The sequence below is a fragment of the Dromaius novaehollandiae genome, chromosome W (genome assembly GCF_036370855.1).
Source record: "Dromaius novaehollandiae isolate bDroNov1 chromosome W, bDroNov1.hap1, whole genome shotgun sequence".
Taxonomy (NCBI): Eukaryota; Metazoa; Chordata; class Aves; order Casuariiformes; family Dromaiidae; genus Dromaius; species Dromaius novaehollandiae.
Window position 1 is genome coordinate 50275169 of NC_088130.1, and position 72089 is coordinate 50347257.

The window sequence follows — 72089 nt, forward strand, 5'->3', positions numbered from 1 at the left end:
GTACTTTGAGCAAAGTGCTGGATGAACTTCAGCTTTTACAAAGAGCTGTCTTTCAGTTCCAGGACCAATATTAAAAGCACTTAGGGCTGAATCATCTTCATAGTGCCTCAGTTATTTTATATAAAGATTCAGATAACATGGCATGTCTCTTCCACCAAATTCCAAGAACACTGAAGGATTTGGGGGATATCAACTCACTGCATCTTCAGAGTTGTCCCTTGGAGGCCTGCCAAAGAAAGTCTGTAAATGGTATGACCAGTATATGTCTTTTCAGACCTATTGCACATCTGCATGTCCTAAGTGCTTCCAATACACCTCACTTACAGAACAGTTTGATATCACATGTGCAGTGTATATTAGTTGCCTATTGATAGGGTTTGATTGATGTCTAGAAATCTGCTAGATAATAAATACTAACAGTAATATGCCCTGATAAGCCAAGTGTTAGGCTGTATGAGCTGCTGGTTAACTTCCCATGTGATTAAATTTCACAGGCATATAAAAATGTCCCACTCTAGTAGGAAGGGCAGTACACTTTTAGGATGTGAAAAACTCAAGTTCAGATCCCTGTGACACGTGAACAGCCAACAAACAATCAACGGTGAACCACTGTCAAACTCTGCTCCTAGGACATGATCCGTTATGCTTAAATATTCGTCTCAGTAGGATCTTCAACCTGCATCTCCCACACCCCAAAGCAACCTTCCCTCTGGGCAAATAATGTTTACTTATTTCCACATAGCAAAACAGTTCCAGCAGAAGTGACTTATCAATAGTCTGGTTAATCTATGCAGGAGATAGGTTTCAGTCTTCCACAGGTCACATGAATCTGCTAACCTTGGGCTATGGATTATCTGAGGAGGGAGAGTGTTGTTCTGCCTCTTTCCACTCAGGTAAGAGTGCCTCACACGGGGAGACATTTAACACTGATGGTCTTGACAGAACTTCTCACTGCGGGCTATATCTTGTTCCCTGCTCAGCTGATTCTTGAACTTCCTCCTAGAGCAGCTGCTTTGCTTCTGCATGGAGAGCAGCCCAGCAGTCCAGCTCCAAACCAGGGCTGAGCTGGGGTGAGTGCTCTGCGAAGCAGTAGGGCACATCACTGTCATGGGATGACTTGTCTCTGATCCCAAGTGGAGAACATCGGTAGACCTATGAACATGCATTGTAAACTTTTATCAAAATCCCTGCTGTGAACTGTTTTCATTAAGGCTTTCCTTGCATATAATTTTCCCTTTCATAGTAGCTGTTGGTTGCAGCAGACAGGCATGTTTTCTGGCTAATATTTGTAACCTGCATCTGATCAGGTTCAACCAACTGTCACCACTTGGCTTGCTGGTGTTTTACAGCAGGGCTTGTAAAACTCATTCAAGACCCTGATGCAATAAAGTACTACCTTGCTGACTAATTCTAAATGGTAAGATTATTCAAATGCTTCAAAAACTTGCTGAATTTGTGCCTGTGATCATCTTAATTGCTCTTTGCTCCAGAAGTGCTGCTTCATCTCCAATAAATATTCTAATATTGTTTTGCCCTCTAGTAGGTTAGAATCACAGACGTTGGTTGATGTCACCTAACCTAAACACTGCCAGACAAGGCTGTTTCTAGCTATAGAATTGCCTTCGAGAGTTTAACAGACATTAATGTCAAAATATGAACCAAAAAGAAGCTGGCTTTTCCAGTTCTCCAAAGTAAACCACTTTTGGGTACTCAAAACAAAGTTGCTGTACCTGAAGCTTTGTATTGTTTGGTGTATTTAAATGTGAAAAAGTTCATAAAACCTTCATTAATTGTGTGTGCTAGGTAAGGAACAAAGAGTTATTCCAAAATGTTTCAGGATGAAATTGCAGGTGTCACAATGGAAACCAATGACAGATAGAGGAATAAAAATACCAAAAAAAAAAAAAAAAAAAAATTCAAGTTTGAGGTTCAATCTCTGACTTATTTCCCCTTGGCATGCAGCAAAGTTGCATTTTAACAAGGTGAGTTTTAGCTTTACAGATACATGTAGAGAACTTGCAGGCAACCACAGATTGATGGGTCAGCACAGGTAATTTATCTGATAGAAAGGACTTAAAGCTTGCTGATTTGATTCACAATAATTTTTGGGTCCTTCTTGTCCTGTTCTTAACTATCATTGCTAACACTTTTTTAATCTAATTCCAAATGAATATTGCAAACAGAGTAAGCCAGGAAAATGCTTGTTACAGCCTCCTCAGTTTTCCACCACAGCTGACAACCCTGACCAGTGCAGATTTCCTGACTCCTGGCTCAGAGTGGGTGTAAAGATAACTAAAGTGTTTGGGTGGTGGGTGTTTTGCACAGAACTCGTGCAACTGTGCTAAAACGTGTCACAACTACCACCTGTTTCCTTCCTTGGGATCAACACCAGATGGACTGTAGGTTATACTAAGTAAAGGCAACTCATCTCCTTGTTAATTCCTTGTGTATCAAATCAGCTCTCGAACTTTTATTCCCTGAGGAAAAAACTAAGAGAGAAGAAAATGCTTTTAATTAGGCCTCATTAATCTTTAGCTAGTATTAGTTGTAAGATCATGGGTAAGGAGGAACCCTTCAATTTTCAAATAGTTATGTTATTCTTTCAGCATTTGTTATCTTGGGGCTTATAGAAATGTTTCATGTCTGAAGCTTTTCAAATATCTACAATAAATCTATGTGTTCAATTTTAATTCAGACTAGCTTACAACCCCTTTTTCTTATCCATATACTTTTAAATAAAAAAAATTTTTCTTGGCCAGTCCAAGTTGTTGTACCTGGACTTTTCTTCTCTCTACCATATAGCTTACCTGGGGGTGGCAGGACAGAAATCTGGCAATTGCTGCAATATTTTGCTCTTGCTTTACCAAAGTTGGAGGTGTATCTTGGTTTCCTATTTTTAGTCTCCAGCTATCAATCCTTCATTCTGAAGTTCTATAAAGAAACAGACTCACTCTGTCTTCCAGCATCTTTATCTAGGAATAGTTTTTTACAATGCTTTGAAAATACAGGTGCTTGGCTGTTTTACCCCTCAAATTAGAGAGGTACTGACGTGTGCATTTGAGGAAAAGATTTAAAAAACTTTTTTTTTAAGCAAACTGAAGAAAAAGTTGAGGTAATCTCATCACCATCTACAACTGTCTATCAGCAAGAGCAGAAACACTTTAAAAGGAGAAGACATATTGGGATCTAATGGTAGAAAAAGAAGTTAGACATACTAAGGCTTATGCAAATTTTTAAATGTGAGAGTAATTATTAAAATATGGTCAATCCACCCTCCTCTAGATAAACACTGGATCACATTTTCAAATTTGAAATTTTCTTCAAATTTTCACTTCAAATTTTATGTCTTGACACAGGATTTAGTGGGTAAAGGTTCTAGTAATGTTTTCTCTCTGCAACATCTGTTACTAATGAATCAATCAATAGTTGTTATTCTCACAGTCATGCTCATGTTCTTAAATACACTAGTTTTCTTTGGATCAATCGAAATTTGAATAATGTGCTTCTTAGTCCTCAAACTGTCTAGATTATGCAGCTTTCTCAACCTCAGTCATGTTGTACACAGGGCTTTTTAAGATTTTTTTTGCCAGGACTCCTAGGCTCCAGAGTATTTCAGAGGTGCTGGAGTTTACCAATAACTTATTCAGTTGCCTCTGATCTAAACAGTTATTTCTAGCATATTGCTGTAAAATAGGAAGGAAGAGCACATGCTCATTTTTGAAGGTACACATTTTCTGCTTTTGGTGTCTACAGTCTTGATTTATAAATCCTGGTATATAACCCTTAAAATCAGCATCTTGCATTGAGATTCCTGGACACTTAAGTATCTGAGAGACAAATGGCAAGAATTTCAAGACGGAAAAGTAGCTAGGAGGTGTTGCTTACTAGGAAAGATTTAAGTGCTGAATGACAGCTAATGGAGAAGGAGGGAGATCTGGGAACAGGAAGCCACCCAGCTAGGTACATTTTTTGAATAAAAATGGAAGGACATCTCAGGTCACCAAATCTGTTCCCTTGCTTTATTTGTTTCAATAAACTGACATCAGTAACGTTAAGTTTTGGAAGGATCATGCTGGAGATCACAGAAATAATGCTTATACCAAATGCTAGTATGTGTCTCTATGGGTATATAACATCTATTCTTGTTAGGCTCTGTTACTCTGTATTTTGCATATTTGCTTATTTAACACCGCAGTTTAATGCACTGTGCATTGAAGCAATCCTCAGTAATGTTAATGACAGACTCCAGCACAGCAGTGTTTATTTCTAAAAACAACAAAGATGTTGGCATGGTAATTTTCTATTATTTCAACTGCAAGGCTAATCAGAATTAGTCTGATTACTTTCAGCTTCTCTCCCTTCCCCTCCTCCACCTCCTCCCCACTCACAGTGATTCACTTCTGATCATCATGCACTACTGCAGGAATTCACTTGGCGAGATCTGTCCTATGGGCTTTAGTTTGCTTGCCGAGAATGCCTTTTATTGAAATACAGTTTATTTAGCATTTGGTACTAAAAGGTGGTCATGATTAACAGCAAAGTTGCATCCGCAGAACATTTAGAAGATTCTAGAATCCCAACAGTGTACTTATTGAAAAGCCCTTAAAAATATTAGGTTAGGAATATCATAGCCATGCAGAGCATGTTGACCACGCTAAACGAAGCATCTTGCAAAAACTAGATCTTCAAAAAATAATTTTACGGCAAAAAAGATGAAAAATGAAACTGAAAAAGATACAAAGACACACAGAACATCTAGTCACCGCAGATATAAATTTTGGAAAGCTATTTTTCAAATCTGGGAACAGAGATTACAATGACTGGGTACATAAAGATGTTAGAGCAGAATGTATGGTCTGAAAGGAGTGCAAGACTTTTTCTGTTTGTTTTTTTTTGTTGTTTATGCTTGCTGTCTTTGTTTTGTGGGCCAAACTGTCCCCAGGACTTGCAATTTAATGTTATTTATTTAGGGGATACTATGCATTGACATAAAAAAGACTTGGCAGTTGTATAGAACGAACAGTAGTAGTTTTAATTTACAGCAAAGAATAGGCTGTGTAGTAAGATAATGCCTGTATCTGATATTGCAATGTTTATTTTGTTCCACTAAAATACTATAATTCTGTTTGTTCAGTGTATTTGCCAACAATTTTTATTTTGAATGCAGTCTGATATACCCAGCCCCTCACGTGTAATTTTGGTAACAAGAACCATATTGAATTATGAACTAGAAGTGTTGCATCTATTTATTACATCTAAATATGTAGTATGACCCTGCAAGCATCTGAATTTTCAGTGTCTTTTTGCTAGTATTAGCCTAATTCTTCTTTCTTCTCCCCAAAGCTTTATGTTCAACACACAGAATAGTCATCTATTAATGCAGAATATCTCCTGTGCACAGAAAAGATTGCTTTCATCTTCCTCACTATGTATCCAGAGATACAGGACACTCTTAGAATTGCACAGGCAAACTATTTTGCTACTAGAAATGCCATTTCTTGCTTTTTGTCCTCTCTCTCATTTCTTCACCCTCTTTATTCCTATAGATCTCCAACTCAACCTGTCAATCCCAATAGTTTTCCTCTAGCTTATTTTTAAAATGAATCACTTGTTCATTTTTCCCTCTGCCATTTTAGCAGTAGTAAACAAAAGAAAAACATGAAACAAAATTGCCTTTCCTCTTGATCTCATCTTCTAACCATGCTCCTTGACTCTGCTTTCTTCTCAAAATAATTACGACTTTCCTCTGCCTTGATGGTATTGTTTCTACTCAAATTCTTTGTGTTTTCCCTTTATTCTAAGGACTGGCCAAAGCTGAACCCTCACCCACGCAGTACTGATTTGCCATTGGATGAAGAGAATGAGACTTCTGGACTGCTGTTTTTCTCCTCCTGTTGCAGGCTCTGCTGCCCCCGGGACCCACGCAGACTAATCGACAGATGAGTCAGATGCTGAACTGGTTCTGCACAGAAAGTCTAGGTGAGCTGTAACCGTGAATTTGATTTTGGTAATAAAAATATTAGGGTATTTCTTGTGGTTTAAATCTTTTACTGTAAAGGTTAGGTTTTCTTTTAGGGTGGAAATTACAGCAAAATAAGTATTAAGAACTGGATTTGCTAGAGATGGAAACTGATTAGCTCCGAAGAAATGAAGGGAAGGAGTGAAAGCTACCAAAGACCAGCTGCAACAAGCCACTGGTTATTTTCTCCCTCATCCAGACTGTATTTGCTCTTTTCTCAGATTCTTTAACTTAAGTCTAGCTGTTGCCAAAGCAGCATTTTTTGCTTTTTCCAGCTGCAAGTGTGGGCTTTCTAGCACCGTTATCAAGTATGGAATAAGGCAGCTCCAACATTCCTCTGAACTGATTAATCAGGCTTACAATCCAGGTAGCAAAAAAGTAACCTTCATTTGATTAGCATCCAGTGTAACTAATAACATCTGCACCATGTCATTTTTTATTTCCCTCTCTATTTCTTGTGTTGATGGTCTCTTGCCCACTAAAGCATTTATAACTGTGTAGTTATATTTTGTTTGCATCTTGTTAATATTTTGATAGCCCAAGCAGAACACTATATCTTTGACTTCATCAGCGAACAACACAGGTTGTTACCCACAAATATTATCTTAGCTCCAGAGTCAGGCTTTATTTTAAAAGAATCCTGCAGCTACTCAGTCTCAGCTTTCCTAATTCTCCATATATGACCCCATCTGAAGCCTCTAGATCTCCTTTGTGATTATTGAGTAAAATTTGAAGAACAGTGGTGTACTGTTAAATTTCTGGGTAAAATTTTAAATTAAAAAGATCACATTTTTTATTTAAGAATAAATATGTTAATTTCTGTCTTTATTAAGTCTGCCCTTTGTAGAAGATTTCTCATTTATTTTAGGCACTGTGACATTTCACGTCTTTTTTCTTTTTTTTTCTTTTTCTTTTTTTCTTTTTTTTTTTTCCCTGTCAATATCAAGATGTTCTATCTCCTTAAACCAAGGAATGTGGTTCTGGAGGATTCTGAATGTCCCAGGGTGTAGGGTGCCCTGAGTGCTCGCAACATACTGCCCATTACAGTTGAGCATAAATGCTCAGTTTAAATTGGAGCAGAAAAAAGTTCAAAAGGTAAAAGAAGAATGTACTCTGTGATTTCTTGGCAGTGGGAGGTGAAGTGCACGCATTCATATTAAGCAAGTGATTGCAGAATGGAAGCTGATCTGTGCTCAGTAAAACTAACATAAAAAATCCTGGCAGTGCAATCCAGGGCTGCTTCATGCATGACTTCTGCAAATTACTACATTTTAAAGAAGTATGTGCTCTGAACTAAATTGTGCCACCTGTCAGCTAGCCCAGGACCAAATCTCCTTTTTCACTGCATCATAGCAAGAGTATATACAAATCCTACAAAAGCTCTGTATAGGATTGATTATTTAGAAACTTTTTTGAGGGCCAATTCACACCAGACTTCCAAGAGAGCAAGTCAAAGTTGTTGAAACACAAGTGGTGATTTACTTCAAGTTCCTGCCTAAAAAAAACCCAGATGCATTCTAAAACATTTCTATGGACCATGAGTGTCCCTGCGTTGCAAGGAGACCCCCCCCCCCCCCCCCCCCCGCCAAGGTCACTCTCAGGGAGGAAAAAAGTTTAAGATTCATTGCAGATACCAATGCAAGTTGAGTATTCCAGCCCCCAGCTTGAGACTACCCCATCCTCAGTGGTACATGATGCTTTGAAAATTGATACCACGGAGGACTGAGGATGGGGAGATTGTCTGTAGTATCTTTGTGTGTGTTTCAGTCTGTTTTGTGTTTCTTCTCCAAAGAGGAGAGCTTTAAATTTCATTTTGTGGTCAAAAAAAATGTAGCTTTCATTTTTATGTAACTTTGACTCTAGGATTTGGGGCTTAAGGAACGCCACTTCTCAAAACATTCATTACTGTCAGTATTGCAAGCTGTAGCTCTTAAAGAACAATAAGCAAACAACAAAAGGACACAGCATGGATCACTTGGCTAAAGATGTAAGTATGCCTAAGATCATTAACAGTAACGTTAATGATCTCTGAAACAATCAGAAGTGAACTTTTTTATTACCAAACAGCTTGGAAAATATTTCTCAGCAGTATCAGGTTTCAATTTGCTAGTATGTTTATTAATTTCATTAAAGGAATTCCTAGTAGCACTGCAATATTTTTATAGATGTAATATGAAGAGCTGGTTGGAATATATTCACCAAACTTTTCTGTTGAAATATGCTATTTCATTCAGTCAAAAATGTTTTGCTCACAGATATTGATTTACAAGTTTTTGACAGCATGATTTCTGCAGCTGACTTTCTGGATGCTGCAAGAAAGAGAGACTGTTTTCATACTTTAAGAAAAAAGCTTATGTTTTTAACAATTGTTACATTTTCTGTTAGAATTTTAGCATAAATACATGATCATTTTTGTGTTTATTCCAGGGCTGAATGAAGATAAATAAAAAAAGTCAAGGTTATGACAAAACAGAACAGCCATTTCCATATTCATTTTTATTAATACAAAATGAGGCCAAGTCTTGCTTTTAAAAGGATCTGTAATTTCAAGAATCGTATGGAAAACTAAGAGGTCAAAACAGCTATAGAACAGGTACTGATAATGTACATGCCCATTTAAATCATCTAATGCAGTTTGCTCTCGTCAATATATACCAGATCTAAATGTACACAGAGTGGTTATGGGATACAACAGCAATGTGGATTTGTCGGCACAACAAATATGTATCAAATATCGCAGCTGTTAATAAGCGTAAATGGCAAAATGCAGTATGAAATTTAAGCTTTTTCCTCAAGAAAGCCAATACCAATTTTGCTACGGTATGATTTGTATGGGCTATAATTATCCCAGTCTTTGATTTATAGCATGAAGTTCAAGGATTGCACTGCTTAAAGAACAAAGATGTTTTGGCCCTAACACCTGGAGACTGCATGTAAGCTTTTGGGTTTGCTGGCTTCACTAATTACCATGGCTGTTACGAGAGTAAAGCATGAATATAGGTAAGTATTTGCTGTCTGCTCTGACAGAAGCATCAGTAAAGGAAAACAGTTGTTGGTTACATACTAGATTTCACTAAAACTTCTCCCAGTCCTCTTGATGTTACTGAAAGTGGAAATTGTATTAAAAGGGTCTGAAAAACAGAAGAACTGGTTTGATTTCTACTGCCTCCTTTGATTTTAGAAACAAACGTTAAAGAAAATGTGTTTCTTTGCACTGTTACCCTTTCTCCTGAATTTCAGTTATTGTGCTAATTGTGTCTTCTCCTCCTCCTTGAGGTAGTTCCTCTTCAAAATAATTCCCCTTCCACCCTGTTCCTCCCCCTCACATCATAGATCTGCTCTGAATAATAAACATTTGCATACATGCAATCTGTGTATCCCAAACAGTGGTAAGATGACACTGAACTAGAAAGCACCTAAGTAAAATAGAGAGCATGTACCTCAGCAGCCACAGAGGGAGTCTTGACTAAATAGGCTGCATAAGGGAGTGCACATGTACCTATGATGGGGCTCACAGCTCTGCAGCCATCAAAAACAGCTGGCCGACATCCTGGTCAAGTTGGACCATGATGAAAGAAAAATAAGTAAGTTTGACTTTTGGCTTAAATGACCTGTTAAGTAGTCCATTCAAGCAGCACTGGAAGGCAGCAGCAATGAAAATGATCCTATACATTTGTACCTTACAGCAGAACAATTTTCTAGAAGAGATGCTTTAGTGGGCAAAGAGCAATAATTTACTCAAGAAAGTCCTAGCAGGAGATCAGACTAGATGATCACAACGGTGTCTCCTGGCTATAAAAGCTGAGCTATATTTTAAAGGACTCTAAAACAGACAGTGCTAATAAGATACCGAATAAGGCTTTGCGGGATTGTTTTCTGAGCATAAGGCTTTGGAAAGCTGTCAAACACTTGAAAACATAGGAATAAATATACTCCTCCTCCGTTATTTTTAGGCACTTCTCAGATTCTTTAGTAATAAAAAGTATGTGCCTTGGTATGTGCTCAGCCTGTGCCAAGTATTGTATAAGGCAATGGCAGAGCACGTTCCTGCAAAATAACTTGGCCAGTCACATGCAATTACTTCAGATGAGCTGAGAAAATGTAAATTCATTAGAAAAAATTCTCATCCACACCATTAATTTCTTGAATTGATGGAATGTGAGAAATTCAACAAATAGCTTTCACACCTGGTCATACTCTCTTGGTTTTTCTTGTAAGGAAAGTTGCAATGCAGTTGGCATTAGCTGCCTGTTTCAGGATGCCTGTCGATATTCACCCCAATTAAAAAAATAGTTAGCTATATTAGCGTTCTATAAATATACTGCTGAGTCAGTTCATTGGCAGAAATATTCGCAAAAGCCAGTGGTTTAAGTGAACACTGAAGATTATTTGCAGGAAACTGTTGATTTTAAATGCACTTAAAATTGTTTTTTCAGCCTGAATCCTGTCCTGATCTACCCAGTGAACAGAAGAAAAGAAATCTAGTTATTTCCAAGCAAGGCTCAGGTTTTCAGTATCAATTACTTGCTGCAAATTGTTTATGATTAGTCACAGAAGTTATTCAATACACAATGTAAAATCTTGGAATAATTATGAGATTCTCTAAGCCCACTCATAAAGTTAAAGGCAAAATTCAGTGGCTAGGAGTATGTGCTGTGAATATTGTAAGTTCCCAAAGAACATATTCTAGCTATGAATCATTGAATGAAGTTATATTTAATAGGATTAAAATTAAAATTTATTTTATTGCCTGGCAAATATACCTGTCATTTTATCTTGATTTGTCATTGCAGGGATCAAAGGGGAGTTGCTTTTTTTGTTGTGTATGAACAGAGGACGTGGCCTGGAACAGAAGGTAGAAGTGGTATATAATAGAGGCTTACCATCTTCTCATTGGAGACAGCAGCATAACAGCACTTTCACTCTGTTTTCTCTGCCACTGTGAATATGGTTCTTTACTTTGGGACAAAATTTGGCTCTACGGTGAGTGAGAGTTTCTTTCGTTTTGGCTGTTTATAGACTTCAACAAAACAAGAATTTAAGCTGGAGTCCCTATCCCTGGATGTTACCTCATTTTGTTACTGCTGCTTCTCTACACTTCCTCCGTCCTCTCTTCTCTGTGGTAATTTTTCTTTTTGTCTCTTTGTTCTTTTTTCACACTTTCATCCCGTTTTGTACATGCTTTCTTTAAGCCCTGCGATGTGCCTGGGCTGTGGCTGTAGGTGACAGTGAAACCGAATCTGCTCCAGAGAGAGCTTCTTGTGCAGGTTGGAAGAGCCTTCCCAGAAGCCTGCAACTTAGCATGAGCCCCTGCGCTGTCCCTCCGCATGCCGGCTGTGCAAACCGCACGGCTTCAGGGCACTCGTTTAGGCTAGCCGTCCTCCAAAATGCCTGGGTGTGCCCGGGACGTGCCCTGCCTCTATCGCATCAGCCTGCACCCAGAGTCTGCTGGTTTTACCCTCACTTACCCACAGAACTGAACAAAGCAAAGGTTTATGCATATCTAAAGTAGCGGTTCCACGTTATATGTTTTCGGAGAAAAGAAAGGGTTGCAGACTAAATAAGACCTAAGTTGCCATCCAGCCTGCACCTCGCAGGGTCCCTCCTGCGCTGTTCCCCTGTTGAGCTCCTTCCGGCCTTACAGCGCACGTGTGCCAGCAACGCCGCTGGCGGTGCGTGCGTGCAGAGGCAGGCAGCATTTCCGAGGCCTTTTCTACCCTCAAAACTACAGAATGAAGTTTAGCCAGGAAGGGTAATCTTTAACCCAACTTCCCGTGCGTAGCTAGTGCAGAGCCTCTCCAAAACGTGGTGGTATGTTACGCACCACGTATGCAACAATGTCCAGGCACAGCCGAGTCAAATTGGGAAGGGGTCATATATAACCACCTACCTTCACCTGTACTCTAAAAACACCATTCTGCTTCACTCTTCTTCAATATGCTTATTTTTGTACCAGTTATATACAGTGAAGGTGAAATGGGATTTCAATTATTTATCAAAAGCAGAGTTTGTAATTTACCTTTGTCCCTGAACTGCCACAGTATTGAGGGAGTTCATTTAAATTAATTCCAAATCAGATGTTTTATTTTATAAAAGCTAGAAATTAGCTGAGAAAGACAGCTGTCCTCTGCATAATAAGGGACAGACTGATGAAAAAATCTTTCAGTCACCATGGGATGCTGATAAAAGAAGTCACTCATGATTGTGCTATGAAATCAAGAATATTGTTGTATGGTTGTTACCTAATTTATATAGTCAAAGATCAGATGTTGCTGACACTGCCAAAGAAATCAAACAAGTTCTATTATTAGGAATCCAGTTCATTAATAAGAGGCCTATCTCATTAAAAAGAGATCTATCATTTTATTTTCCTTTCAAATGTTAACATTAGTTTTAACAACATTTGTAAAATCTGAGGAGTGCTGTGTCTTTGTGCAGTCATAAAAAGTGATATTCAAAATGTGACTTCCAAGGAGCATTTATTCCACAAGAGAAAATAATTGCTTTTTAGTGTTTCTACCTTATTACCAACTTCAAAAAGTTTCAAATTTCATGACATTTTCCATGTTTTATTTAGCATAGGTGAAATTCTGGACTTCAAGGTTTACACTTCAAGGTGAACTTCTAATTCAGAGTTTTTGTTTGAATTCATCTTTATTGTCTGAGGACCTGTTCAAGTGCTGGAGGCTCAGTTCAAGCTATGTTATCTCTTCTGCGTTGTTTCTGGCCCCTTCACAGAGCACTCCTCTAGTTATTGTGCTCTCTACAGGCAACTATCCTAGCGTCCCTTCCTACACTCTTTCCCCTTTGCTTGCTACCCATTATACTTTGAGAATTTAAGTGCTGTAGCTCCCATTGCAGCTTCCTTTCTCTCCCCTGCCATGACAAATAAGCGTGCAAATCAAATGATAATTGTACTGTCATTTTTTTCTTATTTAAAAACTTTCCATTACATATTCTAGAAGAAAAAATTTGTAGTACTCTGAAACCTTATATCTCCCATAAGGTATCTGAAAAATTGTATCCTTTCGGCAGCAATTGCCTCTTGCATAGAGAACTGAGGGAGCGAGGAGGAAAGTGTTCAAGCATCTGCCTGAAGTTGAGCTGTATCTTCTGCCTTTTGTTTTCTCACTGTATTCATTTTTCACTCTAATTCCAAGGGTCTCGTGCCTGTACACCAAATGGTTTAGTTACTAGAATTTGGATTATGTGGAACTGAGGAGCCAAGGTCTGCAGTTCTAGGTAGTGGTCTTCCCTTTCTATGAGAAAAATAAATGGCCTAAAGGAAGAGAGGTAGAGAACTGATGGTATGTGATAAGAAAAATCAAATCTCTCTATCCATGCACTCACTCATGGAAGTTCACGGTATGTAGTTACATCCTGCTTCCTACTAGTTTCCATTACTCTCTTATATCTAGACTCCACTTGATCAGAATTCATTCCCAACAAAGACTACAACTTTTTACAGGGTAACCTTTAAAAAAAAAAAGAGGAGGGAGGTCCTTACTTAATATTTAGCAAAATTGCAAGTGGCTAAAACAACCCCAGAAAATGATCAAATTCCCATCCTGATAACATCAAAATTTATGACTTATGGCAAAGAAGTGTCTCTCTAGTGTCCAACATCTAACTAAAAGCATAGTGGTTAGTTTTAGCCTGAGAAGAAACTGTAGTAATGAACTCAGAACAGAATACATTGTGGCATTAAAGCTTTTTCATGATTCTTTTCTTTCCTACTACAAACCAAATCCTATCTCTAAAACCGCTTTTTAAGTCTTTTTCTGTTAGAAACTAATTAAATTTAGAAGATGTAGTTATTAAGTGCTGTGTGTGCTTTTAGAGACTGAGTTAAGCAAGAAAGCCAATAATTTGAAGTGAGGCAATTTTCAAGAACAGTGTTAATTCAGTTTTCACTGAGAACTGTGGGAAATAAATGCCAAAAGGATCAGCTCTTGGAAAAATAACCTTCACGGAAACCGGTTAACTCTGCTGCTCCATGGAAGCCTTTATCATACTTTCACATTGTCGTGCCCTGTGAATCTTCCACACTGCTCTTTGTAGCTCTCCCTGGAGGGAGATGGTTGATGCTGTACAACCTATGTGATGGATATATGACAATACTGTGTGTAGCTTCATTTGCACCCACAACGCTTGACAGCATGAGGTGACATGAAGTAGCCTGCTCTATTCTGCTCTGGATGAAATTGTGTGAGATGAAAGGAAATTGTGGCTATTGTGGCTAGAATGAATTTACATCTGTCGCAGGGAGTAGAGGTGAGGTGCCTTACCAGGTGGGTCTGTCTTGCATCTCTGATGTGGTAGATTGACTTGACTCAATGACTGCCAACTGCATTTCAGTGCTGACAGGCTTCCAGCTCTCAGGAATAATAGCAGTGATAGCAAGGGCAGAAAGCTAACCTAATACTCTTATCCATCTACTTTTGTGTCTCTTCAGCATCAGTTGAGTATGGATAAGAAAAGTTATTTAAATAGAGATGTCTTATAGGCCAAAAGCCTGATTCTGAATACCTAGGAACTATTGGGACCTGCATTCAGATTTCCAAGTCAGACATATTACTGATAAACTGCACTTAGTTTCCAAATTCTTTATATGTTTGGTCAGGCTAAGTATGGGTGCCCCTTGTCTGAAGCATTAAGTACTGGTTAAATGTAGGCAAATAACATTTTTTTCATTTCATTGATCACACTGCTTAAGGAGGGTAAAAAGAGCAAGAAATCAGGGAAAAGAACATTTAAGGTAAAAAGAATTTGGGATAGTCATGGTAGTGATGGGAAAATAATTACAGATGAACAGGAAATGTTTAAAATAAAATTTCTTTTTAAAAAGAAAAATGCTGAAATATGGTGTTCTGGTTTTTTAGAAATAGACTTTGCCAGAAGCTATCACTGAATTGACCCATATCTCTAAATTATTGCAGCCCTTCCAAAATAACTGTTCTATTAATTTACTGTATAAAATTATGACCCTCAGTTTTAGTACTGACCATTTGCCAAGGTAACACATTAAATCTAGTTACAGTTTGATAGTGTGGTACTCTGTGCTTTGTCAGTGTGTCTATTCCACTTTACGCACTGAAGTCCATGCTTTGATTACAATATTTTTTATTCTAAAAGTTACTTAGGATTTGTGAAGATTGCCTGTTTTTTTTTGTTTGTGTTTGTTTGACTTTGCTTTTTGCCATTCTTTTTTTTCAGTAGCTTTCATAAAATGGTCAAATTCACCTGGAAACATACAGGGACTCCAGAATGGTACCACAGCTTTGCACCTAAGAGAATTTATGCTTATAGGTTACTAGAACATTTTTCAATACCCCATTTATAATTGAGACAAAGGTTAGTAAACTTGTTTGCTATAGTGGGCCTCATTCTGTTGCCTTACACCACCATCATGTCCTTTAGTTTAGTCAGTCTTGTTTTATACCAGCGTACACCTTACCTAAACTCAATGATCCACCACAGCCATTAGATCAAAATGCAAGACTTTATAGTGAACTGTGAAAATGTTTTTCTAGAACTAGTGAGTAGATTCTGTGCAACAATTGTTGGTGGCAAGTACCGAATATTGGAAATCTCTGCATTACTTCCATGAACATTACACATGCCTCAGCTTACTAAAGCGCATGGCAGCAAGTCATTATAAGCTGTGGGAGGATGCAGGGAAACGCCAGTACAGAGAAGCTATCTTCAGTGAGAAGTAACACAGGGTCCACAAGCAGCATGGAAACTACTAACTAAAAATGCCTCTTGTTAGGCTTAACCCAAAGTAAATGCAGTACTCCAGGACTGAAGACCTGGCCTGGGCAGCTAACAGACAACATAATCAAGACAAGAGTTCCTGACACAGAGACTGAGAAAATGATTCCAGGCTTCTCTGTTTAGGTAAGTATCATGTATATCGTCCTTCTTCCTTTCTTTAACTTTTCTGACCATGATTCTCCTGTTGATTAAACAGCATTTTCTAGCAAAGAGGTTGCAGTGAGTCTCCACAGACATTTTCTGATCACAAGGTTCCCAAAAGAGAAAGTCCCTTAAGGCAACAAAGTCAAACTGGCCCTCCAAAAAGAGCAAGAAACAGTAGTGCTGAAGCTGAGAAATGCAGGACTGGAAAGGTGAAGGAGCCCAGCTCCTCTTTGAGCCTGTCATTGAGATAACCCTTTGAGTCCAGCAAAGGCTTTAGGATACTTGCCCTGGACAAGAGAGAAAAGGGCTGCACTTACGATACATTCAAACAGCCAGTCCCTTTGTTTTTAATTTCAAGCCCAATCAAGAAAAACAAAGATGTAATTTCCTAATATGCTGGCATTGTGAAAGTTGTCTTTCCCCAGACTTACCTTTTCCTGTCTCAGTGCAGTTCACTGCTTCTGCATTAAGGCAGCCTGGTGGGTGTGCAATAAAGCAGACTGCTGAAGTGATCCAAGTTTAAAATGCATTCCTCCTCCTCTCCTCCCCCTTTTCTGTATTTTTTGGAGGGAGAGTTATTTTTCATCTCATTCAGTTGACAGTGTGGCCCCAAGTAAATGTCAGCCCAACGGATGGCGAGGGATCCCTTTGCTGCTGACCTAGCATGCTGCGAGACTGTGGCCTGGGGAAAGCTGAGAGAAGCAGTTCAGCCAGCGCAGATGTTCTCTGAGCACTCAGCTCCAAGAGTCAAGAACGCACCAAAGCAGACGTAAGTGAACAGTGGTGACACAAGCTGTATTATACAATACAGTTTGAAGTAAGTCATGGTTTTCTAGGATGAGAGACTTTGCTTTCTGATCCAATTAATCTTTGGACAGAAATCAGGAATGGAACATTTAATACCCCAAAAGTGAATGTTAGGGGTTGTATAGTAAGGGACTCTTTTGGAACCTTAAAAACAAAAGAAAACACCAACCATTTGGTGAGTTCTTTTTAAAGTCTCCTAAATGACCTAAAAATACAAGTCAGTCTTACTGATTTTTGGAAGGCTCTATTTTCTAAATATCACTGGGCCCAAATCCAATACAACATGTGGGTTCCTGACTTCTCATTTAAATTGGTGGAATTCTGTTCATTTCAGTTGTACACTAAGAGCCTAAATACTCAGGATTTTCCAAAGCACTGGGGTCCAAATCCTACTACTTTAGTAAAGAACTGCAAGATCAAAGCCTTTTAAGTGTTACAGTGTTATTCCACGTGCCACTAGGGAAGAAAATAAGCTTTCAGCTCAGTACCGCTGGTGTATGCTACTAGGAATCTGTTTGCACGGTGAAATACACTATCAAGAGTATTCTGCAACAGTTCTGTTGTTTTCAGTTATTTGCTTATGCTTACGTCAATGATTAATGCATACTATTATTTACTTATGTATTTCTTCAGTGACAGGTAGTTTCCTATGCAGTAATGGCAAATCGGGGGAAAAAAAAAAAAAAGAAAATCTACTGAGTGAAGTTGGGTAAGAAATACTTTTCACATTCGATGATCTTACTTGCAATTTCAAATATTGTTTTGGTTATCTTGAACAAAGTGAAGGTTTTCTGAAGATTTTAAAAGGCAAGTGTGATTGGGTGGTGGCTAGGCAATCTTCTAGAATGTATCTGACGCAGTTTCAAATCACTGTTTCGCATCAATCTAATGCAGGGGGTTGACAATACAAAGGGGTGTCCTACCCACAAAATAATTGTGCAGATGTTCATTATGAGAATTTTCCCAATTTATATAGAGAATTAAATATTAGTGGGTCAGAACAGGACCCTGTATTCTACTAACAGTAGTCATGTGGGACAGTAAAACCTGAGTTTAAGTCCGTGCTTCAATTCAGCTACCATAGAGATAAGACAGCCTTCAGCCTCTGGGCTACTGGACTGGGCTATCCCAGTGGAGCAGTTCCATAGTTAGACATTAATTTGTGATGTTGCAGATTATCTGATCATGTTATGTTGCAGACTGGAGATCCTCCTCTGAGGCTTGTTCATTCTGAAGCAGAGTCGAGTCACCTAATGGAGACCGACACCCATACTAGGGCAGCTTGCTTGTCCTGCTAGCCTCCCTCTATAGTCGCTGGTGAAACAGGACTCCCAGGAAGGAAATTCAAAGATTTCCATTAGGTCCTGACTCTGAACTGATTTTGAGAGACTGAACTGACAGGACCATTAGGTCCTGACTTTGGAGGAGCCTCTTTCCCCATGGACTACACACAGACATGCTCGGACTCCTACCTGAGTCAGAGTGTGAACATGCCTCAGACTCCTATGACAAAATAACCAAAGCAGCTTGTCAAGGCACGCATGAAGGTGGCAAAAGTTTAAATCCTAATATGAATTAAAAAGACTGGGGACTTCTTCAATACCCCAGGTAAGTAAGTGCTAAATAGTAAATAGTATCTCTCTCTCTTTTGATCAGAAAGTCTATCCTATAATGCAGAAAACTCTTAACAAATGTGTTTGTTGTTAGAATAGACATGGCTCTCTGAAAAGCAACAGTGTCATTTTCCAAGGAAAAAATATTAAACAGACGTTTTTCCCACTTTTCACTATGGTTTGTTATACTCGTGAAATTTTACTCAGTCTACTCTGTCTTACCATGCATTTCACATCTCAGCTGAGCCTCATGACTTCTTAAGGGTCTTAAGAGTGAAATTCAGCATTCTGTCTCACTATTTTCCCCATATGTTTTGCTCTCTCTTTTTTCCCCTTTTTCTTCTCTTTCCTTTTCCTTTCATCCATCCTAGATTTTCTTTTTTTTTCTTTTTTGTTTTTCCACTATCTGCTTTAAAACTCAGGGCCAGATTGTGAGCAGTTGCTCACAGAAACATTCGCATTGTCGTTAGTAATAGCTAATGTGACTGCTCATTAGTGGTAGCTGTTCACAGTCTGGTCCATGTGATTTAGCTTTGTTTCCTTTGTAAGAAAAGCTACTGATTTTCTTTCTACAGCCCACATCACTCTTCAGCTTGTTATTCCTCCCCCAATTTTATATATATATATATATATATATATTTTATACACACACACACTCACCCCTGTGTGTTTATTCTCTTTCAATCTGTGTTAAATAAAATCTTAGGCATTCACACATGACAGTAAAATTCAGCTGAGCAAATACAGAGGATTATGTCTACAGTAGTCACAGTGAATTCCTTTTATGCTCAGTGTAGAGAAAGAGGCACTTGTAAGGCACAGTTCCTTTCATGAAAGTAAATTTCTAAAATGGGTCAGATGAATCCCATCTTTAGCATCTGTGGCTATCCCGAGAATCTGTAATGAATTATCTACCTCCATCATTAACATTTTTCCCTGATATTTCTTCTCATGAAAATGTAAACAAAAGGTGCCATAGGTACAGCTACATAGCTTATTATTCATGCTTTATTACTAAAGGTTAGCTGCCTTTGGTCTATTTTATTGAAGGTTCACACTTTCATACAGAGACTTTGTACCCTATGTAGCACACTCACACATTTATTGAGGATCACAATAGAAAAGACAGAGTTGTATGGTAACAGCTGTGTGTTCATGAAACCAGTCAAGAGGAAAGCATCCTTGTGTCCTACTCAGTGATGAAGAGCAAATGCAGTAAAAACAAACAGGTAGACATATCACATATATGGCTATGATAAGTCAGCTGTGGTAATATGTGCATAGCTGCTCTTTGCACAGAACTATCATCTTGGACCATAGTGAGTTGCTGTGCTATGAACAGTCTTTTTTAAAAAAAAAAAAAAAAAAAAAAAAAAAAAAGTAGTTACATTTGTATGAACAATATTCTTTTGTATTTTGAAATTCTAAACTTTTCAAAGATGACTCAAAAGCTGAAACACTCTAGCTAAAATCCAAATATTTTTATTCAGAACTCTTGGGTATTTCATTGGAGTTATGGTACAGAAGCTTCTTGTTCCTAGTCAGACTGCATTTCAAATGATGCCTCATAATCTTTCCTACAAGTAATATCTAGAAATGTGGATGAGACTTCCCGCTCCTGCTGCACTATGCAAGATGAAGCCCTGATGGGGAATCCAATGCGTGTGAGAGAACAAGGACATGTTGTAACTGAACAGTAGCTCTGATGAGTCACCACTGAAGCATCTCCAACTATCGTATTTCAATTTGGGGATGTTCTTTTTTTCACTTAAAAGAAGAAAAAAAGAAAGAAATTTCAAAAGATACTTTATTATACAGGCAAAACCTTAGTTCTCCATCAGAGACTATTCTGATTGTTCCATATGATTGTATTAAGCATCTCACCTGTAAGATTTTCTTCTTTTACAATTTTAGAAGAGCCTGTCCATACCCTGGAGGGAAAGGATAAGCAAAATAATGTCATAAGGGGTTGGCTTAAAACCCAAATCTGCTATCATATATTTGTCATCTGAGCATCAAAGAGTCTCTACTGACTCTTGTTACTGTGGGTTTTTTTGCTTTGGCACCTTGATAGGTAAAGAACCTGAAAGCGTTGCAACAGTGTGGAGAAGGTACTGGTATTATAACATGAATATTCAGTATTAGAAGTAGACTAAATACAATTGTCTTTTGCTCTCCATGCTGTCAGTGAAACCTGTCCTCACACAACTTCTATTAAATAGTTGGTAACACTGATAAAACATTAAAGCTACCTATGCGTTCCCCTCTAATTAGACTCAAAAGTAACAGTAAAACCCAATGTGTCAAGTACAGTAACAGCTGAAAAATGTCAACTTAGCCAATGTTTGTTTGTTACATTATTTGACAAAGACTACTTTGTTTTATTGAAACATCTCTACAAACTTCACAAACGTAGTTTGCCAAGTAGCTGAAAGAAGAGTCTGGCAATATTACCTGACAAGTGCCAAGCCTTCTCCCTCCTCTGAGTGGCCTGAGAGGCAGCATCGGCGCCGAGGGCAAAGGGGCCAGAATCAAAACTCACTGAACATGGTAGGAGTCTTTCTAGTCCTTGTACCAAACCCTTTACCCGGGACAGACTTTTCAGACTCACCTCCATAATCAGATGGAGAATCTTAAAAACACCTAAGTAAAACAATCTTTTCATATTTCAGGAGAAACACTTCATTAAGTGAAGGAACAACAACAGTAAGAAAACAGTTTCAGGAATATTTTCAGCAGTAAGTAGGAATTAGACATTTTGCAAGGAAAGGCTGAACTTTAACCAAGCCTTTATGTATAATTAGAACAGAAATGATTATTCTGTAGCCTCACAGACACCTACTTCATCTCTTGCTGTGTTTTCAGTCTTTTCTGTTCAACTGACTAATTAAAAGCCAGTTTTACAGCTGGTAGCTATAAACAGCATGACTACGAAAGAGCCAGATGTGTTCTTTAGTGCTCGATGCATCGTGAATTGTCAGCAGCTAAATGAGGACTCCTCACTTGGACAGATTAAAAAGTGTTTGTCTCTTCTGTGAGCTCAGATTTTACCAGCTTCAAAAATGCAAATCTGTGTATCATATCCTACTCTCCCTTCATGAAGAATGACCTGAGGGAATGTGAAAGTATGCCTGACCTACATATGATCCAGGTACCCAAGGGAATCTTTTCATTTTATCGTAATTAGGTCAGGATCCCATTAAGAATCCTCTGATACTTCTGCCTTCTCACATAATGTGCATTAAAAGACTTTTGGTCTGCATTTTTGGGTAAACAGGCTATTATTTGGTAAACTTAGCCTGAAAAGGCGGTGATGATGTTTTGGGTTTTTTTGGATTCAGGACTGGGAATTTGCTGTGCTAAAGACACACACTGCCATGAGCATCTCTGTCTCCAGGTAGGTTGTTGTCATAAATATAATTCTTTATAAATAGGATTTCATTTGCTCCTGAATTGAACTAGGTAGCTAACTAACTAGGTTCAGGTTCTGATGTTTTGCCAATGAATAAGCACTAAAACCCTGGAGACTATAGATTTGATACCCATCTTAAGACTGTACAGCAATTATGTAGCAAAATTTGTCCTTCTAGAATTCTAATGATGATGGTGAATAGAAACAGAAGGCATACTTCTATATTTATGTACAAAGGCAGCAGAGTACAAATAACTGCAATGCAAACTTGTACTGCTTAGCCCAGTGCTACTCCCCGGTCCCTCAGACCAACCCTCAGTGCTGTCCATCACCTGCTATCGTTCATTCTTCCACTTCATGACAAGATTGACAAGGAAGTTACCAATTTTTCCCTTTTGTGGTATAGACACTTTTCCCTCAGCAATGAGAATAAGACTGCAAGGGCATTTTATGCAGGTTAATAATGCTGCTCAAGACTTAAGTCTGTATCAGTTTGCCTCACTGAACATGGTGGGGTTTTCACTCACACCTTCTGCAAGAAAATAGTTTTAATTCTCTCTCTGATGGCAATATGCATTATGACACACAATCTAAAGTTGCATTCATCACCCTGCAATCACAGCATGCTGCCTTGCCAATCCTCCTCTTCGCTCCAACAGTGAGAATAAAAATGATAAAGCTTAGGAGTGAATCAGCCAGGAGTTACTCGGAAGGAATACTGCCAAAAAAATAAAACCTCTCTCTTCTGGCAGGTTTACCTGTGTTGGGAGTTACCTACCGGTGACTTTCTCTTGCTCCAGATCCAGCATGGTCAGCAAGCCCAGCAAAGCAAATGACACCTTATGTTTCAAATGGAAAAAATGGAAAATGACTGCAGCGAAACAAAGACAAATAGCCTAGGGAGTATTTTTATAACCTTTAAAACTGTTCCAATCCACTCTTCTCCATGAATATTTACTTGCACTTTTTTCCTAATAAATATGCCTTCCCACACTTGTCGTTATGCCACACAGAATCTCACAGCTCTTTTTTTAAACATATGGTCCTTTTGCTACCTACTCCAGCTCTAAAACTACATTTGGAAATGATGCATAAATACATCCTGTTTTTCTCGACTAGAAAAGTCACTCTGCTCAATGCTCTTCCTTATTAACACCTTTTCACTTGTTGGTGCAGTTGGAGGCAGGAGAGGAGATTTAACATTTTGGTTTCATATCAGTGTGAGAGGAGGGGTTTTGTTTTTTTTCTTTTTTTTCCTCCTCCCAAATGCCAAGATACATAATGCTCGTGTGTTAAAAATTCAGCTGCAGATCTCAATACTCCATCTGGGTCCCACCTCTATTTAAATACACCCCTAACATTTTAGCAACTAACAAAAGCAAAAATTAAAATGAGACACAGCAAAAGAGACCTTTACTGCCTCATCATATGATTATGCAATAAATTTAGTACCATTTAAAATAAATCTTCAGTAAAGCACAGAAGTGGTCAGGGGAGGAGTCTTTTCAGGATCTAGGGTTTTTTGGGTTTTTTTTAGTTATAGCAGCTCCTACTAATTATTATAATAGGTAATAGTTCACTATAAATATTTTTAAGGTAATTTACTTGATGAAATGCAGATTAGTGATTCATTAACCTTCTTTTGTCAAAAATCCTGTTTAGACCCTGGTTTAAAAGAGCTCTCGTCAAAAAAGACTAGAATAGCTCATCATTAAATATATGTATCACTCATCCCAGAGATCACTCTCTTGGCAAATAGGTGTCGGTACTTTCCCAACCAAACCAACTCCTTCATGGTGAAGCTTTGTATCACTGAATATCAGATCTGTGACTAGGACTGATGGTCGGGGTGGGGGGGGGCTATGCTCAGTTAAAGCTCATTATAGGATTCTTGTCTTTGCGTAATCCTACAGCCAACTGGAGAACCATGTTCCTGTTTTGCAGCTGGCATCCTCATTTCAGAATCATTACTGCCTCTGAGTGTTTTCATGAAATAGTGGTTTTAAAACTGGTGTGGCACGCACAAGAGCCTTTCCCTGACTCTGATCAAGTCTCTGTATGAGGACAAAGCCGGGGTCCAGCAGGGTGTTTCTATGAGATGCCCTGGAATCGTAAAGCACAGCCCTTCTTCCCTCTGTATCCGCAGCCTTCAGCATTCAAAAACCTTACCAAAATGAGCTCATTTCAGCAAAGCAGTTTGGCCTTGGCAGAATAGCTCTTTAAATAAAACTACATTTCTCTGGAAATGTTCTGGCCCCATAACTCCATTATAAGTAGGTTTGTTGCAATTTACAAAAACTTTTAAAATCTGTCATAACCACTGTATTGTAAATTTAAATGCAGAGAGGCATTTCAGCATTTTCTGTATTATCAGACACATTTTTCTGTAAATACAAATATTATTATACGTGGTAGCTCTCCTTTACCAACATGCCCTTGTGATACAGTGCAAAACCCATGTATCCACACTTTCTGTAGTGTAAGTTAATCAAAGTAAATTGCCTCCTACACACTATTTAGGGTCAGTTTCAGTAAAATTTCCATCCAGTTCCCAAGCTCCCTAGTCTCTTTCATCATCATTAAAAAGGTAAAAATATAATACACAATATAATCTGAGAAACAACTGTCACAAAGAACTGCTAACAGAATACCAAAATATTCAGGACTCAAGCACAGTAACTGAGCACAGGCAAAAATGTACAGAAATGCAATTAATATTATTTTGCATTCTTGAAATTTTGGAAAACTGTGTTTAAAACTTGGCTAAGTCACAGGATAGGGTTAAAGTTCTATACAAACAACCAAGGAATCAACTTTGGAGCTGGGAACCTGTTTCAAATCTTGTTTGGCATTGATAATGACTTTGTTCCTATAGGGGTACGGACGGAGACACGAACACACACCCTCATTCACGCACACACACACAGAGAGAGAGAAGCAAAATCGTTAAGGTCTACGTTACAGAAATCACAACTTACTAATAATAAGCAACAAAGAATAAACCATTAGAAATGTAAAAGGTGCCTAATATAGAAAACAACAACAACAAAAAAGTATTTTAATGGCTACATAAACTGCAGTAAGCATATCTCCTCTTGGAAATGGAAGACCTAGAATGCGTAAAGTCCAAGGCTTAGAAAGGCACTTTCTGCCTTTGATAATTTGTACTTAAACTAAAAAATGAGCATGCAGCCATGCCCTAGAAGTTTGTGATATATATCAGTTTTCCTTTCTGTGGTGCATCCTCACTTTAAAAAAAATTTTTTTTGGGGGGGGGGGGGGGGGGTTGCTTTAAAATGCTTTCCTGTTCCATTTCTTATAATGAACACTACCTCAAAAGTCCCCGTCAGTTCAGCAACTTGATGTTTCACAAGTCTGCAGGTTCGGTCAGTAATGGATAAGAGGCACTAACAAAGCCTCATACCAGGGGACTGAGACATTTCTGAAATAGCAGAAGCTGCCATTTTACTATTAGTAAAACTAGTAGGGAGTATTTTTTCATAGGGTTTTTAAATCTTACACTCTCACCTCTTAAGTTTCACAGATGCATATTCTACTGTCAGGTAGGATGTGACTTCTATGAGTCAATACTTCTGAAATGTATATTGCCTGATGTACATAACTACTGTACCTTCTAAACATTTGCTGACAACAGCATATTCTTTAAAGACATTATTGTGCCATTGTCTTGTATTTGTGGTTTCCCTGTGTGGCTCTCAAGAGCCAGTCTAATCCTAGGGCTAGAAAACAGAGGGACAGACACCTTTTTCCAAACACGTTAGTACTGATGCTCTGAATAATACCTGGTGAACATCTAAAGCAAAACTAGCTGCACTTCGTATTTGTATGCATAAGTTCTGTATTCTTGAAAATACCTGTGTAGTCATAACTTTAATACTCCTAAGAAGTGCATCAAAGACATTTTGACAAGTTATTTTCTAGCACTGCTAACAGTTATTTCCAGTTTCAGTTACTGTACTTCAGCAGAAAATAAAGGATGCTTTAAAAAATAAACCAGAAAAAATATACGCCTTAAAACATAAAATGCTTCTGGCATCATTAATGAAATGTCACACTGAAGACTAAATGGGCATCTAGATACCTGTGCTAATGAGCTGGAGAAGGTTAGTACTTTTCCATGGTGTTCTGCATTTGCGGGATGCTGAAGGGTCGTGTAGAGTTTACATGATATGCAAGAAGTGCAGGAAATTAATATGCTTTTGGAAAGCTACAAGCAATTTTCTAATAAGTGAGATTTAGTTGTCAGCATCCAGATGTACTTTTTCTACCTCTCTTCTAATACTGTATGTATTAGAGAGCAACAAATGTAAAAGATGTGTTTGCAAGACTTCCTCTTATAGCCTTACTGAACATCGTTATATCATACAGATATAAACTAATAAAGATGACATGATACCACACCAATAATATCGAACAGAGTGAGAGCCACTATCTAGCAGATAACCTAGCCTATGCAGTGGCTGGAACAAACTCAGACATAACAGCAGCAGCAATGCAAAAGAGAGCAGAGGTCGTATACTAGCTTAGTTCTCCAGTGGGCTTGGTTAAACATTGTAACAGACAAACTGTCTTGTTCACTTCAAAAAATTACCTGCAGGTTTCTTTTCTGCTGTGGTATCTGAGGCTGAAGTGGGCAGCTCCAATCCAGAAAACACATTATCAACCCTTGTTATAAAAATAAACCAAAGAAAACGTTGGCATTGGTTTTTGGCTAAGTACCCACAATTTTATTAGGTATTTCAGGAAAAGCAAGCTAATTTGTATGTTTTGTTTTCCCAGAAGTTATAAAAGTTGAAGATGAGATTAAAATGCAGCCTGTCCTAAGCCGTTGCCAAATTACCCTTCTTTTAACGTGTTGTTACAAAATACCCTAACAGCCTCTGCTGAACTTTTCACTTACATCAGAGGGCCATGGAGTCCACATTCATCCGCCTTCTAACCAAGGCTTACAGCACCTCACGCTTTTGAGCAAGACAACTTGCCATCGGAGCTGGAGCTCCTTGGGAACCCAGTCCCCTTTCGTGGGGAAGGCAGGCCTGCACCTGCCGCTTGTACTCTGCGGCCCAGGGAGAAGCAGCCTCTGCGTCCATTTAGACTCAAACTCTTCCCTCTCTTGCCAGACAAACCAAGGCCAAGTACCAAGCCAGCAGCCTAAGCAAATCCTATCGGATCGCACAGCTGGGAGGTTCTTGTCTTGTCTGCACAGGAAAGTCTGCAACAATTGCAAGAAACACTTTGCTTCTCAGCCAACATCCTGCCATCTCCATTTACCTGCCACTGCTCATGAATCCCTTGGAATTTTGCATTGCAAAAGCTGGCTCCAAGGAAAACATTCCCTTGTGCTCCCCAGTTTCCACAATAGTGTGAGTTTGTGTTTCACAAAAAGCAGTTGGGATAACAATTATGATGCTGTGAGCAACTCCTGAGGGTAAAAATGTCAGTTTTGCTGCATACTCCGCTGTTGCAGCTACCAGCACTGCTGTATTGCTCCCATACAAATACACACCACTTAATACACCATACAGATTTCACCACTTAATATCCAAACCTATGAAATAACGCCAGACTCTGAGCCCACGGCAGAGTGCCATGGACCAAACAGCAAAAAGGAGGGAGGGCTGCGGCTCACAACCAAACTGTCCTGTACCCACACTCACACACTGAAGCTGAATAGAAGACAGAGGAAAGAGGGACGAATAAGTCTGATATAAGATGGAGGTATCAGACTTACATGAGAGAAGGGCAACTGGTGAAATCATTCTCCTGGATGAAGTTGATTTCAAAGACCTGTGAATACTTCTTGTTGATGGGCTGTAGCACCAGGTCTTGAAGTCTGACCAGAGGAGTGGAAGGAGCTGCTCATATTGCTGATTGAAGCCTTTTGAATTAGAACTGAGATCTGGTGCTTCTGGAAGCGTGAGAGTCACCACAGGGAAACACAAGCCTTCGCTCAAATGCCATGCAAGGAAAAAAAAAAAAAAACAACTGACAGGCCAGTGCTGGAACAGGCCAGGCCCTAAGCACCTGGTAACACCATCTTACCTGAACAAATATCCCTGCATAGGACACAGATGCCACACTCTCATTTGCCTCCCTCCCAGCCTGCACACATCCATGGAACAAACCCAGCTTAAACAAGCTTCCTGTGCACATGCAAGACAGCAGGTCACAGATGGATAAAAATCAGCAAGAGGAGAATAGACAATGAGACAAAGTCAAACAGATTCTCTCTTATTTTTGTTCACAGTTTCTGTCCCCCAATCTTCCACTAGTGCGCTCCAAGATGAAACCGAGACCTGGTTCTGAGGACACTCTGCTCCAGGGCGCCAGTGTGTATAAGCCTGTGCTGTGTCTGGCTCTCTGCACACCGCTTCCAACACTGTCCCAGAAGGCCAAGCGACCAAGCACCACTATCTTACCGTCCTACAGCCCAGTACATGTAACATAACTTTAACACATTACTATGAAAACACTACTCTGGTGGGCTGTGATGCAGATCTTACAGTATTGCAGATACTTTGAACTGGAAAAAAAAAAAAAAAAAAAAAAAACCTAAACACAAAACATTAATAATGATACCTTAGATCTCATAAAAGACTCAAACCAATCATTAGGCAGTTTTGTCAATCTGTAGAAGGCAGAGGGAGCCCTGAGCAATACAAGCAGCCATCCTTACCACTTAAATGGAGGCCAGGGATCAATTCCTCAGATGTTTGTTGTTAGCAACGTAAATACTACTGGTCAACAAGTTTTCTAACAAGGTCAGTTATGTTGCTAAGCTAGTCTTTTTGGAATAAAAACTGAACCTCTGGGGCTTTGTGGTCAGACTCAGAGCAGAGATTAATATTCATAATCTTCCTGTATCAGCCTCACCATGCACAAGTAAAGGCTGAATTAAGCCAGTGTCAAACACATCCAAAATCCCTCTGCTGCAATGCTGGTGACAACAATGCAAAGCATCCTTGGAGAAATTACTCTAAACCACTGTATGCTGACACAGCCCTAGCATGGCCTAACCCAAGACAGCTCTTTCACACTCGGAAAGCAGACAGAGTTCCTCTTAGCCTGTCACTTGCCTCCTACATCTGCAATTATCTGTCATCTTCACTGCTTCCATTTTAGTGTTACCGGCAATTTCTCTCCGAGTGTTTGTTGCAACACTAACCCATTGTTCCCAGCAAATTTTTTTTTCTTGATATAAAGGCAAGGTAATTCTACTTTTGTTGTTGTATTGTACATTCTCATAACTATCTAAACACTCAGTAACCAATAAAGCACTCATTAGAGGGAAATTAATTCTATTCTGTTTGTTGTTGCTTTTCTTCTTTGACGGGTTTTGTTTGCAAGAGGAAAAAAACACATGCCAATACTGAAAAAAACTCCATTGGTAAAGGCATATATAAGTACTTATTTTTTCATTCTGCCTGTTTCTATGTGCTACAAGATTCTAGAAGAATAATCTCATATTCCACTTTTTGTTGCTGAATGGCTTCATTTCCAACAACCCCCTACTTGCATTTCACTCTGAAGCCCAGTTTTATTATCCAGGTGCGGATAGGCAAAGTGATGTGTAAATTATTCTGAATCAGAATGAAACTGTTTTTTTTTTTCCCCACTCAGACATGTGGATGTGGAAGTGGACAGAAAGATTTCCATAGAACAGCAAGAATAGTTGTTAAGCCATTTTAACTAAATTGCTGCAATTACCTAAAGTGACCCAGAAGAGCTCTGCCCCTCCCCCTGTGATTTAATAGGGATGCTGCATTCACAGCATGTAAATAAGCACTTGTTTAAATATTTCCAGTGCAGCACTCTCACTATTGGCTGTCAGTAAACTTTGTTTCACGTGCATGACAGAAACCACAGAAGACATTGAACACCAAGGAGAGAACACCCCACCACCACCATGCGAACACAAAGCTAAGAGAAAGCTAAGAGAAGTAAGTATGCAGATACTAACCACACTGTTGTTACTCAAAGGGTAGCTGGGCAAAAAATGCCCCAAAGCAATGTGGCTGGCACACGGGGCCATGGAAAGTCTATGGAGAAAGGGCTGGGTTGTTGTCCGGGTATACCGTCCAATACCAGCTTCCAGGACCAACACTCAGAGCTTTCCTGCTGAACGGCAAATTCTGCAGAAATACCATGGAAACAATTCTGCCTTCAAGGTTAGTCAGAGTGATATTCTTCCCAAAGTATATTCACGTAAGCAGCTACCTCATGTCTGTGCTCAAGCACCAGGGTTGCAGAGGGGAGCCAGAGAGCCCTAGGCCATTAACTGTAATTGAAGACACTTGAACATTCAGCTGTAAAGCACCCAAGGGAGTGGCTCTTGCATCAGCATAATACAAAGCAAACTTATTAATTACGGTGGCACTTCTAATCTGTTGACTACTTCTTTTTTTAAAATCAGTCTATCCATATCAGCATTCTAACATTTGGCTTTGTAGCAGGACAAATGTTTACAAAATCCTAAGAACTTTGGCAAAATAGAAACTCTGCAAAATAGGTTTTGACAGTATTGGCACATTACTCCATCTTTAATCCAGTTATGTAATCTGTCTTTCCTAGTTTTCAGATTACTGAACTGTTCAAGCCAATTCAACATCATTTGTTCATGGCAGTGTCTCCATCTTTCTTATGGTTTTCCTTACTCAGCAGATCCAGGGAGTCATACCATATACTGCACAGTTAAGACTGCTTTGTATTATGGAATTATCTCTACCCTGGGAGAGAATGGGAGCCTCTGGGAGAGAATCGGAAACACGGGGTTTTTTTTAAATTGAATACCAGAAAATATCTTCAGTCCATTCAAAACCTCAAATATTCCTGATCAGGTCAAACCAACTCAAAATTGAATTTTTATTTTTAAATAGAAAACTAAATCTTTCAGGGAAATCAGTATTTTACTGTAGAAACCTTCAGTTTCAAAAGAAGTTCATTTTACTGTCGATTAAACATTCAGATAAAAATTCCTGATCAGCTCTATTCTCAGCATGAGCTGTGTCCATTCATGTCTAGATGAAAAACATTTATGAGCCAGCACCCCACCCTCCAACTACCATGGCATGGAGATTAGCGTGAACGCCCTTCCAGCTAGGTTCCATAATGTGGAAGGAATGTGAATCTCCTACACGTTCCTAACATCCTGGCCAGCCCATCCAGCTTGACTGTATCAATCCCATGACATCTATCACTTCATCTTTGAGAATCACACAAAGATTCATCTTCAGTTTGTCATCAGATCCTACATTTGGATACACAAAATTTGAGGCACTTCCAGAAACACCAAAGTTATTAATTATAAAAAAATGTTATCCAGCTTATGATTAGACAAGTGCTTCATGACTTAAAAGCCATTTCATAGGTTAGCCTGTGCCTATGAGCCCTTCAGACAGACTTCTTTCCAAAAGATTGTTTCACTGACTGAGAAATTCAGTAAAATATTATCAATGACACAAGTGGCACAAGAAACTGGATAGATTTTTGATGATGAAGAGTGTAATTCTCATTGGCCTTGCAAAGTGTTTGGCTTCCTATTAGGCACTGACTTTTAAATCCACAGGGGATGTGGATTTATGTGCAAGGGGGAACAGTTTTTGCTTCAGGCTGCACCCATGAGCAGAGAAGCACGGTGACAAATGATGCTATTACTGTTTCTGAAATCGTATTTAACATTTTAATACTGAAAACTGTAGTTTACTGTAGTAGAAGTAATAATAGTGCAAGAAGTAGTCATGCCCTTGGCACCTCAAACACATCTCATCAGAAAATCATTTATTAATTACCTCTCAAAATACATATTTAAGATAGGTGAAAGCAAATGGTCTTCTCACTGTGTCAAACTTGCCAACTTTTTGGTATCTCTCTTTTTGCCTTTGGTGAAACCAAGAGCTTTCAGAATTTCTCACACTCATATATACACACACACATTCACACACACACAAAATAACTCTCTCTAGCTTATGTTTGATGAACTCATAAAGAATGCAGTAAACCTATATAAAAGTTTGTGCTTTTTGTGTCTCTTCTTTTCAGCATTTACACTTTATGTAAGTAACCGAATATTAAAGCAGACAGGAGCACCCGAAATGCAAGGCTTATTTCTCCATCAGAAATTCCATTTTGGAGGAGAAATGTTTTTTTCTGATAAAAGTTTTGGCAAAAGTTGTTTCTTTTTCTGGTAAAAGTTTTGGGAAACAAAAAGTGGTCATACCTGTGAAAAGTTTTTGGCATGCAAGAACAGTATTTCTAGACAAATAAAAGTTTGGCAAAAAATTACTGACTGGTTCTAACTACTAAACCTATTTAAAAGTTAGAAATAATGAAGGACAGAAAAATTCACCAACTTCCTTGTCCTTGAGTTAATGGAAAAGCCAGAAATAGAATCAGGGAATCTTCAACAGAACCCAACCTATAATTGGCATCTCAAATACTAGAATAAAAAATGGTTGGAATGACTGGCATTAAAAGTCAACAGTAATGGGCAGTTCCCACACAATGGTATCCTAGACCGAACAGGAAATAACTGTGTTATCTAAGATCCTACCATATGGTAACAACTGACAAGTGTTGACTTGTTACCAGCACCCACTGTATACCAGAGTTACACTACCAACATGAGATTTAAAAATGACAGTATGTTTTGTTACTAACTGAAGTCTAAATGTAATGAACACTGTTTATAAAATGTTCATTTACAGCAGCAAAAGACTAAGACTACTTTTACTCTGTAAATTAATTTAGGCTGTAGATTCTGACAATTATGCACATACTGTTCTCAAATAATAGTGATTAAGGCTCAGATATCATTAATTATAGCACTTCTTTAAACTGTGAAAAAAATGCAATAAAGATGGCAAATGTTTCAGGGTGGCTAAATTACAACATATTTTGTTCTTTATCAAATTGCAGACTATGACTCATGCTATAAAGATAACTGTAATTTTTTTGAGCCTGTATAAATATGCACATGTTTTTTGAAAATGCCAAGGGCCAGATTTTGATCTGGCATAAAACTGGTGTAACAACATTAGATTTAGCCATTTGGCACACACCACACAGGCAAGTGTAGGACACCGGACGGTGCAGCCCATAGAAGAGGCGTTTGCTCTGGGGCGCTCCCCAAGAGTTCACAAACTCCAGGTGCATCACGGCCAAGGCCACCACACTGTAGCCTGGAGGCACATCCTCTAACCACCCCGGGATTGACAAGTCCAGACAAAGGAGAAGTGACACAGCAGACCCACACCATAGACATCTCCCGGCTGTGGAGCCATTCACCACAAAACGACCTGCTAATGGGCACATTGCTGCCCAGGGAGCAGTGGTTGGGCTGAGCAGGAAGTCACCTGCCGCTGCGCACGCTGGTATTGACTAGAGCTGTGTGGCTTTGGTGTGGCTGTGGGCTGGCGTTGTTCTGACCGGGTATAAAAGGGAGTAAACCACATACACTTGGGTGGACTCAGACCCATGGTCAGCTGGCCTGCGGCCTTGAGAACCCAGCCATTAGCGGGGATGCCCCTGCTGTCACCAGCGTGGTGAGGAGAAACTGGGAAAACTAGACCAGAAGGGTGGCCCTTAAAGGGTGAGAGCGGTCACTGTACCATGCACCTGTTGTTAGACAAACTGTGGAAAACTATACTGGAGGGGGGCCCACAAGAGGTGAGAGCGGTTGCTGTATCGTGCACCCATTGTTAGAGAAACCGAGGAAAACTATACCCAAAGGGTGGCCTGTAATGGGCAAGAGCAGTCGCTGTACCATGCACCCATTGCTTGAGAATCCAGGGAAAACTATACCGGAGGGTGGCCTTCAAGGAAAGGGCGAGAGCAGTCATTGTATCACACAGCCATGATTTAACTGTAGAGCTCTGATATGTATATATATTTTCAGTGCTGTTATATTTCTAGCTTTGCTATACCGTTAGCTTTGTTATAACCTCTTATCTCTATTAGATTCTCACACTTGACAAACGATGATCTCTCGAGTTCAGTGCAACTAACCCCAGAATCCGAAAGAATCCTGGACGCCCCTCTGGTGGCATGTCACACCATCCCCGATGGTTTACGAGGGGTTAGTCCCACATACAGCCGTGTGGAGAATAAGAACTTTTTGAGTTGACTCTAAGCTGTAAAGTTCTACACAGATGTTAAAGCATGAGATGAAAAGATGTTTACCTTTCAAGCTGTAATCATGGGTTTCCTAAGTCCTTAATATCTTAGAAGACTTGTAAGACTTGGATGCCTGTTTTAAATCTATTTATTTGTTATTTTAATCTTTACATACATTCTGCTTCAGATCTTGAATCTTAAAATCTGATTCACTGAAAGTGGTTATGTAAAAATACCATTACTGCAGCTCTGCCAGCATATTTCTTACATATATTTCATCTGTCTGCTTTAAGAATAAAAAAAAAAAATCCAGCAAACCCAAAAGTATCCCAGGAGAGTGGACTATCATCTTCTGTTTCATGTATCATGTTACAGTAAGAAGAGTTAATTGACTATCCAAATTCTTACTGCAAAGTACTGACCTTTATCACTAAGGCAAAAAACCCATCCATCTGAATTTCAGAGCCTCAATTTTCAGCACTAGCAGATAGAGAAAAAAATCCCTTCTACTTACAAAGCAAGCCAATTAATAAGATAATCCACAATGCAGTCTTCCAGATTCATATTGCATTTTATACCTGCATTTAAAAACAGCTATTAAGGACTGTTTAAAGCTCACAGTCCATCTCTGAAGGGTATCTGGCATCATGGTAACTATATGAATGAAAAGATTCCTAAGAGGTGTTTAAAGCGCTATTCAAAGATTCTCCTTTGTGGTTCTGTATATTTGAGTGAAAGCAAAAGAACAGAAAATCAATGAGTTTATTTAAATGATAATCAAATCACCTCTTTGCTTCCCTAAATATTTCTGTAATACTCTGAAAGAAGAGGAAGAAGTAGGCAGACATGGCACCGTTTCCTTCCCTGTGCAGCTATATGCTGTGTTTGTTTGAGATATTTGCGGAGAACAGGGTGGGAAGTGAGGCCATGTGAATCCTAAAACTGAGGGGAGGCTGTTACATAGGAGCCATTACACCAAAATTGCTCCAGACTTCTCTATGATTAATGTTGGTGTCCAAGTGCTCAGAGGCCAGGTTCCTCGTACCTTCACCGGGGCGGTATTCAGCCCCACCAAGCAAGCAGCACGCGCCCTGCAAAACTGTGGGGCACGGTGGAGCTCAGGCCCCCAAGGTGAGGGACAGGGGTGCCTCGACGGAGTGCTCTGGGGTCTGTGCTCCCGCGTGGGGTGTGGGCCTGGCCCCGGCCCCGGCCCCCTATGGGTGCCGCCTTCCTCTGGGGCCCAGCAAAGCCAACCTCAGTAGCTCCCTGCAGGAGAGGACTCAAAGCCAGGCACAGCCAACAGAGCCGTTCTGCCCCGTGCTGTGCAGCCCCTTGGGTTTTGGCCTCTTAAGACAGCTCAAAAGGCTGCACCTCCTACAGTAAACACATGTGTCCACTTACCTATGCTTTTTCATCCAGAAGTGAATTCACTCATCTGCATGGAAGAGACTCTGGGCTCACATACTTCAGATACCTGCAGAGAGTTAACAGCTCTACAAAGCTAATGAACAGCCTAAGATGGGGTTTTCTCCAGTGGGATTCATTCCTTTTGTCATAAAATATACAAATATTAATTGGCTAGAGGTCCAAACCTTGGTTTTTAATTTTCTTTGTGAATCTCCTAGTCAGTGGGCTATACAATGCTTCTCTCTCCCCAATGAATCTTTAATTATTCTGAAGAAAATGGAAGAGCTTCATTACCTTTCTTATTATTATTATTACAGTAAATTTATTAATATGAAGAAAAGAAAAGGGATTCATTTTTCCTCAAAGGGAAAACATGAAATGAACAGTATGTAAAACATGAAAGGTATTAAACATGACCATTTACACCAACTTTAAACTGAAGTGTTTCTATTGATTCCAGCAGACTACATCTGGGTACTTTCAGAGATGTGACCAGAATGTGGACTTAACCTTGAGGTCAAGTCAGGAGCTCTTATATTAGGGACAGTGGGAGTCCATCCCCATCAGAACTTTGCAACTTCTTTAAGAGCTTTCCTTGTCTTTCTGTCCTAACAGTGACATGCAGCAGCAGCACAACAAAACAGAGGCTTAAGAGGACAATATCGTACAAAACTAGAACGGTATAGATTATTCATTATAAAAATAATACTAACAAGATAAGACTACTTATTTGATATACATCAGGATAGAAAAAATGGCCAATTCCTTGTAAAAGACCTTTAACTTTTTCCTGTGTCCCTTCTTGCATTCAGCCAAATTGCTACATGCCCACTACTGCAAGCTTCTGGATAATCAGTAAAAACACCAAAATGCAACACATTCCCATAGATCTTTTTTAATTAATTCTTAAATGTGTTGCAGAGTACTTGTGCATCTGTGTGTTTAAGCAGAAGCCCACAGTGGATATTTCTGTGACTATCTCCAAGCCCACAGAGAATGGCAATTAAAGGTACTTTACAAAGTAGCAGCCATCTTTTTCTGTTTTACAACGTATAACAACTGAATATTCTCATGTTGTTAATATTGTCTTGCTAATGAATAATTCATATGGATAATAAACAATTTTCTTGATAATGAACAATGTTCATGTTTTGTATTGTATCTTTTGCTTAAACCTCCAATGCCCCATATATGCATGTGCTCACACACATCTACTACAAAATTTTCAGTTGAAGTCCCAACCAGCTAAAAAGCTTTAAAGTTTTAAATCATAATCAATGATTCTACAGAACTATCTCAGCTCTACTATCCTCAAACTTCAAATTTCTTCTATCTGACTTGGCTTTTCAAGATCACAGCTACCCTTCTTTCTTAACGCAATGAGCTGCTATTTTCATCAGTGAGAATTCTTAAAAATAACAGTTGAGTCAAAGAATATCTTTGAGTAAAAGAAAGACTACATTATTATATAGAGGCTGATGTTTAAACTAGGTCATACTATTATTCAAATCTCCTACCTCTACAGACCTGTCATATATATCCTCTCTTACTATTAATACTCCATACAAAGAAGAGTGTGACAGAGGAACACAAGAATCTTATGAGGTTGTGAGTCCAAATTTCCTGAAGCATGAACTGGAAAATGCATATGCATGTGCAGGGTTAATACAGACACTACCTTTTTAACTCCAGGCTAATGTATTGCATTTTTGTGTATGCACAAGTTGAATTGCAATATAAAAAACAAGCTGTTACAACACTGATAAAGCTCTGGGTTTTAATATTCACTTGGTTGCTTTTATTGGGTTGCAAAAGGCTAGATGCATGTGCTTTAAACTGCCCTGAGTTCAGACAGCACAATTTGGTAGAGAATCTGTTACCGCTTCACATAAGTGAATTGAAATGCTTAGTGACAGTGTTTATGGTCCATTGTACATCATGGGAAGCCAGTAGGAAAACTCTCATCACTGGAACACTTGTTTTACAGACAGACAGGCAGACATACAAAGTTATTGAAAGGGAAGAAGAGATCCATCACTAGTACTTATGTCGAATCTTTTAAAATAATTCTAACAAAACATCACCTGTAGACAAAAAGTAAAGAAGAAAAGTTCAGATTAGGAAGCAAATGAAGAGAAAACAAAGTCATGGAGACATCTGCTGCACGCTTCAAAAATCAGGAGAGAATGAGTGAAATATTGCCAAATATCCCAAGAAACCAGTATTTGCTTATGCTCTATTCAAAAGGGATATCAGCTATTATACTGACAGATAAAAACGCAAAGATACAAATGACATCTTTGTGATCCAAAAGTGATTCTATCTGCAATGTTTCAGAGGATTTTTGTCTTGAATCTTACCACAACATCTATCCAATACTGTGGGGATTGGTGCTATTCCCATCTACTACCTACTCATTAGTGAATGGAAAGGATTGAGCCTAAAGCTATCAGTGACTTTCAAATGAGATACTAAACAGCAGAAGCATCAAGCATCTGAGCATGGATAAAATGCAAAAGGCCTAGGATCCCTGGAAGAAAGCAGCTAAGATATTAAATACCAGGCTAGACAGGCATCTCAGAAGACATAATGGATTCTGTGAGAGGCAGAGGATGAACTAGGTGATCTCTCAGGCTCCTTCCAGTCCTGTTTTCCAACAGCCTATGAAAACCTGAGTAAAAAGGGGCAGAGTACTTCAGCAGGGGTGAGCTGAAGTAAACCCACTTTACTTTTAGAACAGCAACCCACAAAGAAGCCATAGGAAGATGTCTGAAAGCTAATTAATTCATATGACCTTCATAAAAAGATGCTAGTGCAACTTAGGGCTTCATAAGAAAGGTTCTCTGTATGAGTCTCTAGGGGTTGAATTTGCCATATTTTTTCAAAGTCTTGGCATCATTAAGATGTAGGAAAAAAAAATTTACAAAATCAGAGTCATCCTCATGGCTTGACTTCTTCATCTAATGCTGATGAACACATCACAGGAGAGCAGGGAGGAAGATAATTACAATGTTTATGAGTATTTGAATTGTTCAAGCACAAAAATAAAGGGATACAAGGGAATGGAATTCACATCAGAGTTGGGCCTTATCAATCACCCTACTAATATTCAACAGGGTTTCATATTCACAAGGGTTTCACACATTGGTGCAAGATGATGAAGTTACAAAATTGAAAACAGACTAAATATGAGAAGAGTCTTCCTAACACCATTATGCTGTGGCTGATAATTCCCAATCTGTCAATAATTTCAGCATTTAAAACTGTTAATGCTATATTGAATCACTGCATCCAGGAGACAGATTCTTTTCTCTCTTCAGTGAATTACCTCATACCAGACTAATCACAGTTTCTCAGCTGAGTTTGCATTTTATAAAAAAATGAAGGTACTGCTTTTTGTTTTTTCATTTTAGCCTCTGTGCAAGGATTCAGCCAGTGTCTACAACCAAAAGAAACAAAAATGAAAAAAAAAACCCAAGAACAAAAAAGCAGTTACACATTTAAAATATGAAGACCCACACGGCAAACAAATCAGGGACTCCTGATGGGATTGATTTGCCAGAAGTTATTGCAAGATGTTTCACTCAAAGAGCTGTACTCAGAAAGACCTCAATGACATTTGTTGACTTAGCCGATCCTTAAACTTCACCCTGACTGAGGAAAAACACAGCAGTGAGGTTAGGAGCACAGCCCAATGAATGGCCCACAGCCCGCCGGGGAGGCCACCCAGGAGCCAAGGGCACAGCAAGGCAAAGAGCCAGGTGCCAGGTCAGACCAGGGGATCCCAACAACAATTTGGGAGCAGCAGCGAGAAGGGCTGGGAAGAGGCGCACCTACGACGTAGCCCAGGCCAGGGCTGGGGGCTCCCGGGCCATGGGTGCCTCGGGGGGTGCACAGGGGAGCTTGGCCAGGGCCCATTAATGCGCTCAGGACCATGCTGCTCTACTAAACTGATCATCAAAAGGCAAAGAATAGCAAAAACTAAGAAAAGCAAATCCTGCTTAGCATCCATAAAAGCCATCATTTCTCCCCTTTGATGTGTTCTTCTTCAGAACAGAAGATCTTCCAGAAATAATATCACAAAGATAGTTGTTCAGGATATTTATTAGGTTTAGATAAACTGAATCAAATGATCACCTGAAAGCCAATAATCTTTTCTGAGTTTTGAAAATGTCAGATTCAATATTTTAAAGTTGATTTTCTTTCCCAAGTGCCTCAGCACTTCCTGCTCCCACAGCAACTCAGAAGACAGCATGTAAAAAATTCTCGGGAGGAAAAAGAAAAGTAGGTTCTTTTGCATTTCCCACTGAACTCCAAGCCTGTTCAGAGAAGTTCTAAGCAAATCTTTGGATTTTTCAGCACTTGTCTGAACTAAAGCAAACTCTTCGAACTTTGAAGTTTGCTCATTACATTATCGAACTGAAGTCTAATCTGCATTTCATACTCATACACTGTATGAATAGCTCAGAGGACATGCAGAAAGTGAAAATAAGGGCTGAATGTGATTGTGAAAGTTTGTCCCTTCAAACATGCACTTAATAGAATTTGCTAAGTTCATCGAGAGGCTGCAGTGAATTGCCAGTGTGAATATGATAGCAAGTTCTTTCTATGTACAAAGTGTTGAAGGCAGAAATACGTACGTGATTTCCTTCTAAAGAATCAGCCCTACGTGACCAGCATAAGCCCAGCATGCAGCGTCACATGTACAGAACGCATACGGATAGCAGCAGCTCAGCTGGTTTCTCCACCACACATGCAATTACACTTCGCAAGCTGAAAATGAGAGGTTTTTAGAATTTAAAACTTTTCTAGATGGCTTGTTAAAAGTGCTGGAATTCTAGCGTTCAATTATAAATCACACCAAGCACATGTGGCAAGATCTCAACACTATATGGGTTTTCATTTTAATATACAGGTTTTCATTTTAATTTTCTAGCCTTAGACTGAGTTACGAGCTATGGCATAAGAAGCACAGCCTAGGGGCCACACCATACATGCAGTCTTCTTGCTCTAAGGCCTGTTGTGAGTAACCTATGAGACGAATGAATTTATATGGCTCTGACAGCTCCTTTTCTTCCTAAAAGGTCCCATAGGTTCTCTTCCCACCAGCTCACTTGATGGGCCAAAAGCTGGACAGGAAGATGCAAGAAGGCTTCAGCAATCGTCCTGGCAGCAGCCCGCTCTCGCTTCCCCTCTCTCGAAGGCGAGGCTGGACTGCCCAGCGCCTCACCCCAGGCCTGCGCCTCGCCACACAGTCACCCGGCCAGGCGCTGCAGGAGTGCCGTGACGGCTGCACGCACGGAGCCGCTGGCAGGGCAGCCCCCACCGGCCCATCTGCTGCTATCAGCTGGGCATCGCTGCTATACCAGAGCTGCAGAGATACAAGCCTGTGAAACCTGGTTAACAGAGCAGTTTTGCGGGGAAGCTCTTCTGTCCTCTCCCTCTGTAATTTTGCTAAGCCAATGACCAGAGAGACATTAACTTCACTACAGCAGTGCCAAGCATTTCTCGTACCATTTCTTCTAACAGCCTGTTTTTCAGTTATTCTTTAAAGAAGCTCATGGCTTCTTCTTGGATTTTTCTTCAGGCCTCTTCCTTCTGCTGCCTGCGATAGTCCTTTTGTTCTTGTACTTTCTGTTTTCATGCCAGCTTAATCCCACTTTATACCACTTACATTTTCCCACATTAACATATGAATAGGCATTTCTAATCCACTTCAAGACTGTAAAGAAACAAATATAGATTAACTGGAATCAGATTCTCAAAACTACCATTGATTAAACATTGACACAAAGATTTTTATATTAAAGCACCCACCCACACCTAATGAAACCAATGGAAAATGTCACATCCTCCAGAATTTTAGGTGTTTCAGCCAGGGCTGGGCGCAAGTATCTTTGGGCATACTCAAAAGGTTGCATCATGGATTGATGAAATCAAGAGTTTCCTTTTTTATCTGCCTTTCCACAAGAGGCCAGGCATGCATGATTTCCATGCAGATTTCCATCCAACACAGTCCTCCTCAAAGATAAATGTGGAGGTCTCAGGGGCGGAGGAGAATGAGGGGGACTGGAACATATGGACATTCTGTTCCAGATGCCAAAATATCTTACTATGGCTTTCTGCCAGAGCAGTGCTTTCCACATTTAGTAAGAAGCATGGAGAGAAGATGCTGTGTAGCTTTATGCACTTTTTAACAAAAGAAGGCATGACAAAGAAACCTTAGAGGATGCCCATTCAATTCAGGCACTGTAACAAAAGATATGTTGAAGAAGTCTCTTACTCCAAATATACCACTAAAGAAACCAAGTCCATTTTTGTGAAGAGAAAGGAAAAAATACAGAATATTTTTATTGTAAAGGATATAGCCTGGTTGTAAGGAAATTCCCCAAAGACAGAGAAATTCCCAGTCAAAATTCCTTGTTAAAATTAAAAGAAAATAAATAAATGGAAAATTATGATGCTTCACTTCAGTTCAGACTCTAATTAGACTCTTTCAAAAACATGCGTGTGTCAGCCAAATAACTGCCTTCTGGGAATTAAGACCATGGTGTGTTCATTTGATCTCACTGGTGACTCCCACTAGGATTAACATACATTTCTTTGGTCCAGTATCTCCTGGCAAGGCAGTACACCTTCCTGCCTTATGCCTGTTCAATATTTATTCTGCATTTTCCTCATGGATGGCTCCAGACTTCCAGCACGCTCACACCACCACAGTATTCAGCATAAACCTGTGTATGCTTTCTCTTACAATTCTCCCTCCAGATATTTAGTCAAAAGTCCAAGACTCCACTCAGGCTCTTCCATTTCCCTCATGAGCTACCATGACCTGCAGCCAGATCAAGAAGTGGAAGTGACAAGTGACTGGATGTGAACAGTTCCTGAGCCACAAGGGTTCGAGCAAATTCTCCTCTTACAGCTGTAACATGCTGTTGTCTGCACAAGCAGAGGCAGGAAAAAGGAGAACGGCAGGGAGAATACAAGCAGCAGATCTCTCTCTGACTGATACTGCCTGCCATTTTCTCCTGTTTTTCAAGTTGCAACTAAAATCGAAACATCCTTTCAGAAACAAAGCTAGTTTTCCTGTGCACACTGCTATTTATGTTTCCATACTGTTCCAAATTTTAAAACAAGACCACTTATGGTTTACACTTAGCAGTTTTGACAACAAGCTTTTTAAGTTTTTCACTGTAGAGATTTATGATCTAAATGATGTTTTGTGCTGGTTAGAAACCTTACCATTGCCTACCCAACTGCAATGAAGTGGAAACTGCAGCCACATAGAAGGATTTTATTGAAATACATTATTAAAAAAAATCTAGCCAACTACCAACCCAGACTAGGAAGCAGAGAAAGTTATATATAAATCAATACTTAATTCAGGAGAAACATCAAAACTTCACCCAGCACAAGCTATAAAATTCACCAGGAACAAAATACACCACACAGCATCAGCAACAAGCAATTCCAAGATCTGTAACAAGTTGAGGCAACTGATTGTAAGGTTTCTCCCAACCCACAGCTCGCCATGGGAACTGGCAGGCAAACCTCATGAGAATTGCCACAGGTGGAATGAATGGGGAACACATAAAGATCAGTAATTTCCCTACAGTCCCTTAAACTTCAGCCAGATTGCTTCAGGGGTGATCTCCAACACTGAGAGTCAAGCAAAGACTTCAGTGTCCGGGTCCCACTTCACGGGACCACAGCTGCATCTCCCCCAGCCTTTGATCTGTAGGAGGCATCCTGCCGTCAGCTGCTCTGCAATTGCTGCGAGTGAGATTGCACGCCTGGGTTTGGCTTCAGAAGCAGTAAGAAGAGAGGGTAGAGTCCCCCCCACCCAAAAAAAAAAATGGCATATATATCCTGTTGTCAACAAAATTATCAAGTGAGAATAAAGCCCAAGCATATCGGTGCCTCACCCTCTCAGGATCCTCACGTGGTGCTGCCCATTTATGAATCTACCTGCAAGACTGACCACCTCCTGCATGATGCCATTTTGGCAGGCTCCTTCAGGAGGACTGCAGGCATAGCCATGTGCACACTGCTTATGGCTTTGGTTCCCAGACAGCCTGGAAGCAGCTGATCCTGAAAGCCAGCTCTTACTTCCAGCACAGCCTGACACTACAGTTTCTAATGACAGCAGTTTTTATTACATGACTCCTCCATCATTACTTTGATAGCTGATCTTCCAGAACCAAAACAAGTTACTGACCAGTGTTTAGCAGTTTGGAGACAGCATTAGCAACTCATTTCTGTGAGTCCTGTAGGTTCCCTTATTCATGTTCTAGGGCCCTCAGGTGCCAGCCAAGCTCCCTGCACGGGCGAGGAAGGGCTGGTTGCTCACATGAAAGCCACAGCACAATTATTGGTCACCTCATATGTACAAAACGCTACAATCCACAGACTGTGCTATTTCTCCTGCACTAGCTATTCTGCTGTATGCTGCCTATAGGAACATATATATCACACCATCCAGACGTACCATGATTTCATCCTTTCCACCTGTTGCATACATCTGAACAAGCAAAAAGATATTCCACAGTCTCTCTGGATACGGTCACTTGGGACACAGTCATGAGGAGCCATTACTGTTTCATGCTGCTGCGAACACACAGAAATGAGCATGCACTAAGACACAACAGCAGCTGAGATGCAGCTGTGAGAAGGTCTGCTCTTGGGGCAGAAAGCTCCCCTTTGCACAGAGGTAGAAAAGGCAGGGGGAGTCCCCAGTCCCAAAAACAGTGTGGATGCGGGCTAGCAGTCCTGATCCACTTCCTAACAACACTAAGAGAGAAGAGTAACTTCTGTGGCTGTAACTCACAGAGCACTCTTCACCGACACGTGCTTCCTCTCTGAACTCTTCTTTGGAGACCTGCGCTTAGATCACTGGAAATGCCTAAGTATTTTAAAGCAAGCTGTTCCAGCAGAAAGTGTTATGACCTGAACAGTCAGCTACAATTGGAGTTTTGTTACCTGAATCCAGCAAAGTAAATGAACAAACTCCCATGCAATTTGGTCAGCCTTGGATTTCATTCTTAAATATTTAAGCAAAAATGATATCAAAAAGGCTCTTGAGCCGGAGATAGGTCCAGTGCTAGCTATGATGAGAGACACAGAGAGACTGATAAATAGCTCTTAGGGTTGCTCCATTGTTTCTGAAAGTAATACCTCTTTTGTGTTCCACAGTAGGTTTTTTTTAAACGAAAGAAAGAATTAAAAACAAAACTGATTGATTTTATAGTGCACTCAGTTTTCCAAAATCCTTCCCACACTAAGCTCCTGCAGGCACTTAACCATGAAACAATGCAAGATGTTCTTTGCTTCAGATAAAGGCAAGGATGTTTTCCCTGTTAGCAGGGAAGTAATACTGTGCGTTACTCTGAAGGATTTCCAGGACATTGAGACAGCACTGGAATACAAAATCCATACTGGATTATCCTAAAATAATTTGACAGTAGTTCAGACCCACATACAAGCCTCAAATAAGATGCAAAATTGATTGCAGCTGTTACTCTGTCAGTACTCTATCTATACTGATTCAGTATACTTACTCAAGGAGTGATAGCACTGACCCTAAACGGGCCATTGTACCTCAAACTGATACCTTTGGAAAAGTCCACTGGGAACAACCACTGGGAAAACTTCCTCACAAGAATGGATAATTTTTTATTTAATCAGAAGTGCATATTTGGGTTGTCAGAAACTATTCACATGTTGCTATGGAAAAAAAAAAAAAAAAAAAAAGCTGGGGAAAAATCCCCAAATACAAAATTTGAACTTAAATAAAAAGAAATGAAATGCTTCATTCACAAAGTTTTTTCAATATTAGTTTCACTGGGAAATTGAAAAATGAAAATTTCTGAGCAAGCCAAAAACAATTCTTCTGAATTTCTTGAACACTTTCAAAAATTATATAAATTCGAGGTAACATTCCTCATTCCTCATTCCATTCTAACTAACTGTTTATTCTGGTAAAAATAATCATCCACATGAGATCAAACTTCAAGAAGTGTTTTACAGAGCTTTCTTATTTCCACTCATCTTCAAAGGAAAGACAGCCAACTATAGAAAACCTCTCTGCAACAAGGGATGACTTGCCATACACAGGAATATTTCTTTTGGAAATTTCTGAAAATAAAACTTCTACAAAGTTATTTCTCAGAGTTACACCACAGCAGGAAGAACACAGCAGTACAGTAAAAAGGTAGTATCAGCCAAACTTGGTCTCAGTGATAGGCTCTCAAACTGTGTTTGAAACCTTTCATTTCACAGCGCTTCAGCTATCTGCTGAAAAATAGACATGTCCCCTATTTCTGGAGGCAAAAACTACTTAGAGATGACAGTTCCATCATTTAAAGTTTTTCTCCATTGTACTGCTGAAACACTTGAAAGACTTAAGAAAGTAAGAGCTAAGGACTATGCAATTCCTTCCGAAAATGGTAACCCATCTGAAACCCTTAGCACTCAGTTTACGTTGGCTGCCAGGAGAACGGAAGGTGCTGGGCATTATTTTGCGATCTCGAGTTCTTTATCAAATGACTTTGACCGTTAGCTCAGGATTGTGCTCATACTTGATGCCACGCCAGGCAGCAAGCTAGAGATGGTGTGGTGCCTAGAGTTGCCACAAAGCTCTTCATTCATGGATACATTCACTCTGTCAGCATCTCCAAAACCAGCCAGAAGCCCCCAGTTGTGGCAGCACACTGTTGTGTGAAGAATAGACCCAAGGTATAAGCTTGAAAAGGACATTCAGGGATTGATAAACATGGCTGCCCACTGACGTTTCAGATGTTGAAATGACACTCTACTTCTACTATGCCAGACGTCATGGGTACAACAAAAGCCAAGGGGTTGCCCTATTTACTTGCACTGTCCACCAGGAACTGGTCTGCCAGAAAATCTGGCTGCACTTTGCAAGATTAAAGCCCATACAATACACCCTCCGCTGGCTCTTCCACTGCATCATGGAGCTTTACATATGTATTTGAAATTACTTTGATATTTCAGTGCATTCACCAGTTCTGAGAAAAACACACAGTCTCTTTTACGTGCAGCTTGCTTAAACAATTTTCCAGGTCAAGCCCTCTCACCAAAACAAAGGACGTTTCACTGGCTTTCTGCCCACCTGCCCAAGCGGGCAGGACTTCCCGTGCTAGTGTGTGAACCGGTGGCAGCGCTGGCACTGTGTGCAGCTCCTGGGCCAAGATGAAGGGTTTTGCTATTCTACAGTAAACATCCCTTTTCCTATTATTATCATGGGCTGTATCACTGAGCGCAATCTCAACTGCAGATTTCAAAATAACTTGAAGTAAACATTTTCTGTCGCTGGTATGAGCGCATAAGAAAGCAAAATTACAAGCAGTGTTAAGGGTGCAGCTTAACCTGATCAAACCAAAGAAACACAGCCATGCTATCAGCACATGTATTATGCAAAATCCTGCATGGTTATGAAATTTCTGAGACTCTCACACAAAATCGCATGAAACAAAAGGGAAGGGAGAATTTCAGATGTGTGCCTGTCTCCTTTATCTACTTCTTGCTGGTGTTTGTTTATTAAGAGATGCATCTAAGCGACACACGTTGTGCGTACGTATGCTTATTTTAGTGGGTTCCCTAAGTTTTAGCATTCTTAGGAAGAACTGATACCTTTGAGGGCTTTTAGTAGCCACGTTCTTGGTATTACTCCTATTTCATTGCTATTGGACTTTCTTTTAATACAGCAGGACTTGTGCCATGATTCACAGGTTTTAATATTCATCTCTCCCAAGGTATAGACGAAGACTGTTGGATTAATTTCATTTGCAATTTAAAGTTTACATTGACTGCTTGTCTTTGTGGTTGTTTTGCTGATGTCTCAATCTGTACCAAAGAGGGTGAGAGTTCCTGAGTCACAGGAATGTTGCACTGTTTGCAATCAACAGCCTCACAGAAGTGATAAAGTGTGCCCTGAAATACACTCATTACCTCCAGCTCCTACAGAGAAATCAGTGTAAGGCAAACTGATGCATGATCTGGCCCTTGCAGACATTCTTGAAAGACGAATTGAGCCTCAGGAGTCACAAGTGGCCAGGCCTCAGAGCACCAGGAAATGTAGCGCTCCAGGACACGGTAAGTGCTAGCTGGGCACTGCCAGGCTGCTATGTCGCAGTCCTCACCAGTGGAAGTACCTGCTCGCTACCTGAAATGAGCACAGACTTTCTGAACCCTCTGTGTTTAAATCCCGCTTGGTTAAAAGAGCCTCAAGAAAAGTTCTAATTAGTGCCAAGAGCAGTCAGAAAATCCTTGACAAAGAGCTCGCCAAATTATTCGTGATCCTCAGGCAGCTATTCATCTTTTAAGCAGGATTGCTTTTGAAATCTCTTTAAAGCTAGATTAGAGTTAACAAACAATATTGAAACAAATGGTTCCACACACACATTCCTACTGAAAAGCCATTGTAGAAGTCAAGAATACACCTTCCCTTTTAAGCAAAACATGGTTAAAGATTTGAATTGCAACCAAAACAGCCTGGTTTCTCACATTTTCTGAGCATTCACAGTCTGAGATGTTGAACACTTCTGAGTATAAAGCACATAGTATTTTAGAATTCCATGAAACACCAAATGTATTTTTAAAGTTTTTTTTACTAATTGCTTTTTCACTTAGCTATAATGCTAGCACATCTTGCTAGAGTACATAAACACTGTCCAAATGTTTAGTTATTTGAGAGCCCTTCTCTGTCTACGCTGCTGTGATTTGAAATACATCACAATAATTTTGCTTATTGCAATAGACTGACAAAAATTCCTGAAGTATTTTTACAATTTGGGACCTTCTGAAAATGATCTTTATCTGGTAGGATCAGTACCATCTTGAGCAAATCACCATTGACTGGTAAGTCCTGAAAGTTATTTAAAGGACATGGAAGACAAACAGCTGTTTAAATATCAGAAAACATTTTAAGTTTACAATGAGGCTAAAGAAGTCATCTAAAGCAATTCCTCTCTCCCAAGTTTCCACTGTGTCATGTCTTTTCTGCACCAAAACACATACTTAAGTATGAGCACAGAATCAGTCCCAGCAAGCACTTGTCATAAGTGTCAACACAAAGACTGTTTTCATCCTTATGCCCTACTCAGCATAGAGCATATATAACACTACACCACAAAAATGTAATAACAAAAATCAGCCTCTTCTATGAAATAGCACAGTACATTATCTGAAAGAGCTGATAAATATGAAATCAAAATCCAAGTATGAAATAGCCCAGATTTTTCTTTTGCAATAAAATTTACCTGCAGCAAGTGAAGAGTATAACTTCAAGAAATACACTGAATGAAACAAGCTGTTTTATTTATATTTTCCTGATTTAACTAAATTTTACTCTTCCAGAATAGATAAATAATGGTTTCAAGTAAGGAACAACCACAGCCGCAAGACTAAAAGTATGAGACTCAAACTATTATAGAAATGATAGACTAAAACCCTATGAAGTTGTTATTTTATTTCAGGTACTTTCAGATTACTAACTACTTTTACTCAAGCAAATTAAGGATTGTTAAAGATAACTGCTGTTGTGTTTCATTATCACACTGCAGAATGTGTTTTAAAGGTAATGCTAGTGTTGTTGAGAATGTCCCAAACAATTTCAATCACAGGAAATGTTGGTGTTGATAATATAGCGGATGAACTTCACGCCAAAATAAAGGCACAAAGCTATCCTGACTGTTCAGAATACATACCCAAGAAATCAAGAATTTAAACTCAAGGAATAAATCACTTACAAAATCAAAAAAAAAAAAAAAAAAAAAAAACAGAATTCTTACTGAGTCCTGGCAGCTCTTGCAGTTTTTAGCAAAACAACCACAAAAACAAGCAGCCAATGTAAACTTTAAATTGCAAATGAAATTAATCCAACAGTCTTCATCTATACCTCGGGAGAGATGAATATTTAAAAAAACCAGCTTTTTTTAGCTTTTTTTTTGTTTCAGAGGAAGGAGTGCTTTGGCCCTCAAGTTAAGCAAGAAGCCCAGTGAAACAATTCAAGAAGTCAAGGCTTCTCCTGCTCTGACCTCAGTCACTGGAAACAGCCTCCCCCTGTTATTGCTGTGTTTCTTGTAAAACAGGAATCTTATTTCCACATTCTTTAGTTTACAGGAATTAAACATGTTTGCACTTATGCTCATCAATGCAAGATGTCTGGAGGTACATATGCTGGCCTTTTCAGAAAGAGGAAGCCTTCTTTCAAGTTCTCCACAGGCATATTACGAAAACTGTAGACATACTCTATATTATATCATTCTTGCCATCTCTGTGTCGTTGCTTCAAGGCATAAAAATTCCTTCCTCCTCAGGTTCTCACAACACACCTGCTTGGATAAACCTCAACTTCTCTGAGAAAAAAAAAATGTTCACAGAATCGTTTTCCTTTGACCTGGGACTCCACCTTTTCCCTGAGGCCAACTGGCAAGGCCATATCCTCCTCAGCTGTTAAAGTAACGCCCAGCAATCATAACTACCAAACAACTAGTTATTTGAGCTGATGGAGGTCTCTAGTGGAAAATCAGCAGAAACACAAGTTCTTCTCTGATCTTCAAAATAAGATCTGTCTGAGAGAACAAGTATTTCCCCCTCACCCATTGAACAAGGACAGACGGCAGAAACAGTTTCGTAAACACTTTGCTACACAAATTAAAAAACTGTTGAAGAACTCTCTTCCTAGGGTAATGCCTTTGTGGAAATCTGAGCTGAGGTGCAGCTGGGAAGAAGAAACACCCATTGTCATCTTACTTTTGGCAATAAATGGTCAAAGAAATATTTCTTCAAAACAAAGCCAGGAATTTCAGGGCTTATTCAAAATGTAATAACTTGTGATCAGTGGCCTTAAATTACTTTTCTTATCTCAGTTGATATAAAATAACTTCTCTAGCTGGAAGGGATAAAATTATGAAAAAAACCAATTATGCTACATTACGCACATGAGAAATATTGTACAACTGTATAAGCTACCATGAGCCTGTCAACTCCAGTAACTTTCTTAATGGCTAAAATGCTTAGCAGCAACACAAGAACAAAAGGATAGCCAGTGTAGACAGACTCACCACGGGACTGCGGATAAGAGTAATAGTCCAGTTTGGCAGTCACTCTCACAGTGTCTGCAAGTGGACATCCTATCTGCAGGCTTAGGTAGACCGTCACTACAACACAGAGAATCATTCTTATGTTGCTGTGAGCCAAACAGACCAGTCTGCACAGCAGGAAAAATGGAAGCAACCCCCAAACCATGCATGGCTCTGAACCTGATTTTCTTTTTTGGCAATTCATCTCATTTACAGTAACTTTCTGATTAATAAGAAGCAGTTACGCTCTGATTTACAATTATCAGTCACACATGTTCACTTTGGAAATAACTGCTTTCTAAAGATAATTTGATTAGTGTAGCATGCTTCATCTCAGCATGGATGAAAGTTTACCACATACTGGGAAAAGTGGGGTTCAGAACATCTGGTAGCTTTAGAGTACACATCAACCAAGATCAGTGCAACCCAGAGTGCCTGAGGACACACAGAAAAATTTTCCACGTGCTGTTGGGACCACAACATGTTCCATCCTGGTTCTGATAATGGGTCAGTTTTCATGTACATTCAAACTGAAAAATCAAAAAAGTTCTTCATTCACTAAATATTTACTCTAAGGCAATATTATTGTTTCAGAACAGAAGAGGTTAATTTTGATTTAATTATAGATGAAAAAAAGGATCCAACATTACTGAAATTCACATAATCCATTTTTAAGATAACAAAAGAGTATACATGCATATAGCTATACCAATTTAACTAAAGTGTTTCATTATAATATCATGAAGAGGGTAAAAGTCATTTCATATTATACCCATGGCCAGTTATGCAACAAAGAACACAGTTCGGGGAGTCGAATATTCCTTTTCTTGATCCTTTCATTACCTGGTGCGTACTATGGTTTTTATGCAAGTCAAACCTAATATAGTACTGGGTGTTTTATTCATGCTATCACACTGGAGCTAATGAGATTGATCACAAATTGCACATAGCTATAAAATGTTAAATAGAACTGAGCAAATAATTCACAATTAACAATTGTGAATTCCTCCCTTCCTAACTATCTTCCAAGAGGACATATTTTACTCATTGTCATTCAAACACAGGGCAAAATTATTTTTAATTATATTAAATCAGCTTTCTGGAAGTAACTGAAATTCAAGAGTTGTATCCTGTTGATACACTGTGACTGGTCTGTGAAATTATGGGTTTGGGTTTTGTTTCCCAAAATGAAGAGTAAGCAAGAAAATTCAAAGCAGAGGACACGTATTTATTTATTTAGTGAATAACTGCTATCACCTCATGAATAGAATGAGTGAATGATTTAGGTTAGAAATGACCTCAGGAGGTCATCCAGTCCCTGTGGCCCAGAACAGGCTTCAAAGTGGGGCCAACTTCAAAGCCAGACCAGGTTATTCTGGGCCTTGCCCAGTTTTGACACTGTCCACAGATAGAGATCCCACAGATTTGCTGGGCAGCCTGCTCCAGTGCTGACCCACTCTTACAGTGAAGATTTTTTTTCTTCCATCTAACCAGAATTCCCCTCACTGCAATTTGTACCCCTTGCAGCTGCAAACTGGAACTGTGCACCTCTGAGAAGAGTTTGGCTCCATCTTCACTATAGCCACTCACCAGGAGCACCACAGTCAGACCCTCCCTACCCTTCTCTTCTTCAGGCTGAGAAAGCCCTGATGCCTTGGCCTCTCCTGTGCTCCACTCCCTCACTACCTCAGCCACCCTTCACTGGACTTGCTCTGTTTCACCAGTGTCTTTCATATACCAGGGGCCAAGCTGTACTCTAGACAGAGGCACAGGAGTGCTGAGCAGAGGGGAATAGCTGCTTCCCTCAGCCCGCTGGCCATGCGCTTTCCACTGCAGCCCAACCAGCCTTCCCTGCTGCGGCTCATCACTGATGCTTGCTGTCCATCAACAGCCCTTTCCTCCAGGGCTGCTCCCAAGCAGTGCTGACACATGGGGCAGCTCTGCCCCGGGTGCAGGACTTCTCCTTTGCCCTTGCTGCCCTGCAAAAAGAACTGCTGACCTCTTTCTCCAGCTTGTCACAGTCCCTGTCCCCTGTCAGCAGCAGCTCTCCCCAGCTTGGTGCCACCTGTGAACGTGCTGAGGGTGCATTGCATCCCATGCCATCGGCCTTGGTAAGGTCTCCTTGCAACAGCCACCAGTTAGACTTCCAACTTCCTAGACTTGGAAGTCTACAGACTTACTGCTGCTTCGGTGAACACTTGTGCAACGTGATCAGAGCTCCTGACATTCCTGCTAAACACACCTGAAAGACCTGTGAGCAAAGCTCAGGCAGATTCATCAAAAATTCTAGCTAAATTTTGTAGCAGTATTATTTTCGATATTCGCACAATACTCCCAATCACTTCAAATAAAAGATCATTGGAAAAAAACTATGAAGACTCCATGAAATAAAGTAACATTTTCACCTACCTATGTACATACCGTACAACTTGCAGTTTAACCTTTGACTCCAAGATTCCCTTCAGGAAAAAGAGAGCCTGGCTAAAATTTCCTTGAGTCTTAAGAAACTTGAGAAATGACTGGCTAGTATAGATGTTCTGTGGGCCTTGGGTATACTCCATGCAGCGATAAAGTGGTTCTTTAACTGTCCTCGTATCACCCTGTGGGCTTTGTTCTAGATATGATGAAGTGTTTTTGTACAAACAAAATCACTCCTTTGAAAAACACAGCACTTACAGCTATTACAAGAGCCGCTAAGATCTGTTTTGTACCACTCATTTTGATTCTGAACAGAGATTGGTAGAATACATCATCTGTCAGTTTGCTGAACTGAAAACTCTCGTTTTATTTAGCAACAGAAAATTGTCTATACCTGGATTAAGAAAGTAAGTACTTTTTTGAGCTGGTAAGGGGACCACATTTAGAACTGGTCTTTAGATTCCCACTTGTAAGAAAACCAAACACTGAGAAAAAGTTTTCATTACTTCTCTTATATGAATTATTTTGTTCAGCTGAACTGAAGCAGCTATCTAGGGCTTACAGAGCAGGAGAAAGCACATTTTTAATAGGTTTTGGTTTCTCAAAGACAAAACATCAGAAAATCTAAAAATTCAGTGTTTATCTTATGCTTAAAAAAAATAAAAGCATTGAAAAGTGTTCAAACTCATGGCAGGACCCACATGAAATAACCAACTGACCTTAATTGTACCACAGGCTCTGGCTGACTTTCCTTTCTCTATGACTTACTCTTTGTAGGGGACTAATCTTGACAAAAAGTTATTTAAGAAGATTTTTAAGTCCATCACTCACACTTCCATATCCAGGAGAGATGGCTGGAGAAGCACTCATCTCCAGAGGCTCAGCAGCACTTCCCTATCCAGGGTTGCTGTCTCTTCTCTTCTGCTAGCGGAGAATTTTAGATAGGGTAAAGCAGGCAGACTGGCCTAACAGTAATGCCTGTTGTTCAAACTGTCCTGCCTGATTTTGCCAGTGACGTCAGGAGAAAAGGCAGCAGCCACACAAGTTACTCAGCTGGCCACCCAGGGCCATTTGCAGCAACCCAAGGCGGACGAGCAAGGACAGGCAATGGGAGGTGGTGAGCCCTTCGGCTGGCGCTGCTCTGTCTCAAGGAACGTGTGCTCTCTGCCTTGGAAGCTCCCCGCCTCCTGCTTAAAATATTTTCAGTGCACAAAATCCACTTTATTTTGTTAGTGGCACACTGGGGAACTGAAGAATGTGGAAACATACAGCTTTAATTTTGTCCTTTTTCGTCAGTAAAATGTATGCATTATTTCCACCCTACCCTGTGTTATATTATCTGATGTTTGTCTCAGTCATTTTGCAGATTTTTGCCCCATCTGCTAAATCCCTGACTCTGTGACTGAAGACACAAGTGCTACTTCGCATACTAGTGGAGAGGGAGAGAGAAGCGTTGCATAGAAATATATCCTGTTGCAAGGGCTTTAGGAACAACCAACCAGGCAGATCCAGGTGCATGGCAGAATATCTCTGGAACAGCTCAGTATCTGCCCCAGACTGATTTCAGCTGTGCTGATTAACATCAGGTGAAAATGTGGGTGCAGGAGTTAAGAAACACAGGAATGTGTTTTGCAGCTTATGTTGCAATTTTGAGCTTCACAAAGCAAGAGGAGGGGAAAACATCTGGTAATAACAAATGCCCTGAAGACAAAGACACCATACATTAATATTATGGGAACTATTCAAGACTGTGTGCAGTATATGCTAAAACCCAGCCAACTGGAAAATTATTTCCTTTCGCTAATCTGATGTAATGAGGTGCTTTGTTGAAAAAAGGAGTTAAATGGACATAAACAGAGTGTGAAAAAGCAAATACTGGACATGTGTTTTACTTCCTGGAAGCCAGCCCCTTGCCATGGTGTGGTGAAGGGAAGGAGAGAGCCTAAGTGAGACCAAGAGAAGGCCTGACAGCAGCCCTCAAATATGTAAAGAAATGTTCTAAAGAGGACAAGCACCAAATGTGCCATAATTTACCACGGGCTGGTCAGGCAGCCATCAGCAATAATCTGCACCAAGGCAAATTAGGTTAGAAATTAGAACAAAATTTCCTGGCACGAGGAGAGCTGGGTACAAGGCCACTGTACCAAGGGGAGTTGTTTCAGCCCTTCTCACCGGAGGTGTATAGTCTTCCCCCTTCCCGTGGGTTAGGCAAACATTGAGCTGCAGTGGCTGCATTACACTGGATCCTGCCTTAGAGCAGGTGCAGGGAGTAGTCAATCTCACGAGGACCCATCTACTCCTACTGGGCTCTGAGAAAGGAATATTCACATGGTGTAAACAGGTTTGTACACTCTGCAGAGAAACCATGCTTCAGGCCAAATTCGCTTGAGAAACAGATCAGTGCATTTCCAGCAAAGTCAGATGACTTTCACTCCCTGACAGTAATGTCAAAATTCCATGACCTGTGTCATCCAGGATATCACGTTATACTTTACAGCATTCAAATCTACAAATTTTGTATATCCATATTACATATTAGGCCCCTAACTTTGAAGTAGTTAACAAATGATGATATGTGTGTGTGTGATTAAACAGTCCATAGGATCTTAAGAAACTTGAGATCTGCCATGAAGAAAGTATTACAGAAATCGTTAGTATAAAAAAGAATGTATTAAAGGCCTTCTTCTCTCCTCCCCACTTTTTGTTCTTTGAAATCTTCTCTGGAGGTAAGAGGAAGACTCCTCTGTACTACATATGTTTTAATGAATGAAGACTCACTTTGTGTGTGCTCGTGTTTTTGTGAGATTCCCAGGGAGGCAAACACCATGGTGTCATCATCGCTTTGAAACTGGAGGCAGAGATGTCAGCCAGAGCTTGTCAGGACATCTTCTGAGGTTTTATTGGGAAGCCTTCAGGGTGAAGAAAATTGGAAGTGACCTTTATACAGAATTACTATACATGCAAGTAGGTTTAGACACAGAAAGGTTCAGAGAAAGGTTTCTTTTAGGTTTTGTTCATATTTCAAGCCAAATAAAGCAACTGCATTTCCCTAAGAAAGCACTGCCATATGGAGCAGGACAAAAATGTAATTTAGTCAGTGAGAATTATTAGATGTTACAGTAGAAAACATTAACAGTAATATGCAAAATTGCATAGGAGTCTGACGTGCTGCAAACATGGCCAGTTCCTGTTATACTTTTTTATCACAAATTAATATCTCAGTATAAGAAAATAAAGGAAGGGTGGGCCTAAAGAGCAGGAAAGACTCAATGAGCACTAATGAGCTGCAGGATTGTCTTACCAGAAAAACTGTGGAAGCTTCTTTCCTTGAACTTTTAAATACGGATGCACAGTTGCAGCCAGTATCCCAAAAGAAATCTCTTTACTCTCCCCTTACAATGATTTAAACAAAGTTTCTCAGCTTTTCTTAACTCTTAAAATAGCCTAAGTTTTCCAACAAAAGTAATCAATGGCTAGCAATGAACAACTGCACATGCTGCTGCTTGTCAAAATTAGGATTAACTTTGAATTTTATTATGTTTACTTTCCCTCATTTTATTCATTTGATTACTTATGTGAGAAAGAACAGAGATAAATGAATATATAAAATATATACTAATATCACACTCACACTTTTTGCTCTCTCTCGCTTCCTCATGTGCAAGCAAACAAAATGAGTGCAATAAAAGAAGTACAATAAATTAAAATTCAAAGCGTGCGTGTGGTATTTTAGTTATACTTTCGGCAGCTACTTTATGGACCACCTTTTGTTGTTCTACAGGTTAAGAAACAGTGGAATGATGGCCTTCATTTGTTTTTTGCTCTGCCATTTTTATAATAAGTTAAACACTACTGCCGAATTCATTCATTCATTCATTTCTTTTAAGGGAAAACATGAGGTAGACCTAGCCTGCAGTTCAGGGGCAGTGCAAATCACAACAACTTGCCCACAATTTTATTTGCAAAAACTTAGCTCAAAGTACTTGCATAATTTTTCGAACGGCTGTTCTCACAAGTTAGCGTGTCTTAACGGAAGGGATGCTGCAATCTGCTTAACAGAGCTGCCTCCAAAACCCCGCTGCACATGTCCTTCTCCCACCGCTTGCAAGCACAGGGCGTGCTAGCGGATGCCTGTTGTCTCTCAGGCCAGCCTTCCTCTGAAAGGGCGGACAGTGACGGCATTCCAGTTTAACAGTGCCTTCTGCCACATTAGCTGTAGCAGATTCTCCTTTAAATGCATGCAGCAATACACCTTTTAAATGCTGACAAACAAAAAGAAAGGGGTAAAAATGAAAGGCACAAGGGGAGAGGGAGCTGGGAAGATACAGAGGTTACACTACGGCGGTGAACTGGGAAGGAAGGGCGAGCCGGGGCTCCTGCCGGGGCAAAGATGAGGGATGAGCTGTATGACCAGGAAGGGATGGGGATGGGGATGCTCGCTTGGGACGGCACGGAGGGCGGGGACATTTGGTGAAGCTATTTTGGTGAGCTGTTGGGCAGGCAGACCCTGTGGCAGAGAGGAAAGAAAGGTGGGTGTTGCAAGGAGCCTCTGGGGCAGGGAGGACCCGCGGCAGGGCAAGGCGCACGCAGAGCCTGGGTGGGCGCCACGAGGGAGGCAGCGGAGGCAGTCACCAGGGCACGAGCTCCGCGCGGGAGCAGTGTGCGGTGCCACAGCACTCGCCCCGAAAGGGCTGGTGAACTCTAATTCCTGCCTGTAAACTATTTCAGAGTCAATGGATGAAATATGGAAGTCCAAAATTAATGAGTATGGGCGATTCCTTATATCTGATATGATGCGACGGTTCAAAGAGTCCATTGATGAATCTGTGCCTTAAGCTGCAATCACATACCCATGTGTTTTGTTCTTTCAGGTTCAAATGGAGTTTTGCTTTACTGATCAGATTTTTAATATAATCACCTTGCTACACAGGATGCAGGCCCAAGAGCTTGAAAAGAAAACCCTAGTCTGTCAGTTTGAAAAAAACATCACACAGGAACTGGAGATTAACAAATCCCAACACGCACACTTTAATTGGAGGCTGAAGGGCAGGTTCTCAGTAAATACCTTTTTAATGCACTCTTCCCTGCTTCTCTTTATAAGCTGTGTGTTTGTTTGTTTTTCAGTACAAGCACGTTCAGTAGCTAAATCACAAATCTAACCGTTGGCAGACTCTGCTGGCTCAGTGCAGCTTTTCTTTCACATTTGGTTTAACTGTAGTGCAAAGCAAGGTCTTTAACACTGCAAAATGTCAGCTGAGAATTGAGCAAGAAGTCTCATCACTGTCTAACCGACAACTTCACTCCATCCACTAACATAGTTTATTTTTTAAATGTCATGAAGGGACGCAGTTGTGACATGTGCAGCTTGTGTGAACGAGAAAAATATTTAAGAGCATTTTCAAAATAATTAAATGGCATTTTTGTCTTTCCCTTTTTACTATAAACCATATAACAAAACTGCATCTGTATTCAATTAATAACATTAATTTTCATTCAGATTAGATAAATAGGTTCATTTTGACCAGAAGGAAGAGGTTTATGTATTGGGGTTGTCGAAGACTGTGAATCCCAACTCAGACATATTTAACTAAAAGTGTTTAGTGCTACTAATTACTCCTAGGCTTCTATGTTTGCTGCAGTTATTTTCCTCCTTTCTTCCATCTATCGTATACCAAATGTTCTAATCCCATAAATACTCTACACCCAACACATAAAATGGTGATTTTTTTGATGGGGAAAAGTTGGGTTTTGCAATGCTTTAAGACATTTGATTTAAGTATCTGATCCTCAGGCAGGTGGAGATTTCCCTCTCAGTCCTGTGGGGTCCTAACAGGTCAAGAAATGCCACAAAAAATTATCATCTTTGGGAACATTGCAGAAATTCCTATTCTAGACCTGACCTTAAATTTCGATAGGATGGGTAAAATGGTCAAATGACTGGAAGACACCTTCCAGGTACTTGGAAATGAAAGGTGATACATCTGGGAACATTCTTACAATCAAAGGCAAACACCCACTCAATGGATTAAAGGCAGATGAGATGGAGGCAGAGAGATACCTGAAACAGGTAGCACAAAGCAATTCTCTGATGACAGGTTTAGAGCACAAATTACAGATAAGTGACACATTTCAGGGCAGGGTTTTAGAAATAAGTATAGGAATGCATTTTAAATCAAAACAAATGATTTGGCAGTAACCTGCAATGAGGTATTGCTAATAAGGAAAGTCTGAATTGTGGCTGCGCTATTCAGATTTAAGAGTAAAATAAAAAAAAGAAAAGAGATGGTTGCTAGGTTGATGAATGGCATGGAAGAGCTGTCATGAAACACTTGCTATATTTTATTGTGACACCATGTGACAGGGAAAGGGGTGAGACCAATAAGACCAATACCAACCTGACGTGAAAGCAAAACCTTGCATTTCCTCCCCCTGCCTCCAGTCCCAAAGGGGAAGGGGACTCAGAAAATGAGAGCTGTTCCATTCGCATGTAGCAGGGTGAAGGGGAGTTAAATGGAAAAGAAAAATCACCTGACCTGATACACAGCATTTTTTGTGCGCTGTACTACTAGATTAAGGAGGTATTTCTCGCAAAAAGGATTCTTCTTACAGCAAAGAGTTTTCATATAGCCAGGACACCTACCAAAGCAGGTACAGACACATCACCTCCACCAAGGTTGATAAAAACTCCCTGCATCTTTCCATAGACAAAACCTGACTTGTGCGCTCACTGTCTGGCAATGCTACGTACAGACTAACTAATCTCCTCAGCTGCCCTTACATTTTCTTCCAGGTATGTGTAGTACCTAACTATATTCCTACATTTTTATTCCTCCTGCAAAGGTAACTACTGAAAAAAACAGAGAGGGCTTCATATGATCTGAGAGCTGGTTGAAGACAACAGACGCAAAACAGATCTTGCTTATCTTCGTGCAAATTACCACTGTTTCGTTGCGTCTGTGCTGCACAGCCTCCATGCTGACTCATGCCATTACCTCATGGGAAACTCCTCTTAAAAGTGATGAGCAGTATTTCTGCAACATACATACACAGTGTCATTACTTACAGCTGACAGTACTGCTGTTGTCCTGATAAAATAGCTAGAACTGGGTTTTCTAAGATATAGTGAAATACCAAGCAGCACAGAGATGGCATAAAAGAAACCTGGAGAAGAACAAAGAAGAGAGCTTTGGAGAAAGAAATTAAAAGAAGTGGCAGTCCTTTTCATATTGTGCGAGCATGTGAGGAAGAAGAAGAGCTGATAAATTAATCTGCCTTGCCTCTCCTTGCCAATTGGCCTCAATTCTTTTGCATTAGGAACCACTGGCCAAACAACTTTGTCTAAGGGGCAATGACCCACTGACTTATCCTCATCTCTGTGAGCTACAGACCGAGCACCTGAGGTACTTGTGAACAGCAGAAGTTCTTGCAAGTACAACAGATTGGATGTTTTTTGACAAAATATTTTTGGTTTTGGAAAGCAAGGATTCATCAAAGCATAAACTGCTTATGGGACTGCTATTCAAGAATTTTTAATTTTAAAAATAAACCCTTTGGTATGAGATTTACATTTATTAAACCAAATGATTCTGACAATTCAAGATGAATATTCACTTTCCATTCCAAAGCAATTTTTCTTCTTAAATTTGAGTTGTTAGAAGTGATTTAAAAATACAATAGCTCAAAACATCAGTAACTTCAACAAGAAATATTGCAATCCCCCTTTAAAACTTATTCAATAAGTTACTCAATGTACTTTCCTCTGCATTCAGGATAAGAAACATTTCCACTATTTCAAAGATCCCACAAGAAAAGTTCTGAGTTAGGCCCTCTTCTGTGGTCAGGTTTAACCAGGTTTATACATGAGCAAGCAATGTCCTTGTGAGCAAACCCCCAAAGACTTGTGCTGCAAGCATCGAAAGAAAATGTCATGCTAGTGGCATGGAGTAAAATACTTACAGCAGGGTACCTGAATATAATATGCTTGCAAACAGCATCTCACCCCTCCTTCTCAATAACACATATATTGACATGCATGCATATATACTCTCTGTTTCTAAAAAACCATTTTTCTGCATTTCCTTTCTTTAAGGACAGCTAAACAAACTGCAGCCAGAAATTCCTTTTGAACTTACTGGGGCTAGACCTTTTCTTTGCTTGACTCTCGTCTCATTTCCTATTCTCTGTCTTTCCCAAGAAGAGCAACCCTTTCATCTTCTGGACCGGAGTTAGTGAAAGCTAGTGACAGCCTTGCTTTCAGCATGGGTCAGGAGAAACCACCTTTCCCCCCAGGACTGCTGTAAATTGTGTTTTCAGCGTTCCCCATGATGCCAACACAGCCAGTGGAAACTGTACAGCCACAACTCTGCTCATTAAAAACACTGTGTTTCAGTACTCAATTTTCCTTGCCACACACTTATGCTGCTTGCAGCATGAGATCAGTTAGCTGTTCCTGACAGAGCATGTTACAATAAGCAGGCACTTAAACTGGTCTCATCATGCAGGCTCACCAACATTTTTTCGGCTGGGAAACAGCTGCGAGAACAATGGAGGATACGTAGCTGACAATAGGTGCAATATCATTTACATTTCTGACAAGCTCTCAGCATTGCTTTATTTCAGCTGAGTTCCTGCCTCCATTATGTGACTGCAATGTGCCGAGTGATGAAATGTTGGCTCCTTGACAATAGCTGAAGCGGGATACACCCAGTATTGGTTGAACGCAAGGTGACTTTCCCAGCTTATAAAGGCCTGGGAAAAGACATGAATAATGCTGGCATAAACCACAATACCCGAAAGGTATCGAGTTCTTCCTCACACATCTACAGCAAATGTAAAAAATGGCCAGGAGACTACTTCTGTTGCACACAACAAGCCCACTTGAGCTTGAAGCCTGAGTTCTTGCGCATTACTGAGGAAGCTTCCTGGGTACCCTCAGGTTTTTCCACAGAAGGGGCAACCCCCTTTCCATTTCTTAGACAATGGTTTAGAGAGAGCACTGTGCTTTACCCATCTCCGAACTCCTGTTGCTCTGCACTGGGCACACTGACAATGGGTGAGTTTTAAAGACAAAGACAACACTACACTTTTGCCCCTGTGTAGTTGAAGCACATGTAGAAAACATACAGAAAAGGAGGGGTACTGAGTAATAACTGCTGCAGTCCTCAGCTGAAGACCCTTCTGACCACACAACCCAACATGGGTGCATGCCTCACTCACACCTCCATCAGGGAGATCGGATTTGCTCCTCTCCCCATTCACATCCCACCTGTGCACACTCCTGACAAATTTTAATGGAATATCATGGGTAACCAAGCAGAGGAAAAACCCAAAGCAGATGTCACCCAGTAACACAGCTCAACTGCTCTCACTTACACATGTAAAATCCTACTACCTTTCCAAAGGGCTATGTGGCTACTTTTTGAGGGCTAAACATGTTCCTTGCCACCTACACAAGAGCACATTGCATTGTCAAACTGCATTAACCAGATCAGGGCTAGCTTGAATTTTGGGCCCTGACCACCTCTTTACTCGGGCTCCCAGGGAGGTCTTTCAGCCCAGATGAGTCCTGCATAGCTTCAGGCAAACTGCAAACCATATTCAAGGCAGTTAACTTGCAACTCAGGTAAGTCTGCCCATGCAACACAACAGCAACAGCCAAGCAATCCTAGCAGCCATGCTTCAGTTTGTTGAATTATTATTTCCAAAACATTGTTTCAGTAAAAGAGATTTGCCAGAATTGGTAAAAGAAATTACCAGTTTGAGATCTCAAGGCCCTTCAACACAGAAAAAAAGCAAAAGCATGCTGTTCATGAGAACTCATTCATCAAATATAATATGTGCTCAGAGGACACTTTCAAGTTTCCAGGAGATACTGAGCTGTTCATTAAGAAAAAGTTGCAATAATAGTACTGAACTTGAACCCAGGGCCAAGGAATATAAGAAGGTCAAAGCAATTCTCTGTAAAATGATACTTTCAGCTGTCCAAACTATCAGGCTAGTTTTTTTCTGTCTGCAGAACTGTTACCTGTTAGCATCCCTTACAAGTGCATTTAATGGAGACTCACAGAAAAACAAGTTTTCTGTACTTTGTACTGCTCCCACAACAGAATTTAGATGTGGTACTGAATACCTGCTGTGTTCATTCTATAAGAAAGTAAAACATCACTACCCAAACTACTGCTGCATATTAGGCAGGACTTTGAGAACTCGTGGTTCATTGTAAACTGCTGGGAAACACTTGGATCAAATATAGGTTCAGGGATACAAGTTTCCCCTATGTTCTTCTGCCAATTACAATGCTCACCAGTGAAATTCTGGAATTCCCTGCAAATAAAGATTCAGAACTGGCAGCCAAAAGTTCACCAACCCAGACTCCTCTTTCCAGATGAAAGGGAGTCTTGTGTTTGCACAGCATTCTGTCAAGATAATTTTACGATCATGAGGAAGTGTAGAAACCTGGTCTAGACGTTCCAGACGTTCCAAGAATATTTTGACACATACAGTTTGGGCATTGATGCCTAAAATTCCTCACCTCCAAGAACTCAGAAAGTACTAAATAGGGAGCTGCCTGGTGAAGTCTAGTAGAAAAAAGGAGGCATCAGTGAAAGGGACCAGTAGGCAAGCCTAAAACACTTTCGCTTTACATCTTGTTACACTGTAGTGAGAAAGTTGTTTGTTTGTTTGTTTGTTTGTTTGTTTGTTTTTTAAGCAGGGAGCATAGTGAAAAGGAGAAAAGTTTACAGTAAAGGTAAAGTTTGGAAATTAAAGCCAACTAAGCATGCGTGCATACTTCCAGAGTGAGCGTTTCCTCCAACTACACAGCACAGCTCATAGCATGGTCTTACAGGAAGATGAGAGTAAAACAATTGAACAATCCTCTAAAATCTGAAGGAAAAAAAAAGACAAGACTGTCCCCAGTAGGGAAAGACAATATTAGCCGTATCTTGTTAAGAGCTGAAATAACAGAAACCACTAGCCACTGTAGAAGCTTGGTAGAACAACTAACTAGCATGGCAAACCGGGCAAGGAGCCGAGATGGCAGGTGGCTGGGACAAGGAGGGGACAGGGCAGCCTGCAAGGTGTGCAAGAGACCATGACGGAGTAGGAGGAGTAGCAGCAGCAGCAGTTTGCTTCAGACTATCAGCACTGGCTAGAAGGAGGCCTTGTCACCCGGCCGAACAGACAGCAACACCACTCTGCTTGGCAATCCCAACCTGAGAAGGGTGCTCGGGGGCAGGCGAGCAAGGAGCTAGCTCAGTGGCTGCCTCACCAAGGTGGAAGACTGTGAAATAGTTAGACTTTTAGGAATTTGTTTTGTATGTCACCCTGAATTAATTATGCTACCCTTTTAATCTACTTGACATTATTAGTTAATACAACTGATTCATGTTTGTGAGTGAGGAAAATTAGCCCCCAAAAGCACAAAAAAGTTGATTTTTTTTGAATTGCTGAGCGGTGGTCTAAAACAGTGTTTTCTTACTGATAATTTAACATTTTAACTCATCCCTTTTGACTGCCTAACAGGAAGTGTATGAGTCACTAGTGGATGCAGCTTAGATCAAAAAGGATTATTATTCCCTTTCTTTTGCTCTTTTATTCATTATTATGAGATCTTTATACACCCTGAACAATACATTTTCAAATTTGATTTTTTTTTTTCTGATCTCACCATGCCATCCCAAGTGCAAGTAGCATTAAAGGAACAAAGCAACCACACTATATAAGAAGGAAGACAGTGCGTTATAATATCTGCATGATTTCTGTAATTTGGGTATTCACTGCGAGAGTAAGGCCTTTTAAAATGCTTTGGAGGACCCTTGGAAAATCCTCCAAAAACTTCTAGAATCAGACACTGAGAGGCTTTGGTCTGATCTTCTGCTTTCTTTGCTGGTGCAATTAGCATAGCCAAAAAAACTGAATTACAAATCATTGCATCAAATTGCAGCTAACACTGTAGTCCGTAAAAGAGTGCTAACATTACCACTGTGTATGTGAGAAGTCTTCTGCCATCTGGTTTCGTTTCTGCTTCTGTTCTCAGAGACGGCTTTGGTAAATCTCTTATTATCAGAGAGAAGGTGGAGCAAAGCCTCCAAGTGGAAGTTCATTGCTCTGCCTCTAATTGAGGAGGCTGAGATCTCTTACTCAGATAGAGAGCTTGCTCTTCCAGAATAGGTTCATTTTGTAAGAGGATTCTGATATGACCCAAAGCGAAATGACGATGTATCGGATGTAACCAAGAAAAGGTTGATTTCAAATGTTTTTCTTATTGCTGGATGACTATATGTTATTTTTATCTCCAAGAATAAAACTTTGTTAATCATACCACTGAGTCATTGTGCCTTGCAATTCCTACATGATAATACTAAAATACTGTCACTTTTACTTATTTATTTTTATGCAGACCAGGAGTAGCTGTACAGAAACACACTACGTACTTATGGGAGCTTCACTTGCAAAGCAGCATTCTTTTGATTACCTGCATTCCCCCCGTCCCCTTAGTATTGCTCATCAGAGCTGGGCTGTTTACCATTTCTGATTAGCAGAACTTGACTCAGGACAATTGCATTCATTCAATATGAAGATAAATTCTTTCATCATAGCGGAGGGATTCATCTGCACAAATGCCATTGATATGCTGCTCCTTTTTCATTAATAAGCAAACTAAAGTGGCAACCCACACTCCAAAAACAGGTTATTTGAGCATGGTAAACTCTGATAAATAGGACTCAGTGCATGCTACAGCAAAAATGTGATGCAGAAAATCCTCTGACACATCTGAAAAGGGACTAGCTCAAACTAACACATAGCATATGTTCATGGCAGATACCTTCTATGTTCAATATAGATGATACTGGGAAATAAGAAGTAAGCACTGAGGATCAAATTGCTGTGCAGAAAGGGAAAGAATGCATGTGAGGTGACTTTCAGTCTCACAGTGCAGCAAGAAGAAGCAGATGAGTCCACGTATGCTTCAGAACAAAATGCACAGTGCAACAGCTAGAGAAAGCACAAGACCCATGGAGGCCCCACGCAAAGGTTGAAGTAGGACTCCTCAAACTTGCATGCTCTTGACTTGCAGTCATGTCTAGCGAGGCCCTAGCGTGGCTCAGGGTTACAGGCAAGAGGCTGGTTTTCCACAGTATAACTGATTCTGGCTACAGATCCTGGTGGGGCTGGTGAAAAGGTAACAGCTCTGGACAGGGAGGAGGCAACAGCAGCAGCAGGTCTGATGAGCGAGGGCAGAGGCCACACACAACCTTCAGCTCCTAGGAGAACTGGGCTCCGCAGAGTCACCTCACTGTCTAGAGCTGTCAAAGGATAGTTGGTGAAACCTCAAACGGAGGCACATGTCTGTTCACAAACCTTTGTTTCTTTGTGTATTTTGGGACAGATTGTCTGCTGTCTGGAAGGGTTAATAGTAAGCAGTGCAAAGGTAGTGAAACCTTCCTAGAGATTTCATTTGTTGCTGTTGCAGGTATGATTTTTTTTACTCATATATTTTTCTTTCATTTTTAAAGTGTCTCTGTGCACAGCTATAGCTAGAAATTCTATCCTATTCCCTGACCCACTCATGTCAATATGCCAAACTTTGGGACTCTGTTTTTTTGCCTGTCCACCTATGGTCCCTGAAGATCATGAAATTGGACAGTCTGGACAGGCAAACCTTACAAACACTTACGGAATACATCTAACACTGGTTGCCCTGATTAAATGGAAGTTGCATAACAGGGCTTCTCATAGTAGTTCTACTCTACCCTCCTGGCTGCGAGAGGCAAGAAATGGATCATGGGAAATGAAAAATGAGATATTAAAGAATAGATTTTCTGAAAAGGCATCTCTGGACAGAAGGGAAACATGACAAAGTAAATGAAGCAGAAGTATGGTGCAGGGGTAACGAATGTCCTGGAATAACTAGGAGGTGTGCTGTAACACTGCTAAACTCTGGGGAAACAAGCAGACAAGAAATTTTGTAGGGATAAGGAAACAGTTAGGGGAGTTAATAGATATGCCTTGGGAGATGAAAAATTGGTCAGAGTTTCCAAGAGAAAAGCTTGTGAAGGTAGTAATGCAGGCTCTCTGAGGGAGGATGAGAAACAGACTGGAGAGGCCAAGATAAGCAGTAGTAAGACGAATAGCAGGAATAACAAAAAGACAATGCCAGGCTTGAGTAACAAGCCAAGGAAGCCAATATAAGTGCCAAGAGCCTGAGAAGTAACCTTGAGGAGACAATTAACATGAAAGCCATGTCATGAAAGCCAGGAGCTGTGGTTTGGAAATCAAGACGTGAGCTTCTTTTTTCAGGTCACACTGAAAACCTGGGCATTTCTTATAGTAAACAGCTGACTTTTTTACCTGTTTCTATATGCTAGATTTATGAGCAACAGTTACTTTCAGTGTAGTCTGTGGAAATTATGAGTATTTTCTTAGAAATCTTATAAAATCACCACCATTACTCAGACTGACCTGGGTTCTAAAAATGCAAAATCATACAAAACCTTGTAAAAAAAAAATACAAAATACAATGTCCACCTGTGGAATTCATAATGGTCTAAGAATATGTGAACTCCTCTTTCAGTCTCCCTCACTCCTGCTGTGGTGTTGTCATCTTATGCAGTCCTAGCACAAGGTCATGGCTCCTCTCCACTTCTTTAGCCCTGTATACAAAGGCAGGCACTTGGAGGGAAACAGTGGTACTATGATTCCCTAGTGCATGATTCTCCTTAGTTGCAGCTCTCCACTCGGTGACTCAACATAGGCAGAAAATTGTAATCATAGAAAGAGAGTGACTCTGAAAGGATCAAAGTCCTCTGCTCAAGCAGGTAGACAGAATCCAGCCATCTGCCTCTACCACAGGGACTTAATCTCTACTTTCCTCAGAAGGACTGCATAAAAGGGAAATTTTCTCTCCTGAACACCATATCCTAGTTATCCCAGCTACAGCAATTCCCTTGCCATTTTTCAGACTGAGCGCCATTATCACTCTGCAGGCAACTTTGTAGCATCAGCAATTTCCTTTGCCCACGAATTTCTGCTGTTTGGAGACAGCATATATAGTATTCTTCCTGTGCAGGTTTTGGGTCTATTTCTGGATGGCCCTTGCAAAGTTATTTAGCCCAGTGCACAGTTTGATGGTCACGAGATTAGAACAGGGCTTTCAGCAAACTTGATGCTCTGTTTATCGTGCTGTGAAAGACTGTGCAGAGTACATAGCAATAGCTAATCCAGTGAAGTCAGTCCCTTATTGAGATACCTTTCATTTACTGTAGAGCATGGCTAACTGTGGACATGTTTGATGCTCTTCCTGGTTTCTTATGTCAAAGAACTAAATTATCAGATGCTTTGATCCAAAGATGACATGCAAATAACTAGGCACTACTGAGTGGGTATGTGAACGAATACAAGGGAGGTGCTTGCCATTTAGAGAGAGGCTATGAAAAAACAGGCTTTTCTAGGTTTGTGACTTTCCCAGGAGATAGTTCTTATGCGGCCTCTCCAGAGGATGATGAATAAGCAGGTGATTTTCTAGCACGGCATTGTGACATGGCATTATTGCAGCCTTCGACTTCACGACATCTAGGTCTCTAATGACTGGTTTTACTGGGCAAATGCAAACAAATATTGCTTTGAGAAAAGCTGTGTTTCCTTCCCAAGTCCAAAATGACCCTTTTGATGGTTTGACATTTGAATGTTTGAAATTTACCAAGCATGAAAACTCTTGCTATTGGCTTAATACCTATACTTCTCTCTTAAAATATCTCTTATAGTAGCAATACCTTCTTGTTCCTATCTCTATACCTAGATTAATATGAGGAAAAAATTTCACTCTCTCTCCTCTGTTATCTGTCATTTCCTGTATTTCTTCACTCACAGCAAGAGGATGAAGACCATTTAGTATGCAAATTAATGAAGTGGCAGTGTGAGTAATTTTACACCTTTATATTCTGAACATATTAAGTACAAACTGGATATTAGCATCAGCTAATGAGTCAGCTCCTCTGAGCACAGGAAGAATTGGGGTCATATTCAACATATGAATTTCTATCATTCTTATTAAAATGCAAATATTTGTTCAGAAACCCTTATAATTAATTGGAATGAAGATTGCATTAGATAAGAATAAGAATGAAGATTGCATAAGTCACCAAGCAGGAATACTGACAGGATAAAACCTCTTTGATTGTCTTCCCCACTACAAGGACTGGATTTTAAAATTATTCACAAAATTTGCACTTAAGACACCAGTTCATCTAGCCCACTACATTGAATGTGCCGGTAGCCAGTAGTGGGTGCTTAGAAACATGATCAGAAGGGCAAGGATAGTGTGACTTTTCTCCTGATATATCCTCCCAGCTTTTATCAGTGAATGATTTAGAGACTTGTCAAGCTGGAAGCTGCATTTGGAATATATATTTTTCAATTGCCAGTCACTGACTATCATCTGTGAAGTTATCCAAGCTCTTTTTTTAATCTATTTATACTTTTAATAGATCCTGCCAATGGTCTCCTTAATTTGATTATAAGCTCTTTGGAGAGGGTACTTTCGTTTTTACTTGGTTATAGCTTTTTACCTAAACCAAGCTCTTGCACTGTGAGAAATTATGCTCTACTCACCTTTTACATGCCTTCTGCATTTTCTAATTTTATCATTACTTTGCTGAAATAGGGTGACCAGACTTCGATGCAATATTTAAGACAGAGGTAAATCATAGATTTGCAGTGCCACAGGGCTGCTTCTTCTTTTTTCCCCCCTGTCTTTGTTAATAATTGTAACACAACACACTGTGTATGGAGGTAACATTTGTAAGGAAAAGAAGTATCTTCTTTAATCAACTAATTCAGCTGGAAAACTGCATAGGCTTTTGAACACACCTCGCTAAGAAAGGCTTGCCTGTCCCCCCAGCTCTCCCAATTAAGTTACTGACAAAGACAATACATTTGCCTGGAAACCATGCCTTGTTTATACCCTTAAACCATGCAACTAGAAGACACTAATAATTGCTAATATTACATGGGGAATTGACTGCCGCTGAAACAATGTTTCCAAAAATCTGTTTCTTGCGTGGCAATACCTAATTTAGAGACTCCTGTGTACTGACAAAAGTGATTTTTTCCCACATGCATTACTTCATAGTTAGGAACACTAAATTTAATCTGCTCTTTTAGCATCCTGTTGTTCAATATTCTTTCTGCATCTCTGTGCAGTCAGCTTTTGATTGGACTGTTTGGATAACCCTGGGTAATCTGCAAACTTTGCCAATTCACAGCTTATCCCCATTCCAGATCATTTAAGAATATGCTGGTCAGCACATGTCAGTACTGGAGAAGCTTGAGGTGGACCTTCATCTATGCTGGCAATTTCCTTTACTGTGAAAGCTGGCTCTTTATTCTTACTAGTTATTTCTTATCTTTTGATCGGTTGCTTATTTACAGAAAGATAAGCTCTCTTTTCCTATGAGAATTTCAGTTTCTTTAATATCCTTCAGTTAAGAACCTTGTCAAAGCTTTTTTTTCTAATTCAGTTTCATAAACTGGGTCTACATATGAACATAATTTCAACTCTCTCAAAGAATCCTCATAGACTTGTGAGGCATGACCTGCAAAAATCACCGTTACTACTCCAAAATGCAGCCATCTTTATCTATGGTAAGTGTTCAATTCTATTGTTTTATTACAGTTGCTATAAATTGGCCAGGTACAGAAGCCAGGGTTTTGGTCTGTGTGTTAAAGGATAAGTCTCAGTGCTTTTTTAAAGATTAGCATCATGCTATTCATCTTCCATTCCTATTGTACCGTATTTAAGTCTTATAATGTACAACACAGCTGAAAGCTCATCATATTTTTATCAAAGTCCCTTTACAATTTTTGGATGAATAGCATTTGATCTTGGCAACTTTTTACTGTTCATTTTATCAATGTCATATCAAATTTTTTAGAATTTATTTTACATCTAAATTGACAATGTTCCACATTGTCTTCCTGTATAGAATGCTTCTGGGGTAAGAGCCCTTCCGTACGGTCAATATCAGTAGTAATAATTAACCTGGCTTTTCTATAGTTACACTATTTTTTGACAGTATTCCTTTTGACCCTGATTATCTATGGCCGAACAAACTCTGTGTTCTCTCTCCCTTTAATTAAAAACAAAAGTTACCTTTTTGCCACCATATTTGCATCCTGAGGTGGGTTGCACGCACTACTCAACACTAACTCAACAATTCCTTCTTGTCTTCCATTGGAATAATTGAGATTTTCCAGTATCATCATGTTTTCTGTGCTTTCACAGCCACTTCTTTATCCCCTTATGTTTTATAGCTACTGTTATCATCTTAGCTGATGAATGACAGTATAAAACTGATTCTAAATTCTTGTTATTTAGATACAGAATTTCAGTCCATAGGAATTACATAGTGCATTTCTTACAACTAACCTCATTTAACACAGTGCTACTCCCTCAGTAGCACAAGCTACGATGCTTTTTTATATACATGTATTGTACCTTCATGGTATGTTGTCTTACTGTTTACCTTCCTTCTAGCAAGTTTCTGAAATGCTTATTCCAATTTATAGTTCTTGGTCTTTAGATATACGTGCTTGTTCAGAATCTGCAGAGAACTTCAGCATATCTGCAGACTCGCATAAACCTGCAAGTTCTACATGTTTGCATTATGGAGTGCAAGCTCTTTATGCAGTGGCAAAATCAATACAACTTAAAGGATGAAACAGTTCTGTATCACAGGTAAGTTAATTTGAACCAGGTATGCTAAGCGTGTTAACCACACCACACATCAAAGAAGTAATGATTAAATATTATAGGGTAATTTCTTCTCAGACAAATTATCACAAGATATCTCACAGCGGCATCACTGACTATGAGCAAAAGCGTCCAGAACTAAAGCATCAAACTCTCATTATCACTGACTTTGCTATCGAAGCATGCCATACAAAAATATGCAGATATCTTAAATGGAGATTAAATGATATTCAAATTATAGTAACCCAAAGCAATGTAATCATCCTAATATTGCTAGGTTTATATGTCTTCTCAAGACCAGAAAGGACACTTTTAATGTACTTTTCATCTTTACATTTTTTTTAATTCCTTGCCAAATTATTTCCTTTCATCATTCATGTACAGTTCATCATCATTACAGTCAGGTTGTGCAAGTTTGTGGGGCTAACCTTTTCTTTAAAAAAGCTATCAAACATTTACAAAATGCATGGCCACTGTTGTAATTTTATTGGGTAACAGTGAAAAAC

At 39.9% G+C, this 72089-nt stretch overlaps 2 long non-coding RNA genes across 3 annotated transcripts; both read left to right on the forward strand.

Moving 5' to 3' along the window:
- The first annotated feature begins 5839 nt into the window (after positions 1 to 5839).
- On the forward strand, positions 5840 to 19424 carry LOC135324177 (uncharacterized). 2 transcript variants are annotated; one of them, XR_010385532.1, is made up of 8 exons: positions 5840 to 5979; positions 7883 to 8006; positions 8447 to 8612; positions 8885 to 9019; positions 10813 to 11002; positions 15792 to 15919; positions 16536 to 16709; positions 17381 to 19424. It is a non-coding gene; the product is annotated as an uncharacterized LOC135324177 (long non-coding RNA). The 2 variants fall into 2 exon arrangements; XR_010385533.1 differs by lacking the exon at positions 8885 to 9019 and having other exon boundaries at positions 5844 to 5979.
- Positions 19425 to 20113: 689 nt separating this feature from the next.
- Positions 20114 to 29094, forward strand: LOC135324178 (uncharacterized). Its single transcript, XR_010385534.1, has 4 exons — positions 20114 to 20910; positions 21033 to 21757; positions 25737 to 25896; positions 26573 to 29094. It is a non-coding gene; the product is annotated as an uncharacterized LOC135324178 (long non-coding RNA).
- Positions 29095 to 72089: the final 42995 nt, after the last annotated feature.